This window comes from Nuphar pumila, chromosome 2 (genome assembly GCF_984573655.1).
Source record: "Nuphar pumila chromosome 2, dmNupPumi1.hap1.1, whole genome shotgun sequence".
Taxonomy (NCBI): domain Eukaryota; kingdom Viridiplantae; phylum Streptophyta; class Magnoliopsida; order Nymphaeales; family Nymphaeaceae; genus Nuphar; species Nuphar pumila.
The window spans coordinates 109,984,199-110,056,287 of NC_143250.1; the positions used below are offsets into that span (position 1 = coordinate 109,984,199).

The 72,089-nt window shown below is 40.8% G+C and overlaps 4 protein-coding genes across 4 annotated transcripts; all 4 read left to right on the top strand.

Moving 5' to 3' along the window:
* Positions 1-19,735: 19,735 nt before the first annotated feature.
* On the top strand, positions 19,736-20,913 carry LOC149846702 (protein PHOSPHATE-INDUCED 1-like). Its single transcript, XM_089996508.1, has one exon. It carries the CDS (start codon positions 19,825-19,827, stop codon positions 20,749-20,751), a length of 927 nt encoding a protein of 308 aa, XP_089852634.1. The 5' UTR covers positions 19,736-19,824; the 3' UTR covers positions 20,752-20,913.
* A 2,111-nt stretch (positions 20,914-23,024) lies between these two features.
* Positions 23,025-24,195, top strand: LOC149846703 (protein PHOSPHATE-INDUCED 1-like). The gene has a single exon (XM_089996509.1). The coding sequence runs from the start codon at positions 23,120-23,122 to the stop codon at positions 24,038-24,040; it is 921 nt and encodes a 306-aa protein (XP_089852635.1). The 5' UTR covers positions 23,025-23,119; the 3' UTR covers positions 24,041-24,195.
* Positions 24,196-28,385: 4,190 nt separating this feature from the next.
* On the top strand, positions 28,386-29,622 carry LOC149846704 (protein PHOSPHATE-INDUCED 1-like). The gene has a single exon (XM_089996510.1). It carries the CDS (start codon positions 28,497-28,499, stop codon positions 29,418-29,420), a length of 924 nt encoding a protein of 307 aa, XP_089852636.1. The 5' UTR covers positions 28,386-28,496; the 3' UTR covers positions 29,421-29,622.
* A 7,074-nt stretch (positions 29,623-36,696) lies between these two features.
* On the top strand, positions 36,697-37,872 carry LOC149846705 (protein PHOSPHATE-INDUCED 1-like). The gene has a single exon (XM_089998121.1). The coding sequence runs from the start codon at positions 36,815-36,817 to the stop codon at positions 37,733-37,735; it is 921 nt and encodes a 306-aa protein (XP_089854247.1). The 5' UTR covers positions 36,697-36,814; the 3' UTR covers positions 37,736-37,872.
* The last annotated feature ends 34,217 nt before the right edge of the window (positions 37,873-72,089 follow it).

Genomic DNA, 72,089 nt, shown 5'->3' on the forward strand with positions numbered 1-72,089 from the left:
TTCTTCAGAGTTCTTCCTTTGGTCCGCAGCCTCGATATCTGATGGATAATCCTCTGCAAAATACGATTCCAAGGCTTTTTCCCTGTCTTCATCGTTCTCAATCTTAAGTATATTTTGGTATCTTTCAAAAACTTTAGATAGATGGGACTGGCGGATCACTTCTCTAATAGACAACCCATAGAACGACGGGGTATCTCTAATCTGATGAGGCGCAGACATTGCTAACCTGCACAACACAATACACGATCATCATCATTAGAAATCGTCAGAATATTTGGGTTCATAATACAAATCCTTGTATAAGAACCAATCTTCAGATTGAAGAAAGAAAACTTACACGAAACTCACCGAAACGATGGGAATTTGGATATTCCAACTGTAGATTAAGCAACAGTAACAACTAATACGCAACAGAAGGTGGCAACGATGCTGCGACTGCGCGTAAGACGGAAACAGATGCTCTGGTAAAAAGGAAAGGATGCTCCGACAACTCGAGATGAAAGCAAAGAATCTTTGGTAGAGTGCTTAGAGCGGAAAAGGATTTTTTTGAACTATTTGTATCATACAACATAACGCTTGCTACATACGCAAACTCTGCGGAACGTTTTCCCGCGATATCGATGGAGGGCAGTTTTGTCATTTTCACGAACCGACGATTCAGTTTTCTAGAAGGAGGGCATTTATGTCCGTCCGAGGAAGAGGAACCGACGATTCAGTTTTCTAGGAGGGCATTTATTTCTGTAAATTTTCAGTGATATCTATTGTCATTTCATTCCCCATTTTAACTTCAACGATACATTACAACCACCTGCGGAACGTTTTCCCGCGATATCGATGGAGGGCAGTTTTGTCATTTTCACGAACCGACGATTCAGTTTTCTAGAAGGAGGGTATTTATGTCCGTCCAAGGAAGAGGAAGCGAATGGCGGTAAAGGTTACTTGAGTCTTTGTTGCGGCACCAAATTACGATGCAATATGATGGCGACCCACATGGGGATACATGCCGGTCTGCATCTTATACGTGGCGCGGTTTGGAACCCCCGAACATGAGATCTCAGTACCGGCTCTGTAAATAATTCCGCAAATCGCTATAGCGATTTGTAGTGTTATTCAGTAAACAAATCGCTGTAAATCCCGACCCGAATTAGGACCAACTTGTCAGGGCCATATCTCCCTAACCGGAGGTCATATTCCAAATCCGTAAAAAGTGGTGTCTTTGTTATTGAGTCTATTTTATTTCTGTAAATTTTCAGCGATTTCTATTGTCAGTTCATTCCCCATTTTAACTTCAACGATACATTACAACCACAATCATCAAAAGAAAGATTGCCCAAGCCTTGTCGGATTCTGCACTGTTGCTTTAGAAATTGTTGGGGTCCTCTCGAGCGAGCTCTCCAAGCAATGGGAGTCCCATCATCGCCAAATCTTCCAAGGTGATCGTCATCTCTCCCCACGGAAACACAAAGGTGTTGGTCTCCCAGCACCATGCTTCAAACAGAGCCCTTATCACGTTGGCCTGGCACTTTATGTTCCCTAAGGATGCCTTCAAAGCCCCGTAGATCCCAACCTTGTTCCAACCTCCTCCGAACTTGGGTTCCAGTCGCCGGAACCAGTCGGACAGCCCGGGCAGCGGCCTCATTGAACCTTCTAACCTGCAATTTCCGGACCAATCTGCCCTGCCGGACTTGATTTCGGCTTCGAGGGGTGGCATTTCCATCGACGTCTCAAACGCCGCAACCTCCTCTTCTTCTTCCACCTCTCCAACGATTGGCTGCAACAGTTGGGCTTCACCCTTCCAAACAGCTATGCTCAGAGCAACATGTCAACGTCCCACTGATAGGCAAAACAACATTTCAAAGGTTATTTATCATAATGCCAGCTTTAGTTGAATCTGTTTTGATTGCAATGTTTGAAGCATCTCTTTCTTGCTTTGATTGTTTGTGTTTGTTGCTTGCTGCTTAAGTGCTTCTCAGTAAGCAGAATCTGGCCCTCATGCTCATCTCGATTGGATTACTGAGATTCCACCAGTAAGATCCGTAGTCCTTCTTGTTGCTAACTCTTTACATTTGCAGGTTGTTTCTTCAAATGATTATAATAATGACAAATATGCGAAGGAGTTCAGTATCAGTGTTTCTAATGCGCTTGCTACTTGTCCTGCTCGGGTTTTGCCAACTCCTCGTGTGAGTTGATCATATGTAATTTATTGTTTTGTTCATTACATATGATCAACTCACACGAGGAGTTGGCAAAACCCGAGCAGGACAAGTAGCAAGCACATTAGAAACACTGATACTGAACTCCTTCGCATATTTGTCATTATTATAATCATTTGAAGAAACAACCTGCAAATATAAAGAGTTAGCAGCAAGAAGGACTACGGATCTTACTGGTGGAATCTCAACCCTCTAACTCTCCCTCTCTCCCATCTATTTCTGCTTCTGTGCACATCCATCAGAAGATCCTACATTGCTCCATCAAGCATCGACTGACCTGCACATTGACTGTTGTGGGTCCTTACTGATGAGCTGCCTCTAAATTTATTCGACTCTGGGTCCTTACTGCACTTGAAGTTGAGTCGTTGTATTTTTTATTATTCGGTGGGTGGTGAGGCCCTCCTCTACTCTCTCAAGACTCTTAGCCTGGGCAATCTTTCTTTTGATGATTACAACCACAATCATCAAAAGAAAGATTGCCCAGGCTAAGAGTCTTGAGAGAGTAGAGGAGGGCCTCACCACCCACCGAATAATAAAAAATATAACGACTCAACTTCAAGTGCAGTAAGGACCCAGAGTCGAATAAATTTAGAGGCAGCTCATCAGTAAGGACCCACAACAGTCAATGTGCAGGTCAGTCGGTGCTTGATAGAGCAATGTAGGATCTTCTGATGGATGTGCACAGAAGCAGAAATAGAAGGGAGAGAGAGAGAGTTAGAGGGTTGATGAGCCCCCGGACCCCCCTCCTGTAAAAGCAAAAGGCCATGAACACGCTGGGAGGAGCCCTCAGACCCCCTTCTGTAAGGGTAAACGCTCTGAATCAGACTCCATAACTTTTCAAGTTGAATGATGCTACCCACACTGGGAGGAGCTCTCAGACCCCCCTTATGTAAGGGTAAAAAATCTAAATCAGACTCCACAACTCTTCAAGTTGAATGATGCTACCCACGCTGGGATGAGCCCCCAAACCCTCCTCTTGTAAGGGTAAAAACTTTGAATCAGGCTCCACAACAGTCATTGTGCAGGTAAGTCGGTGCTTGATGGAGCAATGTATGATCTTCTAATGGATGTGCATAGAAGCAGAAATAGAAGGGAGAGAGAGAGTAAGAGGGTTGATGTTCATGGCCTCCTCCAGGGGAGATTTCTTTCTCGGATAATCCTACAGTGCAGAGACTGGGTCTTAAATAATCATCTTCGGGGCACTTAAGTCTTTACAACCACTCCTTTTCAAGAACCGTCATTTTTTTTTTGCACCAATGGAGGAGAGGGTACTTAAGTCTTTTCAATCGCATCAAACTCCAACGCTAATTAATGGTGACAAACATGGGGATACGAGACGCACATGCTTACATACGTGGTGCTCTTTGGGACCCCCGATCATGAGATGTAGCTAACTGCCCTGTTCGGGGGGGGGAACATATAACCTGCTTTGGAGATTAACTTAGCTAAAGGGTTAAGGAAATGGGAAGAGGGACTGGGTACATATAGACCCAAGCCCAACCACCAGCCATGAATGCTAACATGCCTTGCAAAGAAGTGCCACTTTGTGAGGACAAATACAAAGATGGTGGGCAATGGGTCCAACATGACCCATTAATTACCAACCAATAATTAGGTCATTGGCCAAAACCGACATGTGTTCCCAGTTGGGATCAAAAGACTAGGCAGCTAAAACATTTGGATCATTTGACCTTTGAGCTAGTCAAAGGTGGTGTAATCGGATCCTAATAGGTCTGGTCAAAGGCATGGGATAAAATCATGCTCAATAGTAAAAAGGTTGGCTCAAACCAATGCCGACCTGACTAAGTTCAAGCCAAACCGAGCTCCAGTTAAGCTGGCCCGAAACCAAAGCCAAAAGCCTATGAATAGAAGATGCGTGATTCCAAACACACTAAATGAATGTTGAAAGGCGGTGTAGGTTTAAATCCCATGGAGTCGCCCCTTGCACAAGCCTAATCATGGTAACTCCCATGGGGTAAGGGTAAGGGTAAGTTAAGTTGCCAGGACAACAACTGTAAGTACGTCATAACAAAAATTAAAATGTTGAAAGATGCCATACACGTTGCGTTTGGTAAGAACTATAGTAAATCCAGGTATTTGACTTTCTTGGGGGCGAGCCAGCTTCACTTAAGGTTCTATTTGGGAGCTGGTGAAGGTATTTAATAAGGGTGTAATTAATACCACTTACCTCATATTAGGGATGGCAGTCAACGAGCCTGCCTTACCTCGGCGCGTTTGGATTGGGGATGGAGGACGTGAAAGGGAGTTCGGGATGGAGGTTAAAATCAAAACCCATATGGGATGGAGGCTGGGGATGAATTTACTCTTGTCCCTATGTCGTCCATGATACTCATCAAGTAAATTACTATTATACTTTTATACATATTATAAAATCATATATATATATATATATATATATATATATATATATATATATATATATATATATATTTCTAACCTTACCATAAAATTCTTTAGCTAATCTCTTATTCCTCTCATTTTTCTAACAAGTTGAGCAAACTCTTATTTCTCTCCTCTCCTTCCTCTTCTTTTAATGGTGGAAGGCGACAATGGCATAAGACAGCAGTGGCGAAAGGATCAGAAAAACAGGAGCCCACCTTGCCTCACCTCGTTTGGACCGGGGATGGACATGAAACAGAAAATAAACCGGGGATGGAGGTTAAAATCAAAATCTGTGAAGGAATGGAGGGCAAAATTTTGAGACTGAGTGGGGGTGGAGACCTTGCCCCCTGCCCCCACCCTATCCACTGCCATCCCTACCCAAGGGCGTAGCTAGGGGGGGCAGGACTGGGGCCTCCTGAAACAGTTAATTTTTTTTGTTTTTTTTTTTTTAAAGCCCAGTCCTAGCCCAGCCCTGATTCCATATGAAATAGATTTTTATCCATTTTTGTAGCCCAGTCCAGTCCTAGCCCAGCCCTGACTGCAGCAAATTGTTTGATTTGTCCATATGAAATAAATTTTTATTAATAATTGTAGCCATTTTTTATTTTATCTCAAAAAAAATTTTTTCGGGGGCGCTGCCCCCGAACCCCCGACTATCACACAAATAAAATTTTTTTTCCTACACCCCTGTTTGCCCCCCCCCTCACATGAATCCTAGCTGCGCCCCTGTCCCTACCTCACAGGTGTTTGGTAATTGGAAACACTGTTTTGGGAGATGAAAATGGTGTTGGGTTGGAGACTTACCATTTTCAACCACACCCTTTAAAAGGATGGCAAACTTGGGTAAGGAGCAGGTGTGAGTTTAGAATTCGGAGCCTCTACTGAGGCAGTACGAACTGACCAAGAATCATGCCCTTCCACTATTTTGCATAGATAATTGAACATAGGATTAAGTACCCTCACCAACGGGGGCTGCCCTTGTCCAGTAGGAGTAGCTAGTGCACGTCACCTTGCATTAGGACATTGCAAGATAAAATCCCAATGGTATCATTGTATAACTGGTAGGGGTCTCCTCATAGTGACAAAAGTTAAAAACGGAAAATATCATTTTTTAAAAACTCATGAGAAATTGAAATTTTTTCATAAATCTCGCATTTTTTGGCAAAATCTCAGCAATAAAAAAATAAATATAAAATATAATTTTATAAAATATAATTTTATAAAAAATATTAATACAAATTATTTAAAAATAAAAACACATGGTTTTTTCATGATAAATAGTCGTTTAAAACTTAAATATCATGTTTAAATCATGGTATTTATGTTTTTTCATAAATCTCACGATATTTTTTCACGATAGCGTTGGGTGCTCTTCTTCTTGCATTACCTTGATTTTGGGTGAAGCAATCCAGAGAAAAATGATTTCCGCTACAATACCAACACTGGAGGTTTGGAGGTACTAGTCTATTTCCCAGAAGTCCACCAGTCTGTGCTTGGTTTTGATTTCTCCGGTTATGCAACGGTGGTCGATACTGGTTTCCTCCTTGACCACCTGCAGTATTACTCCGATCATCCTTGCGGAACAGCCTTGCTTTAGGTCCCCCACTGTTAGGATATTCTACTATTTATTCAACTATCATCATCACACTGACGAGGTACATCGGTTTCATTGAGTCAATTCTTGTTGAGTCCAAAACCTTAGTCATCTTTTGAAAAAGTAGATATGATACATCTTCGACATATCCTCTATATCGAGCATTACTGATTAAAACACTACATATTCTTGAATGCTCTGTGTGTGCCGTAGGGCCATCAACTAAGGTCCTTGGCATTGTGTAGAAGAAAATACCTTCTCATTTTCTTCTTGAAGTAGTCTCACGACTCGATCATTATTTTCCCATGTTCTACGCTTCGATATTGCGTTCTCCACCATACAACGATACCCTTGATCAGGTACCTAGTCACAGTATGGATTCGATTAGCATCGTCATCGATTTCATCCTGATTGAAGAATTATTCTACATTCCACAACCAGTTTTTCACAATCCTGACGTCTCTTTCACCTTTGAACTTTGTCGGCTCGACCAGCTTCAGCTTTATCTTGTGCCCTTCAATAACATTGGCACATGCATGGACGTCCCCTAACAATTTCGTCATTATTTTCTCAACCTTGGTCACCCATTTCTCTATAGGGCCGACCATTTCTTTCAAGTGGGACACCTCTATCATTGTTCCCGCCCGCCATTTTGTCATCTTGTTTCCCTTGATGTAAATACCTCTTTGATTCTTTGTAGTGTACATAAATGGTCTTAGTCCTAAGATCCCCAATGTACTAAGATAGTAGTGAGTCCCTCTCTTCTCTCTATCTCTCTGTAAAGCTCTTTGTGTGATTGTGCGCACTCTATGTGATTGTGTATCCTGGTGTGGGGTGTTTGCATTGCTTCCTTATCTTGGAAGGTTGACCTGGTTGAGAATTACCAGGTGATACACGACACTTTCAAGTATGCCCGTGACAACTGGTACCAGAGCCTACTCGAGAATTGGAGGAAGGAAAGAGGGGTAGTTGCTTAAACGCTCATCGATTGAGTTGATCATGGATTCAGAGTTGGGATAATTCCTCAAAAAAGGCCATAAAGAAAAAAGAGCAGAGAACGAGAAATCTGACAGGTGTCTCGCTTAGAAGAAATGGTCAGTCCTATAGAAAAACAGGTGACCAAGGTTGAGAAAAGAATAACGAAATTGTCAGGGGATGTTTGTGCATATGCCAATGTTGTTGAAAGGGCACAAGATGATTTTGGAAAATTAGATGGTGATGTAAGAGCTTAGGGCCGCAGTTCAAGAATTAACAGATCAATTGAGCACTCAAGACATTGAAATGCAGGAACTCCGAGAAAGATACGAAGTTTTAGAAAGGTTATTGGGAAATAGAATTGACGGTATGGCCAATATGGAGAATGCGAGAAACAATACACATAAGAGAAACGCGATGATGATTCATCATGAACAACCAAAGCTAAAGTTGGTCGAGCCGATAAAGTTCAAAAGTGAAAGAGATGCCAAGATTGTGAAAAAATGGTTGTGGAACATGAAACAAATATTCAATCAGGCTAAAATCGATAACAATGTTGATTGAATCCGTACTGCGACAAGGTACCTGATCGAGGGTGTCACTGTATGGTGGAGAACGCAGTATCAAAGCATGAAACATGGGGGAAATAATGATCGAGTCGTGGGATGACTTTAAGAAGAAAATGAGAGGGCATTTTCTTCTACACAATATCGAGGACCTTGCCCGCGATAAGCTGATGGCCCTAAGGCATATAGGGAGCATTCAAGAATATGGAGTTGCATTTTCATCAGTAATGCTTGATATAGAAAATATGTCAAAGATGGATCGTATCTACTTTTTCAAAAGAGGACTAAGGTTTTGGGCTCAACAAGAATTGACTCGAATGAAACTGATGCACCTCGTCAGTGCGATGGCGTTAGCTGAACAAATAGTGAATATCCTAACTGTGGGGGACATCAAGCAAGGTCGTTTTGCAGGGACGATTGGGGTAATGATGCTGGTGGTCAAGGAGGAAACCAGTATCGACCACCTCCACGTGACCAAAGAAATCAAAACCAAGCACGGTTTGATGGACTTCTGGGAAATAGACCAGTACCTCTGAACCTTTGGTATTCGTACTGTAACGGAAATCATTTTGTGCGGAATTGCCCTACCCAAAATCAAGGTAATGCAGGAAGAAGAGCAGCCAATGCTATCGAGTTAGAAGAAAGACCTGTGAAAGAGGAAATCAAAATGGGGTCCTTGTAGAGGGTGAACACACTAGAGGGGTCCACTTCTGCAACACTCCCGATTAAAAAGGAATTAATGTACTTGGTGGTGATAATCAATGGAAGAGCTACCAATGCGATGGTCGATACAGGGGTCACGCATAATTTCATTGCCCAAGAGAAAGTTAGAAGGTTGGGCTTGCAATGAGATCAAAAAGTCAGTAGCATGAAAGTGGTGAACTCAGTTACGCAACCGATCTTGGGGGTATCTAGGAATGTGCAAGTTGGGGTTGGGCAGTGGATATGAAGAACAAATTTCTCAATTGCTTCATTGGGTGACTTTAAAGTAATTTTGGGTATGGAGTTCCTTCAAGCAAGTAAGGTCGTGCCTATGCCCCACTTAGACGTTGTCAGCTTCGTGAGTGAAGAGTCTCTCTACATGATTCTCGCTGCGACGCCACCATCGTCGAACATTTACAAGGTTTTGGCCTTGCAAATTAAGAGGAGCCTCCAACGAGACGATCAAGCCTATCTTGTAGTTGTGCGAGAAGAAGAGGGAAAGTCTTTTGAAGATGCACCACCATCTATTGTTGCCACATTGGAAGAGTTTCGAGAAAAAATGCCCCAGGAGTTGCCCAAAAACTTACCGCCACGGAGAGAAGTTGACCATCAGATCGATTTGGTACCAGGTGCAAGACCTCGTGCCATAATGTCGTACAAAATGGTCTCGCCCAAACCGGCAAAACTTAGAAAAAGCTGGATGAAATGTTAGCCGTTGGAATCATCCGACCATCGAAGACGCCTTTCGGAGCTCCAGTGTTATTTCAGACTAAGCATGATGGGTCCAAGAGGTTGTGTGTGGACTATAGGGCGCTCAATAAACTGACTGTCAAGAACAAATATCATTTACCCCTAATTGTCGATTTGTTTGACTAGTTAAGGGAGGCCCGAGTCTCCTCAAAATTGGATTTGCAGTCGGGATATTGGCAAGTCAGGATTGCGGAAGAAGACGAGGCCAAGACTACCTGTGTTACGCGATATGGTGCTTTTGAGTTTTTGGTGATACCCTTTGATTTAACGAATGCACCTGCAACTTTCTCTACGCTGATGAACTAGATATTTTATCCTTATCTTGATCATTTTGTGGTTGTATATCTGGATGATATCGTTGTTTATAGCCAAAACATGGAGAAACATGTGCACCATCTGCGCATGGTTTTTCAGATTCTAAAGAACAACAATTTGTATGTTAAAAGAGAAAGTTGTATGTTCGGTAAGGAGGAGATCAACTTTTTAGGCCATGTGGTTGAAAATGGTTGTTTAAGGATGGATAGTTAAAAAGTAAAAGCTATTCAGGATTGAGGAATTCCAACCATGGTTCTCGAGCTTCGATCCTTTTTTGGTATGGTGAACTATTATCATTGTTTTATCGCAGGATATTCAGCTATTCGGTACCGCTAACAGAATTGTTGAAGAAAGACAAAAAGTGGGATTGGCAAGAAGAATATCAGAGAGCATTCGAGACTCTTAAAGATGCCATGACAAAATAATCGGTATTGCAGTTGCTTAACCAAGAAAACCATTTGAGTTATACACAAATGTGTTTGATTTTGCCATTAGAGAAATATTGATGCAAGATGGTCACCCTATCACTTTCGAGAGTCAAAAGCTAAACAGTGTTTAACGACAATATACTATACATGAAAGAGAGATAACTGCCATCGTACGTGCCTGGAATCACCGTCAATCAACATGCACTCATTAAGCTCTCACAAGGGTACGAGGTTGGACGACAAGGCGGACGATAAGAGCAGGCCCCACTTATGCCTACTGATGATGTTATCATGCAAAATTTTACTTTCGCAAGTCAATTGACCTTTTGAAAAAGATTTTGAAAACTCGCCTCCATTTTGAGAAATATGAGAAAATTTGAGAGAAGGGATTCGCTTGTCGGTACGAGGTTCAATTGTTTCTAACGCCCTAACCAGGGGTAATCAAACCAAGGATTGAACAATATGCCTTGTTTTGTTCAAATATTTAAGAAATTATTCTAAGTCTTAGAATGCAAAAAGAATCAAACATACATGACATGATTTGGAAAAGAAGTTCATGGAAAACATGATGCATGCCTGGAATTGTTGAAAATCACTTTGAAAAGAGAGATATTTTGAAATTGATTTTCTGAAATTGAATTGCTAAAAGATCAAATGGTTGGGCATGTAGCCTGGTGAGCTTAGGGGTGGCAATTTCTGACACGACCCGCCAACCCGACCCGCCAACCCGCCTCTTAGGCGGGTTCGGGTTGGGCTTAAGCCAACCCGTTTAATAAACGGGTCGACCCGTGTAACCCATTTATTAAACAGGTTGGGTTCGGGTTGGGGGTATGCCAACCCGCCAACCCGGCTGACCCGTTTAATAAACGGGTTAGGCGGGTGGGTCAACCCGCCAACCCGTCTGCCCGACCCGTCAACCCGCCAACCCGACCCTCCAACCCGCCAACCCGTCTGCCCGACCCGCCAACCCGCCAACCTGCCTACCTGCCAACCCGATCCGTCAACCCGCCAACCTGACCCGCCAACCTGAAAACCCGTTTACCCGACCCAACCCATTTATTAAATGGGTTGGCGGGTCGCGTCGGGTTACCCATTTATTAAACGGGTCGGGTTCGTGTTTGCCACAGCTGACCCGTTTAATAAACGGGTCGGGTTCGGGTTGAGGTATGCTGACACGCCAACCCGACCCGCCAACCCGACCCGATTGCCACCCCTAGGTGAGCTCATGCCTGATGCAACCTAATCTAAATGATGCATGGATGTAGTTTATAAAAATGTCTTTCCGAGAAGATTTGAGAAAATTCATTGATAAATCTCATTGTTTTATAAAATTCTTTTGATATAAAGGGGTTTTTGTGCCTTATAGAATTTAGATGAAATAAATTTGTCATATATCCATGACTATGACCACAAATATATTTTGAATGTATCTCATTTGATTCCTAAAATAAAGGTTTTGGAAAAATACTTGAAAATATTTAGAAATATAATATGATTTCGGAAAATAGCCTAAGAGTGTAGGCTCTTTGACTTAAAACAAATTAATAAATTTGAATTTCATTCGTATTCTGATTATGACCACAAATATGAATTACACTAAGTTTATTAACTTCTTAGAAGAAGGTGCATGTATCATTCGTGTTTCACCATTGTGGAATTGGAAAACGTGCATATGCATAATAAACCATAGCAATTAATATTATGAAAAATAAACTATATACTTATGCAATCTATCTATATAGAAAAAGAATTTTTTACTATTTTTTGTCTCTGATTATAATTAATATTGAATAATTAAATAATAAAATAAAGGAAGAAAATAAAGAAAATCAAATATGGGGCTTTTCTGCAAAATCAACAAACATGTCAGTAGAAAAATGTAGGCTTTTCAAGATTTATCTAATAATATCTAGAATTTAAGGGATATTTATTCTTAAATAAGTCTTTTTGCATCCATTCATAAAATAAAAATTCTAAATAAAATAAAGGATGATGCATGATTTAATAGAATATAAAAATAAATTGATTATAAAGTTTAAAATTCAGAATTAAAGGAAAAAAACTAAAATACCCCTAAAAATTGATATTAATTGCAAAATAGTGTTAAAAATTAGGGCTTTTCAAAAAAAGGTTTTGAAATATGCTTAATCCGAAGACCAAATGAGTCAAATCGGGTGAAGAGTGCCCTAACATGATTAAGAAAATAATTAGATGTTAAAAATATTGTTACGCAAAACGTGTAATCTGTTTTACAGTTTGGTTTCATTTTTTGTGCTCTGTTGTATGATTTAATTGGGGAAGTTTTTCAATAAGAGTGACTAAAGACTAGTTGAAGGGGAAACAAGTAGACTGTGGTACAAGCTAAGGGGACAATGCCTCCGGTACCTATTAGGCAACTTGATGTGTTTATGGTCGCAGCATGATGATGAGCTTTAAATTTGTTTCGAGCGCAGTGAGAAATCGTATATGTACAAAGACACAGCATGGCCTAATGAGTGGTCGCCTTCCTTCTCACTCTCACTCTGTAGGTCTCCACGTTGGAGATAGGTTCAAGAACTTGTCCATGAACAATTAGATGACTTGGGCCATGGTTTGACGTGTCCTTGAAAATATCACTCGTTTTTATGTTAAAAAATGTGACCCCCAAATATCAAGAACCCGAGGACGGTGCCTCCTATTTTTTTCAGCCTCATGGTTTAGATTGTTGAGTGTCGAGTCTCTTTTCTACCGGAATATAAAATCCTTGTTTTTTGCGGAGAGTTGGTGGGGGTTAAGGGGGGTGGCCTCCTTGCTCGTAAGGTGGAGTTCGGGGTGTTAGCCCCTGAAACTATTTTTGGAGGCTAGTTCTATAATTTTACCCTATACACTTTGTTATATTTAACTACACTAGTAGATTTTTTGTAAAATTTCTAGACTTCTATTTAAGGAGGCATCCTCGTTGAATATTATGCAGTGCGATCTTGAACGTAGGCACCACGTAAAATCCTTGTTTTGTGTGGTGTTGTTTAGCCTTTTGCTTTTTTTGTGCTTGTTTCTTCAATGCATGGGTAGTCAAAGGGTCGTTTTCTAACATAAATATCATGTTATAGGCCATGAAATGTTTCCATGACCATGGCCCATGTTTCCTTGTCTACAATGTAAAACTCTCCATGTACTCCCCTGCTCCACAGGGATAGTTTTCCATTAGCTTCAACCTTGGGACAATGAAAGAACACCTCAAGTATCAAACTCACAAATTCCTTCAAGTTAAACTCCTTAAGCTGACCCACCTAGCCAGGCATACGGAACCCTTGTAGGCAGGACCAAGGAAAAACACTGCACACATGACCCTTATCCTTTCTCCATGTTTGCTTTTGCAGTTCAAATTCACATGGTCCTGCAAATTTGAAGCAAGCTCATTTACATCCTCATAACAAAGTATGCTCTTGGAAACAGATTATGGTAATTTTCCATCTTGGGCATTTCTCCATGGTCTTGGGCTTGCAAATTTTTAGGTGTATAAATTTGTGAGCTTTGAAACATCAGCAGAAATTTAGGGGCCACTCAATCTGGATAATGCATCTGATTGCTAGATTCATAGCCTTTTCGAACAATTTCAGTGGTATTCATTTGTTTTCTAACTTTGGTCATGAAGGTATAGGTCTAAATTTTGTGTTCTTAACTAGCTGTTAATTTTATGTCAAAACATTTCAAGTTCTGTAGCTTGTGATTGCCTTAAGTTCACCTTTTTTGTTCTCTTTTTAATTACTTGTATCTAGTTGCTTAATGACTGAGTTTTAACTAAACAGAAATTAACATAAATAAACTGGAGATAAAACAAATCTGAATTCCAAGTCAAGTGTCTCTCTAATCCTACTTCTCCCTGTTATAGGTGAAGGATCCTAATTCAAGTAGACCTAAACTACCATTTTTGATAAATATCAATTAAGAAACTTGCTAATCTTAATGAACTGTTAAGTTGAGATATGGATCAATTATTTAGATCCAATATCCATTACAAAAGATCTAAATAAAAGAAAAAAATCCAAAAATATAAAATGGATCCAAATGGAGCCTATTGACCCAGATAAGTTTTGCCCTTGCTCCTGCATCACTAACCAAAGCTACACATTCTTACTACTCGACCCCACTCTAAGCAATGTCAATTTGCTACATATTCTCACTGTAAACATCATCAGCATTAATCTGATCACTCTCTTTTATGATTACTTTGACCCAAAAAGGAAATGGTAAAATCCCAATAAAACTCAAACTTGCTCGCCAAGATGTCTTTTAAATATAAGTTTTGCATTCTGTTTCAAATAACTTTTTTTATACCGAATTACACAAAATTTGAACATAATCTTGTATTAATTGCTACCAATTATACCTGAACAGTTATAAACCTAACTCATTTGGTACATAAACCCATAAAGGCCCAAACCCATTCATACCCAAAATCAAACCTGAACACATTTTTTATCAATTTGGATCTAGATCTAAGTTGTATACCAGATTAAAGAAGGGATCTGATTAAAAGCCAGCCCCTATCTACCCCGCCCTACTTATACCCAAACCTGATGACCCATGGTTTACAATTTTTGTCAAACCCAAAACTGAATAATATTGAGTCTGGTTCGGGTTTATTTATCAGAACCGTTTAAAAAACAGGTCTGATGAAACCTGACCCAAAAGCTGAGTTGTGCCCCTAATTTTCAAGGCCAAAACTGTAATGGTATTGCAATTTGCAGGAGGCAACCCTTCAATATTCATTATAGAATAGTAACATATTGGTTCGGAATCACTGGTTCTAGTTGTCTCATCAACGTTCATAATTTATGAAAGATGGGCTGGGCTGGTACAAAAGGGTTAAAAGAAAAACGTGACCATTTCTTCCAGGCGGGACACCCGGCAGATTTTTCCTTGTCTGCTCTTTTTTTCTGAGTTGTTCCTTCAACTATGAATCCATTATAACTCAATTGATGAGGTTCCTTCTCCCTGTTCTCGAGTAGGCTATGGTATCAGTTGTCACAGGCTTACTTGAAAGCGCCTTGCACTACCCGATGATTCCCTGCCAAGTCAACCTTTCGAGACAAGGAAACAACACAACACAATCACACAGAGTGTGCACAATCACAAAGAGAGATTGAGAGAGAAAACAACACTTCTTTATAAGCTTCAAAGTTTTAGAGAGATAGAGAGGGGAGAGGGGCCCATTACTATCTTAGTACATTGGAGATCTTAGGCCAAAGGCCATTTATATACACTACAAAGAATCAAAGAAGTATTTATATCAAAAAAATAAAGATGACAATATGACGGGTGGGAACAACCACAGAGGTGTCCTGCCTGAAAGAAATGGTTAGCCCAATAAAGACACAGGTGACCAAGGTTGAGATAATAATAATGAAATTATCAAGGGACATCTGTGTATGTGGCAATGCTGTTGAAAGGGCATAAGATAAATTTGAAAAATTAGACGGTGATGTAAGAGTTGAGACCGAAGTGTTGAAAACCCAATCCAAGAATTAACAGATCGGTTGAGCAATCAAGAGACCAAAATATAAGAACTCCAGAAAAGACACAGAGTTTTAGAAAGGCTATTGGGAAACGAAATTGGCGGTGTGGCCAATGTCAAAAATGTGGAAAACAATATACATGGTGGAAACGCGATGATAATTCATCGTGAACAGCCAAAGTTAAAGCTGGTCGAGACAACAAAGTTCAAAGGTGAAAGCGACGCTATGATTGTGGAAAACTGGTTATGGAATATGAAACAATTATTCAATCAGGTTGAAATCGATGTCGATGCTAATCGAATCCGTATTGCGACTGGGTACCTGATCAAGGGTGTCGATGTATGGTGGAGAACACAGTATCGAAGCGTAGAACACAGAAGAATAATGATCAAGTCATGGGATGACTTCAAGAAGGAAATGAGAGGGTATCTTCTTTTGCACAATGCCGAGGACCTTGCTCACGACAAGCTTATGGCCCTAAGGCACATAGGGAGCATTCAAGAATATGTAGTTGCATTTTTATCAGAAATGCTCGAAATAGAGGATATGTCAGAGATGGATCGTATCTACTTTTTCAAAAGATGACTAAGGTTTTAGGCTTAACAAGAATTGACTCGGATGAAACTGATGCACGTCGTTAGGGCGATAGCTGAATAAATAGTAGAATATTCTAATAGTGGGGGGAACTCAAGCAAGGCTGTTCCGCACGGACGATTGTGGTAATGTTGCAGGTGATCAAGGAGGAAACCAATATCGACCACCTCCGCGTGACTAGAGAAATCAAAACCAAGCACAAACTGATGAACTTATGAGAAATAGACCAGTACCTCCGAACCTTCGGTGTTGGTGTTGTTGCGGAAATCATTTTTCTCGAGATTGCTCCACTCAAAATCAGGGTAATGCAAGAAAAAGAGCAATCAACGCTATCGAGTTAGAAGAAATATCCACAGAAAAGAAAATCAAAATGGGAGCCTTGTAGAGGGTGAACGCGCTAAGGGAGTCCACCTCTGCACCACTCGTAGTTAAAAAAGAATTAATGTACTTGGCGGTGACGATAAATGGGAGAGCTACCAATGTGATGCTCGATACAGGGGCCATGCATAACTTCGTTGCTCAAGAGCAAGCTAAAAGACTAGGCTTGCAATAGGATCAAAAAGTCAATCACATGAAAGTAGTGAACTCAGTTGTGCAACCCATCTTGGGATTATCTAGAAATGTGCAAGTTGTGGTTGGGCAGTGGATATGAAGAACTTATTTCTCGATTGCTCCATTGGATGATTTTAAAGTAATTTTGGGTATGGAGTTTCATCGGGCAAGTAAGGTTGTGCCTATGCCCCACATAGAATATATTTTTTAATAGGATTATAAAAAAATGCATGTAAAATGTATATAAAATATATATTTTATTACTTAACGAGCTTATATGAATCGAGCCAAGCCAAGTAACTATTGTTCATATTCAGCTTGCTGAGCCTATTTTACGAGTTCGAACCAGCTCTTTACGAGTTGCTCAACTCGGCTTGTTTCTCAGCCCTAGTTGGAATCAAGAAGACCGTGGAGATAAAAGTCTAATGGTCGCGGCAAGAATTTATAACCAGTGTTGTGAGAGGCGTACGCCTCAGTACCTGAAGCGTACTCCTCAGAAGCGAAGCGCACGCTCAAGGTACTGAGGCGTTGTACCGAGGCGTTTGAGTCTTGAAGCGTACGCTTCACATGGGTGAAGCGCACGCCTCTCATCGAGGCGCGCTTTGCCTCTAAGGTTTACGCATCATGTAAAGCAAAAAAAACCCGATTCGCGCCCAGCCCGCCGATCCCGGCTACTTTCAGCACGCCGGTTAGCGCCCCCCCCCCCCCCCCCCCCCCCCCCCCCCCTCGATGATCGCCTTCCTCTTCCTCGCCTGGCGACACCTTCCTCTCGATTTTCTCTGGCAGCATTTCTTCAAGGTATCCCATTGTTCTCCCCTTATGGATGGTTCTTTTGTTCGGGCCTCTGGTATGAAGGGTCTAGGGCACAGAGTGCAGGTGAGGAGAGGTTCTCCATTTACGTGCACTTGAGGCCCGGATTCGTCATCGACCACATGACGACCATGTGCTCCTATTGCTACGGGCGCCATTTGAGTCATAACATTAAGGTTTGAGCTTCTTCTTTTTTCTCCCTTCCTTGATTGATCGGCGGTAGATGAATTGGTTCTATTGTTGCTTTCGATGGTTTGAGTTTGTGATTATTTGGGTGGGGATGTAGGTAGCTTGGGGAGAGGCGAGCATGATCGATGCAGAGCGTATGTTGCTCGCTGAAGCTCTTTAGGATCAAACGAATCAACGATTTGTTCTTGTTTCTGACAGGTTCTGTCATGTCTTCCATGAGTTTCTTACCAATTGCATCCGTAATTTTATCATCTTAGCCAAAATTTCTCATGTTTTCCTTATTTATGTTGAATTATTGTATACAATATTTGGGCTTGTTGTCATTCGTTGTTTTTTGTTGATTGGTTTAATAGTTGAAATTGTTCTATTGCGACGATTCAGGAAATGAGTGTTCATTTTCTTTGATAGCAGAAAAAAATCATGGAGTTTTTCTATTTGCATGATCGTATAAATTGCCTTTTCTTGTTGGTGTCATTGCAGTTGTGTCTTTCTAGCTTCTGCATTGCAAATTTCGTACTAAACTTTCTAGGATCGACTGATTCTGTGTTGTGTGGTGATATCAATTATCGGGTTCAGAACTAATGATGGCAATCTTTAGTGCAATTGTGTTCCTTTGTACAACTTGTTGATGTACTAATAAGATGAAATAGCATAACATGGAAGAAATTCATGAGCTAGCTGATTTATGTATTACACCTGTTCTTATAGCCAACAATCATGTGAGTTCAATTTAATTTTCCAGCTATTTTCTTTACACTTTGTAATGGTACTGTGATCGTGAAATTGGTGTGACCTTTTTTATTGACAGCAAACCATATTTTAAGAATTTTGCCATAACCTTTGTTGTTTGAATGGTTTTAACTGTATTTTGAAATTATACACCTTGTTGCATTGACAATTTGCTTCAGAACCATGCAGTATCATCATGGATCTGTTGTAGTATTGGATGGGTGTCTGCAAGTATCACTTATTGTGAATGCCATCTTTCTGTTATAGAACGCTTTTTTCCTTGTATATCGTTTTTCTTTTCTCCTCACATGCTCTGCTTGTGCTTATAATCATCTTTCTTGAGGTTTGGATGAGTTATCTAGATACAGCCTTAACAGTTCATGTCCTATAATAGAAGGCCACCCTGCATGTTGGCGTAATGTTTCTTATCATCTCAATGTTTTCATTGAACCATCAGACAGAAAATAGATAATTCAAACTGATTCTATGTTGGGATTCTGATCAGGGCACTCCATCAGAGCCATAAGTAATCTGGATGATGAGAAACCCCAGAAAGGACAACCAATTACTCATGAATAGAGTGGTGCGTAGAAATGAGAGTCTGATTAATATGTTAGTGTTGAAAGTCGATAAGATTGAAAAAACTGGACTTAACAAAAAAATATTGCCAACTTAATCTTCTTGCCAAATGACCCTATAGATCGTCAATCGAGTTCACAGAGCTATTAACGCCACGCACACCAAGTGTTTGATGGTATGTGTGAGAGGACAGTGGTCTTGAAGCTTATTTTATTATTTTGATCATGAAGCTTACGCTCCAACGCCTCGAGGCTTACGCCTCGCTTCATAACATGCTTAATGCCTCGCTTCCCCTCATTGCATTTAACAACCTTGTTTATAAATCAAAAACTCATGAGTCATAACCCTGTCAACTCTTTGTCTTTCCACTCTCATGCTTAATCCGATCTGGTATTGAACTTTGCTGCGGCATATTTACAGATTTACATGCACAGTACGAAAACAACTTGATGCAGGTCAAAACACGACCCTACTTTGGCGCAAAGCTAACCCACTAGATCTGGTCCAAATTGAGAAGGCCCTTAACCTCTCTAGGAAGGTGCCTGGAAAGATGGTGATACAATAGAAAGGCAGGCCGGGCGCTATCTAGCCGGGCGCTATCTACGCGCCTCGTTAGTTGCTCCCAACCATTGCCCATGGGACACGCGCGCTAGCCAGCAATAAAACTAATGATGGCAGCTGCCAAGGAATACAGAATAGACAGAAAAAGGAACAGTTGGTGCCAAGTGGCCTCTGATCCGTCTTTCGTTGCAGGCAGGAAGGTGACGCGAAGAAGCGACCCCACTGACTCTCACTTCTCCCCTTTCTCTATATAAGTCCCTCCCCTGATCTTCACAACCAACAAAGCAAACCAAAGCAAATATCAATCTTCTCTCAATTTCTGCCCTGTTCTTCATAAGATTCTTGCAAAGGTTTAAAGAGGAGGGGATGAGAATGGGTTCTTTTATAAAGCTTGCTCTCTTTCTCAGTTTAGTTGATGTGTGTCTCGGAGGGAGGAGACTCACTGCTCTTGTGCAGCAACCCCCTCTTGTGCTCACCTACCACAAGGGTGCTCTGCTCCAAGGCAACCTCCCCATCAACATTGTTTGGTATGGCCAATTCACAGCCGTTCAGAGGTCTGTTGTGGGTGATTTCATTACCTCTCTCAACCAACAGGGTCAAGAGAAAAGCCCATCTGTGTCATCATGGTGGAAGCTCACAGAGCGGTACTTGGCCAAGGTAGGCAGGCCTGGTACAACCAAAGTGGTGCTCGGGAAGCAGGTGTTGGATGAGAAGTGCTCGTTGGGGAAGTCACTCAAGAGGACCCAAATCAGGGACCTGGCTGCCAAGGCTGCCACCCCCAATGGCATCACTCTTGTCCTCACATCCAAGGATGTTACAGTGGAAGGATTTTGCATGAGCAGCTGCGGCCTCCATGACTCTGCTGCACTGGCTAAAAGTCTGAAGGAGAAATTTGCCTACATTTGGGTAGGCAACTCTGAGACCCAATGCCCAGGGCAGTGTGCCTGGCCATTCCACCAGCCTCTTTATGGGCCTCAGACCCCACCACTGGTGGCACCAAATGGTGATGTGGGTGTGGATGGAATGGTCATAAACATTGCAAGCCTGTTGGCTGGCACAGTGACCAACCCCTTTGGGAAAGGCTACTTTCAGGGACCAGCCACTGCTCCTATGGAGGCAGCATCAGCCTGTCCAGGGATATATGGTAAGAATGCATACCCAGGATATGCAGGGGAGTTGCTGGTGGATTCAAGCAGTGGTGCGAGCTACAACGCAAATGGGATCAATGGGCGTCGGTTTCTGTTGCCAGCGTTGTGGGATCCTAAGACCTCCACTTGTTCGACGATTGTGTAGAGAGGCCAAAGAGTTCAGGGAGACGATGATGCGAAGCAAGCGATAGTTTTGTACACAGCCTATAGACCTATATTCATTTGTTCATTCTTTTATCCTTTGTATACCCAGCTGCATTATATGAATTGATACTATAAATGGAGATAGACTATGCATTACCTAAACATTATGTGAACCTCTCATGGTTCTGTTTTTTAAATCTTTCTAAGCTAATCAAAAGCTTTTTCACAAATATAATCCGAATTATAAAGACTAAAAGAACCAACTTGACTGTAATCAGTTCGATAATGGTTCAATTTTGGCCTTTTAATCAGCACTGAGAACAACCGAGAGAAAGAACGTGATACCATTGCTCTCCAAGCATAGCTTACTCAGGGTCGTGACCAAGTAAATTTCATCGTGTGAGAATAATGTCTTTAGCCATGTTGCAGTAAGGGAAAATCATCAGCCAGGGATTTCAATCTGGGAGGAGGATCAAAGTTTGGTCTTGATACCTCTAGGCGTTTCAATATATATATATATATATATATATATATATATATATATATATATATATATATATATATTGTTTCAGTCTTCGTCCCCAGTTTGTTTATGAGATAATAATGAAATAAACTGTTTTGTTTGCTGGAATATGTCTTTAGTCTTTTTTGAGCCGACACCTCCACTATAAAAAGAGGCTATGCGCACCCAACACTTATTTTGAATTTAAAATATCGAGTCATCATGGTCATCTCTGGATAATACTTTTTTTATTTTGAAACTGTCGATAAACAAGGCCCTTGAAATTCAGGAAATTACAGTAACATGATCAAACGCTACTGTATTTAAAGTGCAGAGGTGAAGAAGAGGTTGGATTTCATTGGGTCTTGATACTCATATTAAACATGGTGGGATGCATTTGATATTTTTTCTTTGCTTTTAGTATATAGGTCCATTTGATTGAATGAAAAAAGTTGTAAGTATATAATTGTATCAAGTGAAGTTGTCTTTCTATTTCATACTCAACAAACCACATAAGCATGTCACGAAAAAAAGTGCAATTTTAGATTACTTTTCCCAATAAAACATCAAAAGAGTGGTTTGAAAAATTGACTCGAGACAAAACTCTGATAAGAATTTCTCCTAAGAAAAACTTCGGAGGCGTAGCCTTTACGACTTGCAGCTTGCCTCCAAAATTTAGAAAAATAAGGTGCTGAACTGAAACAATCTATGTACCCATTCCAATGGTGCAATTAATCTAATTAATTTAAGCTTTTCCCCACACCCAAATCGTTTATACCACCACTAAATGCATTCAACTTTTATATAATTTACAGAACCAATCTGCCCAAATGGAGTACCAGTTCACCGTTTCATTTTCATTTTCATTTTCCTTTCTTTTCTGCTATTTCTCCTTGTCAGTGAATCTGTAAAGGGGACAACCCTGCAACAAACTATGTGTAAGAACAGAAGCTACAAACAGTGGACATTCGCACAATTAATACAAGGATTATGCCATGCCTCTTCATGATTTACTGAAACAAAAGCCGGATATCCATAAGACTACCTATTCTCAGCCCAAAGCTTCCTTCCTCTGTGGCTGAGATGGTTTATTATGATGTTTCCCCTCTGAATTTTGAGAAATTAAAAAACCCCACTTTGTTAATACATTAAAAACCACGGAATCTAGCCAAGAATAGTAAAACCAACCAAACCAATCATATAGAAATCATTGATTACGGTACTATGTAACACGTCCATAAAAATGTATAACTAGCCTGGCCAGTCTAGTCCCACTTGATCTTTAGATACAGGAAGATCAATCAATTTCTATTTTTCATTCAACACAAGACCATGTAGTTCAAGCTAAATCACAATTAACGAATATTAGTGAAGGATATGCTTAGGTGGCGCGTTGGTAATAGGTATACCACAAAGTTATGCAAAGTTGTAGAGGTGGGTCCCATCTACGCGGATCTATTGTTGAGCTTGGGTAACAAGGGTTGGTCCCATCTACGCGGATTTCTTGTTGAGCTTTAATTCCTATGGTACGTGGGACCACGCGTTGACAGCAACAGAATAAACGCGGCAGCCTCTGACCTGCAACCTCACTTGGGATGAAGGCAACCCCGTGCGGTGGGGGTATGCAAATCTCAGCGCCAGACTGCCATGTTGTGTTCTTTACTGTAACGCGTCTACTACCAAGTGAATCATGTGAAGCACGTCATCAATGAGAGGCTGAATCAATCACTCCCCCGATCACACCCTTCTATTTAAGGGTCTTTTGGCACAGAATCCCTTCTCATCTCCACTCTCAAGTTTCACAGGTCTGTCAACAACTAACCTCTCCCTCTCTCTCTCTCTCTCTCTCTCTGAAGAAAGAGAATAAATGACTTTGTTTGTCAAGATTGCTCTTTTGCTTTGTTTAGTTGATGTGTGTCTCGGAGGGAGGAGGCTCACTGCTCTTGTGCAGCAACCCCTTCTTGTGCTCACCTACCACAAGGGTGCTCTGCTCCAAGGCAACCTCCCCATCAACATTGTTTGGTATGGCCAATTCACAGCCGTTCAGAGGTCCGTTGTGGGTGATTTCATTACCTCTCTCAACCAACAGGGTCAAGAGAAAAGCCCATCTGTGTCATCATGGTGGAAGCTCACAGAGCGGTACTTGGCCAAGGTAGGCAGGCCTGGTACAACCAAAGTGGTGCTCGGGAAGCAGGTGTTGGATGAGAAGTGCTCGTTGGGGAAGTCACTCAAGAGGACCCAAATCAGGGACCTGGCTGCCAAGGCTGCCACCCCCAATGGCATCACTCTTGTCCTCACATCCAAGGATGTTACAGTGGAAGGATTTTGCATGAGCAGCTGCGGCCTCCATGACTCTGCTGCACTGGCTAAAGGTCTGAAGGAGAAATTTGCCTACATTTGGGTAGGCAACTCTGAGACCCAATGCCCAGGGCAGTGTGCCTGGCCATTCCACCAGCCTCTTTATGGGCCTCAGATCCCACCACTGGTGGCACCAAATGGTGATGTGGGTGTTGATGGAATGGTCATAAACATTGCTAGCCTGTTGGCTGGTACAGTGACCAACCCCTTTGGGAATGGCTATTTTCTGGGACCATCTGCTGCTCCTTTGGAGGCTGCATCAGCCTGCCCAGGAATATTTGGAAAGAATGCATACCCTGGGTATGCAGGGGAGTTGCTGGTTGATACAAGCAGTGGTGCAAGCTACAATGCAAACGGCATCAATGGGCGCCAGTATCTACTGCCTGCTATGTGGGATCCTAAGACTTCTAGTTGTGCAGCTCTTGTTTAGAGATTTAGAGAAGGCAGCCCTTAATTATGATAAGCACTGTATATAAGTTATGCAACCTATACTTTTTTGGCATTGTTTCAGATTCTGTAATCTGCAGTTGCAGATATTCTTAAATAATACTGATCACTAATAATAGATCATGAGATTCTTTCCATGCATTTGGCTATTCTAATGAAAACAGATATTCAGAGATCTTCATAATCGTGTGAAATTGATCCAAATCAAAGAGGGGATCATGAATCTGCCGTCTATAGTACGCTAAATGAAAATTAACTAAAATTCCGTGAAATATCCCGAAACAAAATAACTAAACTCTTCAAAAGTTCTCTCTATTCTTCTCTATTCACAGATGAATATTTCCGATAAATTTTAATTTTAAATGTAGAATATATTGATCCAATATTTAAATACAATCCAAAAGATCCAAATGATTATTCAAATACTAAAAATAGATAGTAAGGTTAAACGGATATTTTGACCTCGAGTGGCTTGTCGCCCCTGATCCGCATCCAAAATCTTTCCCGCTTTTTTTTTATTAAATTAGTTATATATATATATATATATATATATATATATATATATATATATATATATATATATATATATATGATGAATTGGATTCAATGCATGCGCGTGCACGCACATGTGTGAAGCAGTTGATTATTTCTTTGTTTCCAGAAATTTTACTACCTCACGGTAAGACAAATTATATTATTACCATGAAAACGTGTTTGAAATGAGCATCTATCATCCTATTCAAAGGCTAGAAAAATTCTAGTTCTGCATTCAAAAGACTGGGGACTCTGCATTGAATTAAGCACTATAATCATTAAGTAAAACAAGATGGGTTTTCATTCTGTTTCCTATTTGTGGGTGTCTTGAATTCTAGACCCGTTTTGATCAATGACCCAATCCGAAAATATTTTGGTGGCTGTATACTAGGAATTTTCAATGAGTGATTGTGGTGGTATTGGGCCATTAGGCCCGAGACTAAAGCCCACCACAAACCCCTTTGAGGTGCTGGTGTGAAAACCCTCGGCCTTGGTATGGACTTATCTAGTTTTGTAATCTTTGTTTATTTTTGTAACAGCTAGTGATTTATGCCCTCTTTTGATAGTAAGACATGAGTGTTTCAAGTATATTGCGGATTAGGGTTTTGAGAGCTCTCTATCTTGTCTTGTCTGTATTTCCTCAGATATTGTTAATAGATTTTTGCTTCTTCTTCGCTCGTGGACATAGGCTCGAGTGTTGAATCAAATAAATTGTGTCTTATCTTGCTCTTTTCTTATCTTTATGTTGTTGTGGACATAGGTTAGATGTCAGACTTGACCAAGTCTGTTTGTTAGTTTAGGTGACCCCTTTCCTAGGTCACTGGTTGAGTCCATATAGGTGAATTTCTTAGCCATTTATGATATAGTGACAAATCCAGTGTTGTGATTTTTGCAGCAGTGAAAAATCTAGCCATAAATTTAAAAAGAAAAAAATCAGTAAATTCTTAAATCACCAATTTCATTTGATATTGTTTTCTCCACAAAAAAGAAAAATTGTGAATGAAATTCAGAATTAACATCCTTATCCACTAGGGCAAGCTATTCCATTGCACTGATAATTATGAATCTTGCATTGCAATTATGTCAATGGTTTTTAGAGTTTTAACTATCCGCCTATTCATTACAAAACAAGCAGTTAGAGCTTGTCACGTGTAGGTAATGCAGATAGTCTATCTATGAAGGAGTCAAACTAATTTAATTCATTAAGTATGTAAAACGTGCAAGGCTCCCACTCTTCATCTAATCTATGTTAGAAAAAACTATGGATGGCAGTCGACCAGGGGAAAAAACGGGCCCCGCCCCTCCTTGCCCGGTATGAACGGGAGATGGAGGACATGAAACGGGGATGGAGGTTAAAATCAAAACCAGTGCGAAAATGGAAGCAGGAATGAACTTACGCTTTGCCCCCACCCCCATTCTCAATCCCGTTAGTAAAATGCTCTCTAGAGAAAACTCATGTTGAAAAATATCTTTCCCTTTGTGACGAGAGGAAAAAAATTCAAAGAATTCTTATATTTCAACAAAAAAGTTCAATAAATATGATACCCGTATGAGTGCACATGCAGAGAGAGAGAGAGAGAGAGATTAACTTGGCTAAAGGGCTAAGGAAACGGGAAGAGGGCCTGGGTACATATAGACCAAAGCCCAACCACCAGCCATGAATGCTAACATGCCTTGCAAAGAAGTGCCACGTTGTGAGGACAAATACAAAGATGGTGGGCAATGGGTCCAACATGACCCATTACCAACCAATATTAGGTCATTGGTCAAAACCGACATGTGTTCCCATGGTAGGACTTAAATACGCAGTTGGGATCAAAAGACTAGGCAGCTAAAACATTTGGATCATTTTGACCTTTGAGCTAGTCAAAGGTGGTAACTCCCTTGGGTCAAGGGTAACTGTAGTTGCCAGGACAACAACTTTAATTACGTCATAAAAAAAAACTAAATGTCGAAAGACGTCATACAAAAAAAATTAAATGTTGAAAATTACTATTGTATCTTTATACATATTATAAAATCATATATATATATATATATATATATATATATTTCTAACCCTAACTTAAAATTCTGTCTAATCTCTAATCTCTTATTCCCTTCTCATTTTTCTAACAAGTCGCACGAGCTCTCATTTCTCTCCTCCCCTTCCTCTTTTTTTAACTGCCAAAGGTGATAATGGCATAATTCAGCAACCGCAAAAGGATAAAAAAAATGGGAGCCCAACCCACCTCACCCCGTTTGGACCGTGGATGGAAGACATGAAACAGAAAATAAACTCGGGATGGAGGTTAAAATAAAAAACTGTGAAGGGATAGAGGGCAAAATTTTTAGATGGGGCTGAGGTGGAGACCTTGTCCCCCTGCCCCCACCCTATCCACTGCCATCCCTACCTCACATGTGTTTGGTAACTGGGAACACTGTTTTGGGAGATGAAAATGGTGTTGGGTTGGAGACTTACCATTTTCAACAGCACCTTACAAAAGGGTGTTGTTGGCAAACTTGGGTAAGGAGCAGGTATGAGTTTAGATGTGGGAGGCTCTACTGAGGCACTAGGAACTGACCAAGAATCAAGCCCTTCCTCTATTTTGCATAGATAATTGAACATAGGACTACGTACCCTCACCAACGGGGCATGCCCCTGTCTAGTAGGAGAAGCTAGTGCACCTTGTATTAGGTGAGACGCTGCAAGCTAAAGTCCCAATGGTATCATTATTTAACTGGTAGGGGCCTGCCCATAGTGACAAGTTAAAAACGGAAAATATCATCTTTTAAAAACTCATGAGAATTTGAAATTTTTTCATAAATCTCACATTTTTTTGACAAAATCTCGGCAATAAAAAAATAAATTTAAAAATCTTAATTGGAATCCACATTAAGGTTATGACCTGGCAGGCAATGTGATACACAAATCTTAATTGGAATTATTTATCAGGGTCTGCTGCCGGATCCAACCCGCCATGTATTCACAGAGTAACAATATGAACATAACCAACCTTTGACGGATCAATGACTGACTTCATTAGCAGCAATTCTTTTGCCACTTTGCGTGTTTGGATTCCTAGAATCCGATGGAATTCGAATCCGTTTTTCATCACAATGGTCCATGAGAAACAGAAAGAAAAGGTTATTTTGATTCACCTAAAATTCATTTCCACTTCACCACCGCTTGGTCAGCGGGGTGGTTGTGACGGTGTTGAGATGAATGCACCAAATCAAACCTCCATCCACTGGTGCATCTGTACCTAGGGTTTTATTCGCTTCCAAGAAGGTTCTTTGTCATAATAATAATAATTCATTTCCACTTCAACTCAACCGACCCAAAAACAGGTTCCATGAAGTGAGTCCAAATCTACCGACACAGGCCACTACACCGAACCTCAGTGGATCCTTGGCAGCACCAACCAGGCCCCGAACCCATCTTCACCTACAAAGGGTCTCATTCCCACCGATAGCTGGGACCCATTGATGCTACATGATGCTTGTGCAATTCGAAAAGGCAAAGCAAAGTCCGGCATATTTGACTAGGCACTAAGCCCACCACGAATTTGGTTGGCCCTCTGTTTTGGACCACTCAAATAGGTAAACGTCATCTCTAGAAACTTCAACAAAAGAAAAAGCCAAATAGAAAACGCCAATGACAGCTGGGCCCTAAATACTCTCATCATTGTTAGCAACCAAGTAGGAGAGAAGGTGATCAGAAATTGGGTTGTGAAACTCCTCTAGTCAAACCTCTCATACTCTTTTCACTCCCTATTTAAGCACCTGATCTCCACACCCTGCAAAGCAAAGCTAACAAGCTTCCCTTTGGTTTCTCTCAAGCCCAATTTGTTGTTGCAGTCTTCAAAGTTAGAGAGAAGTATTCCTGATTCAAGAAAGCTAGCATAAGATCTAGCATACAAAGGATGGGAGTGACTTCTCTTGTGAAGTTTCTTCTCTTCTTGAGTTTGGTTCATGCTTGTCTTGGACGGAGGAGGCTCACTGCTTTAGTGCAGCCAACCCCTCTTGTGCTCACTTACCACAAGGGTGCCTTGCTACAAGGCAACCTCCCCCTCAGTATTGTTTGGTACGGGCAGTTCACAGCTGCTCAGAGGTCCATTGTGAGTGACTTCCTCAGCTCTCTCAACCAACAGAAGGAGATGAGCCCTTCTGTGTCATCATGGTGGAAGCTCATAGAAGGGTACATGGTCAAGGCAGGCAAACCAGGTATCGCTACAGTGGTGCTAGGAAAGCAGGTCTTGGATGACAAGTACTCGTTAGGAAAGTCACTCAAGAGGGCACAAATAGGTGAGCTAGCTGCCAAGGCTGCCACCCCTAATGGCATCACTTTTGTCCTCACATCCAAGGATGTTGCAGTGGAGGGATTCTGCATGAGCAGCTGTGGCCTCCATGACTCTGCTCCTCTACCTAATGCTTTGAAGCAGAGGTTTGCTTACGTTTGGGTAGGTAACTCTGAAACCCAATGCCCAGGACAGTGTGCTTGGCCATTCCATCAGCCCCTCTATGGGCCTCAAGCCCCACCTTTGGTGGCATCAAATGGTGATGTGGGTGTGGATGGAATGGTCATAAACATTGCTAGTATGTTGGCTGGTACTGTTACCAACCCCTACAAGAATGGTTTCTTCCAAGGCCCAGCTACTGCTCCTCTAGAAGCTGCATCTGCTTGTCCAGGAATATATGGTAAGAATGCATATCCAGGGTATGCAGGGGACTTATTGGTGGATCCAAGCAGTGGTGCGAGCTACAACGCGAACGGAATCAATGGGCGTCGGTATCTACTGCCCGCACTGTGGAACCCAGGTACCTCTGGTTGTTTTACCCTTGTGTAGAGATTAAGGGAGAAGAAGATTGGAAAGAAGATGGTGGTGTTTTCTACAAACGTTTGTTACATATAAAACGTGTAATCTGTTTTACAGTTTGGTTTCATTTTTTGTGCTCTGTTGTATGATTTAATTGGTGAAGTTTTTCAATAAGAGTGACTAATGTACTCCAGATTGATTCTTAATACAATAAGCATAATAAACTGTCAAATGTTACAATGTTGCTGTGATAAACTATGTTGATGGATTGTGGCTTTGTGGGAAAGACTAGTTGAAGGGGAAACAAGTTGCTGGACTCTGACCTAAGTTGATCAAATGGTACAAGCTAAGGGGAGAATGCCTCCGGTACCTATTAGGCAACTTGATGTGTTTATGGTCACAGCATGATGATGCGCTGTAAATTTGTTTCGAGCGCAGTGAGAAATCGTATATGTACAAAGACACAGCATGGCCTAATGAGTGGTCACCTTCCTTCTCGCTCTGTAGGTCTCCACATTGGAGATAGGTTCAAGAACTTGTCCATGCACAATTAGATGACTTGGGCCATGGTTTGACGTGTCCTTGAAAATATCACTCCTTTCTATGTTAAAAAATGTGACACACAAATATCAAGAACCTGAGGACGGTGCCTCCTATTTTTTTCAGGCTTATGGAGATTGTTGAGTGTGGAGCCTGTTTTCTGTTGGAATATAAATTCTTGATTTTTGTGGATCCAACTTTACGGTAAGTTGGTGGGGGTTGAGGGGTAGGCCTTCTTACTCATAAGGTGTGGTTTGGGGCAGTGGCGGAGCCAGAAGTTTTTCGTTGGGTGGGCAGACTTCGGGTGGTGATGATCGACCTCTATCGGTGGTGCAATGACTCGAAGCCTCCGTGGTGGTGAAGATCATAGATCGAGATTCGGTAGTTGAGCCACCTCATTCTCGGTGGTGATCCAGCAGCAAGCCGAAGGTCTTCCAACTGAGGTGCCTCCTCAGCTCCCTCTCGGAGGAGACGGTCCTCGCCACAGCATGAGGCGGAGCAACTCCCTCGGCTGGCTCCATCCCATGTCCGCCGTCTCCTGCGTCTGGGTGCCATAGGGTACTCTGCATTGCAGGGAGGCTTGATCTCCACTCCTGCACCACCCTGCTCTGATCTTCTTCGACAAGCATTCGCAAGGAAAGAATGCAACCACCAAATCGTGCGGAATGAAGAAGAAGACCCGAGTCGTATCATATTTTGACTCGGTTTCTAATTCTGGGGTGGGCGACCGCCCACCCCTGGCTCCGCCACTGGTTTGGGGGCGTTAGCCCCTCAAACTATTTTTTGAGGCTAGTTTTATAATTTTACTTTATACGCTTTGTTATATTTAACTGCACTAGTAGATTTTTTTGTAAAATTCAGACTCTTATTTAAGGAGGCGTCCTCATGAATATTATGTATCTCAATTGAATAAAGAAGACTCAGTGCAATCGTGGACGTAGGCAGTTCTGGCTGAACTAAGTAAAATCCTTGTTTTGTGTATTGTTCTTTTTTGCTTTTTCTGTGCTTATTTTCTTCAATCCATCGGTAGTCAAGGATCTTTTTCTAATATAGATGTCATGTTATAGACCGTGCGATGTTTCGATGACCATGGCTCATGTTTCCTTGTCTACAATATAAAACTCCCCTGCTCCCCGGAGATAGTTTTCCATTAGCTTCAACCTTGGGACAATGAAAGCACACCTCAGGTGCACACATGACCCTTATCCTTCCTCCATGTTTGCTTTTGCAGTTCAAATTCACATGGTCCTGCAAATTTGAAGCAAGCTCATTTACATCCTCATAACAAAGTATGATCTTGGAAACAGATTATGGGAATTTTCCATCTTGGATATTTCTCCATGGTCTTGGGCTTGCAAATTTTTAGGTGTATAAATTTGTGAGCTTTGAAACATCAGCAGGAATTTAGGGGCCACTCAATCTGGATAATGCATCTGATTGCTAGATTAGTAGCCTTTTCGAACAATTTCACTGGTATTCATTTGTTTTCTAACTTTGGTCATGAAGATATAGGTCTAAATTTTGTGTGCTTAACTAGCTGTTAATTTTATGTCAAAACATTTCAAGTTCTTTAGCTTGTGCTTGTCCTAAGTTCACCTTTTTTTGTTCTCTTTTTAATTACTTGTATCTAGTTGCTTAATGACTGAGTTTTAACTAAACAGAAATTAACATAAATAAACTGGAGATAAAACAAATATGAATTCTAACTCGAGTGTCTCTCTAATCCTACTTCTCCCTGTTATAGGTGAAGGATCCTAATTCAAGTAGACCAAAACTACCATTTTTGATAAACATCAATTAAGAAACTTGCTAATCTTAATGAACTATTAAGTTGTGATATGGATCAATTATGTAGATCCAATATCCATTACAAAGGATCTAAATAAAAGAAAAAAATCCAAAAATATAAAATGGATCCAAATGGAGCCTATTGACCCAGATAAGTTTTGCCCTTGCTCCTGCATCAAGAACCAAAGCTACTCATTCTTACTACTCGACCCCACTCTAACCAATTTCAAATTGCTACATATATTCTTACTGTAAACATCATCAGCATTAATCTGATCTCTCTCTTTTATGATTACTTTGACCGAAAAAGGAAAAGGTAAAATCTCAATAAAACTCAAACTTGCTCGCCAAGATGTCTTTTAAATATAAGTTTTGCATTCTGTTTCAAATAACTTTTTTTTATACCGAATTACACAAAATTTGAACATAATCTTGTATTAATTGCTACCAATTTATACCTGAACAGTTATAGCCCTAACTCATTTCGTACATAAACCCATAAAGGCCCAAGCCGATTCATACCCAAAACCAAACCTGAACACATTTTTTTTATTAATTTGAATCTAGATCTAAGTTGTATACCAGATTAAAGAAGGGATCTGTTTAATTAAAAGCCAGCACCTATCTACCCAAACCTGATGACCCATGGTTTACAATTTTTGTCAAACCCAAAACTGAATAATATTGGGTCTGGTTCGGGTTTATTTATTAGAACCGTTTTAAAAACAGGTCGGATGAAACCTGACCCAAAAGCTGAGTTGTCCCCCTAATTTTTAAGGCCAAAACTGTAATGGTATTGCAATTTGCAGGAGGCAACCCTTCATTATAGAACAGTAACATATTGGTTTGGAATCACTGGTTCTAGTTGTCTCATCAATGTTCATGATTTATGAACGATAGGCTTGGCTGATACAAAAGGGTTAAAAGAAAAAAGGTGTCCTTTGAAGTAGGGTAGATTCACAGAGTACTTCAGGTATCCCTAGGCGCCTCAGCCCATGGTTTTATTGGATACCCTATTCACACCCTCCCTTTGCCCCTTGGTTGTCCCCAAAGTTTTGTTATTTTATTATTTTTCATGCGCCCACTTGTTAGAGCAAAGAGGCTTAGTCCCACCTAATCCTCCCTTTACTCTAATTTAATCCTCATGTTATTCCTTCAATCTCTACAAAAACTGACACTCCTACTTTGAAAAGGGACACTGAAGGAATTACATCACGTGATAAACGCCCATACACCAAGTTCAAGAAGAGGCCAGCACATCTAGAACCCATATTGGCTTTTTTGGACTAGTCTATTGGGGGATTAAATTTGGTCCTGGTGCAATGACGTCATTTGTCGCATCTAAAAAACACATGTCCAAGTTGCAGGGGTTCTAGTCTCATAGTTTTATGCTGTCGGCAAGTAGGTATGGCAGGCTGAGCCAGAACGATCAGGTCTTCATGTCGGTGCAATTTTTTCGGGTTATAAATAAAAAAATTGCATTGAGAGACTTCATAGATCAGACAACTAGAACCAGTGATTGGATCTTCAAATATATATATATATATATGTCTGTATAGTTGAATTTATCATGGAATATGATTGGATCATTGTCACAAATATCTCGCTTAAGAAAATCTCTACTAGGAAAAATCTCACAAAATTTTAAAAAACTGTTTTTTTTTAGAAAATTTTAGAAAAATGTTGACATATATAGATAGAGAGAGAGACTTAAATTTGGATCACACAAGGCCTCCCCCCCCCCACCCCCACCCCCACTTCGTTTTCAAAAGACACAAACAAACAAAATAAAAAATAAAAAACAGGGATCAAAACTCGAGTGCACTGCTGAAGAATGTTTAAATATGTTGGGGAGGTTATAACATGAACAAGAAAAAATGTTGGTGGATCCGCGTGGCATCGCACTACCAGCGAATTCAAAGCTCAGTCTTTTGTATCTTAACGTGGTCATCTGAAGAACAGTAACTTGTGTAGGGGAACACACTGAACCATAAAAAAAAATCCTACTCAAATTCACTCTCGAATCTTGTAACAGATCTTTCTCCATTTTGTGAAAGATTTGGTCCCCTTATTTCAAGTCTTATAATCTCTATTATTTTGTTCCACAACTCGGCTGTCCATAAACCCTCAGAGTATCAAGCTCCACACTTCCTTGAGTTTGATAATTTCAATCCGAGGGCCGAGAATCAAGGGGCAGCAGGGGGATATCCCCTACCCTCCCAGAAGCCAAGAGGCGGCAGGGGAGCAGGGGGATATCCCCTACCCTCCCAGAAGTCAAGAGGCGGCAGGGGGCGAGCCCCTGCCAGCCCAGCAAAACAAAGGGCCCCTGCCAGCCGAGATGGGAAGGCGGCAGGGGCATTACCCCTGCGTGCCAAAACCCTAGGGGCAGCCCCTGCCTGTCGAGAAACAGGAAACGGCAGGGGCATTGCCCCTGCCTACCGAAGATTGAGAGGCGGCAGGGGGGCTAACCTCTGCCAGAGAGTTCTTCAGATCTGCTTCCTTCTTGCGACAAACTCTGGCGAAATGCCCCATCTTTCCACAATAGAAACAACCTCCAGTGTCTCGAGGGCATGGTTGTCCAGGATGACCATAATTATACTTCGAGCATTTTCGACTAGACGATCGATGTAGCTTGATTCCTTTGCCTTGCTTTTGTTTCTTAGATGGGGAACCCTGCATTCTATCATTGGCAAGTCGGCATTTGCTAACTTCCTTACTACCAACTGAATTTTTGTTTTGAATAACTTTAACTTGTTTCTCTTGCTCCAAGCTTTGTGTGGCCAGTTGCCACCCATCGTACTTTCGCTTATGGCGGTATTCTTTCACTGAATGGTCCACCTTACCACAGAAAGAGCAAACAATAGAATTTTGGGAGTATAATAGATTTGGGGGAACTTGATGGTTATCCATCTGATTATCGCACTGACCCTGGAAGGTGTTCTCGCAAGCCACACTATAACTCAGGTTCTGGACCATAGATTGTAGATGAATAACAGCTCCGGTCAAAACATTTATTGCATCGCTCATCTCATTATACGACATCTAAATTGAAGCAAAATATTTTAATCAAATTAAGTGCAAATCAATAAGATCAGCAGTACTTATTGTGCGATGCAGATGTCGGATAGTCAAGAATCACTATTTTCCCAGTCGCTCTGATACCAGTTGTAACGCCCCAAAAATCCAAGACTTATAACTTTTAAAATAGTTTAGAAAGCTTTGAATCATACAATTATCATAGTCTAAATAGTACTTCAGCAGAAAATGATATTTTTAAAACAACAAGTCAATGGACCTTGAGCGCATTACAGCGTAAACTTTTTTTTACCGAATTCCGCACAACTATCAAAATCAAATGATTTTAAAATGCAATTTCAATGATGGAGAATTTGTTTGTTGAAACCAAGAAGAAGTTTACTAAAACAGTTTTAGTAACTCAAGGTTTAATAAAAAAAGAAATTTTGAAATACATTTTATACCAAATTTACCAACATGTCCTCAGGAGCGAAACGTCAGGAAAAGATCTCTATATTGATCTCATCGCATCATCGTGCCATCACAGAGTGTATCACCTATACATCACTTGTCCATAAAATGGGTCAGTTTCACTAAAAACTGGTAGGTGCACATATAGGACGATATAAAACATAGTTAAGCAAAATAATTTAATATGTCAAGTAGACAGACAATTATATAACAATTTAATTTCACTAGATTCACGGAGCAACTATCATGAGTACAATGCTAAAATTAGTACAAGCATTTTATTGGCACAAGTAGGCTAACTATTACAAGCAAAGAACTGCATAAGAAATTTAACTAGCAAAATATAAGGCTTCATCAACCACACACACAATTCCATAAGTATTAAACCTGTTGTACACTATAACTTCCATACGCGTATAACTCAACAAATTATGTGATCGAATTGAAATTATGTTTCGATATTAACTGAACAAGTGGGTACGCACAAGGCACGACTCTAGAAACAGCCTAGACTGATCCAAGGGTTTATTATGCTATGTATTTTAAGATAACCCGGATAGCTGACTGAGTCCACACTTAAGAGAACGGTCAGTGACCAAGAGAAAAATCCCCAAAGCAGCATAAACAATGAAAAATGATTTTTATATGGCATTTTCCATAGCTAGAAAGTGGACATCCAAATATCTGGTTGGCCAATTTGAGAACGGAAAATAAATGTGGTTGTTGGATTGAGTCTATCCAATGACATGTGACTTCTTTATATTGTAGAGAGATTAACTTGACTCAGCAGTATTTGTAATGAGATTGCCTAATACTGGCTAACAACCATTATTAAAAAGCTTGATTCATGCGGGCTTTTTCTTAATTTTATTCTGACAGATTTAAAATATAAGTTGTGTGGATTCGGAAGACACTTGTAGGCATGTAAGATAAACAACATCAAACCATTGATATTAGGGAATTTATTATGACACCAAAAATCAAAATCATTAAGCAACTAATTTAATGAGTACAACCACAATCCTGTTCTAAAATCAAGGGTAGGCTGTCCACTTGATCTTATCTTCAAGCAAGCAATAAATGTTACTAATATAGGTTAGATTTTGTGACTCCTAAGCTAGTGTGTTAGACCAACTCCAGCTGATGCTTAGAAGGTACAGAACAGATGCTGGGGAGGTTCCATCAGCACGAGTTTTTGTTATGAATTATGATCCTTTTCAATGGGACCACGCCTGCCAGCAATGAAATGAAGATGACAGCTTCTGTGTTTTATTTGGATATTAATAGAGATATTTTGGAGGAGAGAAAACTGGGTGCCAGGCTGCCAAGTGGGTTCATACCATCTGCGCCTAACAAGGAAGACCAAACCCTGTCAAGGGTCTAGTGTACCTTCAAGGAAAGAAGCTGTAGGTCCTCCATCCACCTTTTTCCACCGCAAGAACTTCTATTTAAGTGCCCTTGCACCCACACCCCTCATCACACTCAACCCATCCCATCTTTCCAGTATAGTCTCTCTCACTCTATTTCTCTCTCTCTCTCTCTCAAACTTCCATTACTATCCAGTCTCTCTCTCATCCCCCATCTCAGCAAAAGCAAAAGAAAGGCAAGAAATGACTCTTTTAGTAAAGATCGCTCTTCTTCTTTGTTTGGTTGATCTGTGTCTTGGAGGGAGGAGGCTCACTGCTTTAGTGCAGCAACCCCCTCTTGTTCTCACCTACCACAAGGGTGCTCTGCTCCAAGGTAACCTCCCCATCAACATTGTTTGGTATGGGGAGTTTACCCCAGTGCAGAGGTCCATTGTTGGTGATTTCCTGACCTCTCTCAACCAACAGAAGCAAGAGATGAATCCTTCTGTGTCATCATGGTGGAAGCTTATAAAAGGGTACATCGTCAAGGCAGGCAAAGCAGGTACTGCTACATTGGTGCTAGGAAAGCAGGCCTTTGATGACAAGTACTCATTAGGGAAGTCACTCAAGAGGACGCAAATGGGTGAGCTGGCTGCTAAGGTTGCCACCCCCAATGGCATCACTCTTGTCCTCACATCCAAGGATGTTGCAGTGGAGGGATTCTGTATGAGCAGCTGTGGCCTCCATGACTCTGCTCCACTGGCTAAAGGTTTGAAGGAGAAGTTTGCCTATATTTGGGTGGGTAATTCTGAGATCCAATGCCCAGGGCAGTGTGCCTGGCCCTTCCATCAGCCCCTCTATGGGCCTCAGACCCCACCATTGGTGGCACCAAATGGTGACGTTGGTGTGGATGGAATGATCATAAACATTGCTAGCATGTTAGCTGGTACAGTCACCAACCCCTATAAGAATGGCTACTTCCAAGGGCCAGCTGCTGCTCCTCTGGAAGCATCATCTGCCTGTCCAGGGATATATGGCAAGAATGCATACCCAGGGTATGCAGGGGAATTGCTGGTGGATTCGGTCACTGGTGCAAGCTACAATGCAAATGGGATCAATGGGCGTCGCTATCTGTTGCCAGCATTGTGGGATCCCAAGACCTCTACCTGTTCAACTCTTGTGTGACGTTTCCTGTGAATCAACATCTCTTGTACATTAACCATACATTGTCCTTTTGCAATTTTTCCCTACCTGTAATAGTCCTCAAATGCAGAAGCTGCCTTGGTGAATATTGAATAACTTTACTTTTCAAATTTCTCCTATGAACTTTGCGGTTCAGTTAGCAAAATCCTTTACTACTGCTATCATTATCTGTGTGCGATCAGCTTGGGGAAGAATTTGATGCCTTGTTAGCTCCAAATTGCAGAGTATTAGAGGATATGTTCCATCTTAAATGGAGATTGTTTTCCGTGCATATGTTTATTCACACTCTCTCAGTTTTCTTGTTAAAATTGGCTACCCAGTATTGTTAAGATTTACCATAAAAACTGATAGATGGTTGAAGCTATCCTAATGGCATGTTCCTGATCATTCACAGCCACATGCGAGAGCTTCTAATGCAATTAGAACAGATTGGGACTTGCCGTTTTGGGTTGACATGGATATAACAACGATATTGCTTAATCTCCTGTAACTATCCTGCTTCCTCAAACCATTTGCTGTAATTCTTTGTGCAGTGCCAACTTGAGCATGTGTACTGACATAGAAAAGAAGAGTGTTTATTCCCTGTATTTTAGCCACCAACTCTTGTTCTTTTGGTAACGTGCTGCTTGACCCAATCCAAAAGATCCATTCTGCACATTATTTAGATGAGCTCTCACCGACGTTGGGAGCTGATCTTGGGACTATTAATCTTCTCATTCAAGTTTCCAATCGATGCAATTTTTTAAGGAGAAGCTCTCAAGGGACTTGTTGATGGAACAGTATGCTTCACAATTTTTTATTATGTTTTCTCTTTTTGTTCAATAATTTACTGCCCACTTGGTTTTCACTTTTCTCAAGCTTCTGTAGTTATTACTTTTCCTCTTATCAAGGACAGATATTTCACACTCGTGCTTCCCACATCATATACGCTTGCAGCTTTCTTTTGCAGCTTTATTCCCTTTGATCTCTGTGTGTTCTAGCCACAAGGCTTTTTTCTGCTGTCCTGTTAGATGCAAATGGTAGAGCATGAAATTCCTGTTACATACTGGTTGATGCCTTGATGAAACATGTCAAGTCCAGTATGCATAAACAGCAGGACAAGGTGATTAAGCGAAGGCCACAGAAAGGAAAAGATCTTTGACAAGCTGATCTGCTCGGAAGACAGGAAAATATTGCTGCGTATGCCCCCAATTATATATAATATATGTATATTATATTTATACATATATTATATATTATATATTATATATTATATATATAATGCATATTATATATGTTTTGTACATGGAGTAAACATATATTTATATGTATTTTTTATATATTATCAAGCTTTACAAAACACTTGAAAATTATTTTTTTTATAAGACGGGCCAGCTCACAATTGACTAGCAAAGAGCAGGGGTGTAGCCTTAACAAGCCTAAGTTCGAACAGTCCAAGCTCGGCTTATTTACCAGCCCTAGCAAACCTCTCAATTGAGGGGCAGGTGGGTTGAGAGAGAGAGAGAGAGAGGCGGCACATAAAATATCAGGGTGGGCACTGCCACCCCACCCTGATCCTTCTTTCATTGGGTTCAGGGTGGGCACTGCCCAACCCTGATTTGAACCTCCCTATTAGGGAGTTTTTGGTCAGGGTGGGAACATGCCCAATGTGGCTCCCCACAATTCTCTCGGCCCAATGTATTAGGCAATGCAGGTGAGAATTACCTCATTGACAAGGTATACACATTTGCACACTCTCTCTCTTGGTTAATTTTGCACGATAGGATTCGGACCCACAGTAATTTAAAGAAGTGGGGCCTTCAGCTCCCGAGTTGGTGCATGCATTGTCAAGCTGCGTAAGAATCTATGTTTCACTTGTTCTGGTCTTGCCTAATATTTGTAGAACTCTTTAACATGACCTGAAGGCGTCCAAAAGTGTTTGTTAAGGAGGAGTCTTTTGCGCTCGATCTAATCTTAGGCCCAGTTTGTATTAGGCATAGCATAAGGTGGAGATTGATCTAGCGGACATGGTTGCTTACCTCTTGATGGTTTGTTTGGATGGCATGCAACTGTGCTTATTTCTGTCAAATTTCGGTTAATGGTAAATGTTTATGTGATCATGCGTATGCATCTTAGTGATCTCTCACTCCCTCCTGTTGACGCACCCCTTCCTTTGCTGCCCTCTGAGCCAGCGGCTCCTGTGCGAGCTCATTTTGTCTGTCTGATGTTCTTTTTCTTTTCTGTTTTCTTTTATTTGTTTTGGATTTTGCTCTTGTTCGGTTCATGGGTTCAACATTTTGTTGATCTTCATGAGTGGTAATGCTCTCTCTCTCTCTCTCTCTCTCTCTCTCTCTCTCTCTCTCTCTCTCTCTCTCTCTCTGCCATTCTCATATGAGCCATAGCCCATACAACGATTTGCGTCTAAAAGAAAATAATTGGTTTGGTTTCATATCAAAATCTTGTGATGTAGTTCATATAGAATGTGTGATAGTAATGAGAAACGGGACTGCACTCGAATTCCAAATGCATCCAAACCCTTATTCTGTCGTATAACATCGTCAAGATCTTTGTAGTTTGTACCTCCATGCTTTGAATTTTAAGTAACAATGTCCCTTTGAATTTTACATTGCCAATAATGCACTGTGGCCCCTAAGGGTCACTTTCTTATAACACAATAATTTAGCAGAGCCTAGGGCATGCAGATCCATTACCCTCATTGTTTTCAAACTGTGTCTTTACTAGTGAGGAAAGACCAGCAGAACCATTTTACTTTGGAGGCACAAAAGGATAAGAGTTGGCCTTACGAGTAGTTTTGAGTATTAGTATTAGCCTCCCTTAAGTGCATGTCTTTGGCTTCAAGACAAGGACTAAGTGGCATTTTCTATAAATGGATGGAGAGGAATATTGTGAATCACTTTGGACCCACCAAACCTAACCATATGACTAGAAAGAATCACAGAAAAGTTTACTGATATGATTCAAAAATTCAGTCAAGCGTTCAATTTCAAAGATAAGCAAATTCATGAACTCCAACGCTCACAGGAGAGAAAAATATCAGATCCCTGAACTTGGTTATATTTACCTCAGCCTCCAAACATGGCCTTATAAGTAGGCTGTTCAAATTTCTGAGTCCACCAGGAGCCATGGGAATGAGTATCAGTTCACTTGGTTTCCCCTCAAGAAGCAAAATGACATCGAGAAAAAACCAAGTGTAAGTTTTTGTGCTTCAAATCAAACATGAAGTTCATGATTAACTCAAATGTGTATACCAATTAGTAGGATATTTTGCTGTTCATGAGCTCCAATCTGTGTATTAAGTAGTGGGAGACCTTGTGTCACGGGTTTATCTGAAAGCATCGCGCGACACCTGGTGATTCCAATTAGGTGAGCCTTCCAAGTCAAGGAAGCAACACGAACACCCTGAACTAAGATGCACAATCACAACAGAGTGCGCACAATCTCAAAGAGATTAAGAGAGAGCAACAGAGAGAGATAGAGAAAGAAAGTAACTCTTCTTCATAAGTTTCAAGATTTACATAGAGAGAGTGAGAGGGGGGAGAGGGATATGTTACTTTAGTTCATGGAGGATCTTAGGCCACAGGCCATTTATGTATACTACAAATGATCAAGGAGGTATTTACATCAAGGAAAGAAAGTGTCAACATAGCGGGCTGGAACACGCTCTCCTACCTAAACTGGCACCATCCTCGATGTGATCTGCTGCTAGTAGTCTTCAATGGATTGCTAAAACTGGCGAATATTACGTGGAGTTTTCCAACTAGCATTACTCTCTGACAGTCCTTTCCATTTCACGAGATACTTCTTTACTTCTAGATAGTTGTTGACGTGATCCATGATGAACTCAATTTCTCTGGAGGTCGAAGCTGACGTTTATATTGTAGCTCGCTAAGGAATGGGAGCTTGTTGAAATAGATTGTGGCTGAGATCCTCTTTATCTTCATTGAAGGGCTTTACATTGCACACGTGAAAGACGTGGTGAACCTAGAAACTGACAGGAAGATCTAGCTTATATGCTAACTTGTCGATCCTCTAGATGATGAAAAAGGGTCCATCATATTTTTTAATGTCCTCGATGATGCCCCCGAAAGATAGTCGTTCTCTCGAGGTATAATTTGACTATCACTTTATCTCTGACTCAGAACTGGGAGGGTCGGCGATCTTGATTCACCAAATTTTTCATTCGCTTAGCAATTTATGTAGAAACGCCTTTGCTAATTCAGTCTGATCATGTCAGTTCTTGATAAAGTTGTAAGCAAAGGGTGCCTTTTCTTGACCTTGGGCCGCTATGGAGTGTGGCGTTTGTGGTTGTTGCACTGTCACGAACTCGAATGGACCATGCCTCGATGATTCACTCTTTTGAAGATTGTAGCAGAACTGAGCGATATCCAATAGCTCTATCCAATTTTTCTGATTTGCACTCACAAAGTGTCTCAAATATTCTTCTAGCATCTCATTAATACGTTCAGTCTGGCCAAAACTGGTAAAAAAGTGCAGCTCAAATCCTAGCAACCAAAAGACTTTTCTTCAAAACTTACTTGTAAATCGGGCAGCATGATCACTAATAATGCTCTCCGGAATGCCACAATACTTCACAATATGCTTCACGAAAGGTCAGGTACAAAGGCTGCGTATTTTGAGAATCTATCAACCACAACGAAAATGATACTGCACCCCTCAGTCTTCAGCAGGCTAACAATGAAATCCATAAAAATATTCTCCCAAGGCTGACTTGGAATGGGGAGAGGTTCTAATAGTCATGCAATCTTCTGATTCATGGCCTTATCCTGTTGACAGATCAAACATATGCGTATGTAGTTGTCTACATCATCGCACATTTAATGCCAATAATAAACTTGTTCCATCAACGCAAAGGTTATTTCTTGCCCTGGATGTCCTGCCCAGGGAGAATCATAGCACTCCTTCAATATCTCACAGTGCAGGGATCCCCATCGAGGCATATATACTTGATTCCTAGTTGTCATTAGCAGTTCTTCTTGTTGCCAGAATTGTCTCGTCTTTCCCTCTTTCACCAGAGATAGGAGGTGTTGCACCATAGGGTCTTCTCGTAAGCCCTCCCAGATTATGTCGAGGAGGTCGCTTTGAGGTCCAGTACCCCCACTCTTATCTTCAATCAAAGTCGTCAACCTGTCCTTCCTGCTTAATGTGTCTGCCACTATGTTGGTTCTTTCGGGTTTGTACTCCAGAATCATGTCAAACTTAGATAAGAATTCCTACCCCTGAGCTTGTTTAGGACTGAGCTTCTTCTGTGTCTGAAAATAGCTTGTGGCAATGTTGTCTGTGTAGACAATGAACGTTGAACCCAATAGGTAATGCCTTCAGGCGTGTATGCAATGTACGATGGCAGTCATCTCCCTTTCGTGTACCGTATATCACTGTTAAGCACTATTCAACTTTCGACTCTCGAAAGCGATAGGGCGACCATCTTGCATCAATACGCCTCCAATGGCAAAATCAAACACATCTGTGTATACTTCAAATGTTTTTTCCTAGTCTGATTGTTACAATACAGTTTTTTTTTGCCATTGCATTCTTAAGAGTCTTAAATGCTCTTTGACATTCTTTTTGCCAATCCCACTTTTTGGCCTTCTTCAACAATTTTATTAGAGGTGCTGCAATAGTTGAATATCCTTCGATGAAACAACGATAATAGTTCTCTAGACCAAAAAAGGATCAGAGCTCGAGGACCTTGGTTGGAATTCCTCAATCCTGAATAACTCTTATTTTCTGACTATCCATCTTTAGACAGCCCTTTCCAACCACATGGCCCAAAAAATTGATTTCGGCCTGGCCGAACATATACTTTTTTCTTTTGACATACAAATCATTGTTCTTTAGAATCTAAAACACCATGCGCAGATGTTGCATGTGTTCTTCCATGTTTTGGCTATAAACAACGATATTGCCTAGATATACCACTACAAAATGATCAAGATAAGGATAAAATATTTGGTTCATCAGCATAGAGAAAGTTGCAAGTGCGTTCGTTAAACTAAAGGGCATCACTAAAAACTCAAAAGCCTCATATCACGTAACACATATAGTCTTGACCTCATCTCCCTCCTCAATCTTGACTTGCCAATATCCCAATCGCAAATCCAATTTTAAGAAAACTCGAGCTTCCCCTAACTCGTTGAACTGATCGGCAATTAGGGGCAAGGGGTATTTGTTCTTGACAATTAGTTTGTTGAGTGCCCTATAGTCCATGCATAGCCACTTGGACCCATCATGTTTGGTCTTAAACAACACAAGAGCTTAAAGGCTGCCTTTGATGGTCGGATGATTCCAATAGCCAACATTTTGTCCAACCACCTTCTAAGTTCTGCGAGTTCCAGCAGGGTCATTTTGTATGGCATTATTGCAGGAGGTTTTGCACTTGGCACCAACTTTATCTGATAGTCCACTTATCTTCACGATGATAAGTTTCTTGGTAACTCTTGGGGCATTGTCTCTTGAAACTCTTCCAATATCGTAGCAATCAGTGAAGGTACGTCTTGGGGAGACTTCTTCTCTTCTCCTTCTCACACAACAACTAGAAATGTTTGATCGCCTCGTTAGAGGCTCCTCTTAATCTGTAAAGCAGAAACCATATGAACGTTCTACGTTTTCAGTGTCGAAGCACAGATCATGCAAGGAGACTCCTTACTCATGAAGTTGATGATATCTAGATGGGGCATAGGCATGACCTTACTCGCCCGTAGGAACTCCATCTCTAATATTACTTTTAAATCGTCCAACTGGGCAATCGAGAAGTCGGTTCTGCCTATCCACTATCTAGCCCAACTTGTACATTCTTGGATACTCCCAAGATGGGTTGTGTAGCTGAGTTCACCGTCTTCATGTGACTAGCTTTCTGATCTCATTGCAAGCCCATTCTTCTTGCTTCCTCTTGGCCAATGAAGTTATGCATGACTTCCGTATCAACCATCGCATTGGTAGTTATTCTATTGATAAACACTGCCAAGTACATTAACTATTTCTTAACTGTGGGCAATACAGAGGTGGACCCTTCTAGCGTGTTCACCCTCTGCAAGGCCACCATTTTGATGTCCTCTTCCACGAGTGCTTCTTCCATCTCGATAGCGTTGGCCGCCCTACTCCCCGTATTTCCTTGATTTTAGTTAGAGCAATCCCACGTGAAATGATTTCTGCAGAAGTATCAACGCCGGAGGTTTGGAGGTACCAGTCTAATTCCCAAAAGTCCATCATGTTGTGCTTGGGGCTGATTTATCTGGTCTCGAGGAGGTGGTCGGTATTGGTTCCCTCCTTGACCACCCGCGGCATTACCCTGATCATCTTTGCGGAATGGCCTTGCTTGAGGTCCCACACGATTATGGTTTTGAAAAAGTAGATATGATTCATCTACGACATATCCTCGATATCGAGCATTACTGATGAAAATACAACTACATATTTTTGAATGCTCCCTGAGTGCCTCAAGGCCATCAGCTTGTCACAGGCAAGCTCCTCGGCATTATGTGAAAGAAAATACCCGCTCATTTCCTTTTTAAAGTCGTCCTATGATTCAATTATAATTCCTTCGTGTTCCATGCTTCGATACTACGTCCTCCATCATACAACGACACCCTCAATCAAGTACCTAGTTATAATACAAATTCAATCAGCATCAATATCAATCTCAGCTTGATCAAAGATTTTTTCAACATCCTACAACCAATTTTCCATGATCTTGGCATCTCTTTCACCTTTAAACTTTGTCGACTCGACTCGCTTCAGTTTGGGTCATTCACAACAGATTACCATCGTGTTTCCCCTTGTGTGTTATTTTCAGGATTTTTGGCATTGGCCACACCACCAATCCCATTTTCCAACAGCCTTTCTAAGATTCCATATCTTTCCTGGAGTTCCCACATTTCAGCCTTTTGTGTACAAAACTGATCTGTTAATTCTTGGACTACAGTCCTTAGCTCTTTGGTCTCAGCCCTCACATCACCATCTAACTTTTCAAAATCATCTTGTGCCATTTTAACTACATTGGTACAAACACGAACGTCCACTGACAATTCCATCATTATTTTCTCAAATTTGGTTGCCCGTTTTTCTATAAGGCTGATTATTTCCTTCAGGCAATACACCTCTAGCGCCTTTATGGCAGATTTCTCCTTCTCCTCCCTTTTTTCTTTATGAACTTTTCTGAGGATTTCTCTTAACTCTGAATCCATGATCGAACTCAACTGACGAGGGTTTCAACAAATACCCCTCTTTCTTTTGTCTCAATTCTCATGTAGGCTCTGGTACTAGTTGTCACAGGCTTATCTAGAAGCATCGCACATCATCTGGTGATTCCAACCAGGCCAGCCTTTCGAGTCAAGGAAGCAACGCGAACACCTCACACCAAGGTACACAATTACAAGAGAGCGCACACAATCTCAAAGAGGCCAATAGAGAACAACAAAGAAAGATTGAAAAAGAAAGTAACTCTTCTTCATAAGTTTCAAGATTTACATAGAGAGGGTGAGGGGGGTGGGAGCCAAAGGCCATTTATGTGCACTACAAAAGACCAACTGTTTTTTTGGTGTTTCCCTTTCCATGCTTTTGCTGTGACATCTTACAATCTACACATGGCCCTACAAATAAACAGCATGCTTGTCCTTGTACCAATCGACCTGCTTTTAACATTGTCTTTGGTTACAACAATACTCGAACCCAACTTTTAACATTATGTTTAGTCAATATTATTCAAATCCAACCCCAAATATGGTCTCAACTTTTTGTTTCTTTCTTCCTCTTTTTACATCAAATAATAGGGTGACAGCAATAGCATGAACATTTGAGCTCACGTTTAGCTTAAGGCAAGATTAGGTATGTCAGAGTATTTAATTTTTTCAACTCTGGAATTTTTTGAATTCAACTTCACCAACGCATTCTCCATAGTCCATTTACACGGTGTATTTTCAATCTTAACCCCAAACAACTCTAAATACACACTGAAATTTCACCTTCAAGATTCGTTTATGCAGTACTGCACACGCTGCATGTGCGACATCCGTGATGCTCACCGCAGCACCACTGGCTGTTAAATTCATTCAATTCTAGGCCAAACCAGTCCCACGTCAGTCCTTATCTTCAAACTCCATTAGAACTGAACAGTTTTGCAATAAAATTTACTAAAAAAGCAATGCTCTGCCAAAATCTTGCAATTTATGAGCTTGGCTGTGTTTCACGTGACGCCTAGCCCACCCTAATTAGCAGACAAGAAATTTGACATAATCCCTCCCTACCGAACAAAAACTAGAAGACTCCAACAATCTCATTCACAATAATTGAAACTTCAAGACCCTTGTTTTGTCTTGAATGGTGATCTATGTAGAACACATTTTCCATGCAGCTTTGTGATCCATCCATAACTTATTTTGTGGGCTATTTGGTAGGTGTAGGGTGTTCTTGACTAGTGCAAAGCATCGACTCTTTTTTTTTTTTCATTAAACAAATTTTAAAGAACCCCCAGTATTTCCAAAATGGGTTTCTTCCCAACCTCCTGAACATCAATTCCCTAGCTGTTGAGCTCGTATCCCTACCGACATTCGCCGGAGCGATCCCACCGATTGCCCTTGTAACCTTCTCTCTCTCTTTTTCTGTGTGTGTGGCCGTGTGATTTTGGTTATATGGATAAGTTAGGTACTTGTGCAGTTATGCTTTTGATATTTTTTTGTTCGTTTTCCAGTTTCTACTTGGTTAGTAAGTGATTCGAGTGCTTTGGTTGAATTCAGGCTTTTGTTCTGCTTGATGCATTCTTTGTTTTCTTAAAATGCTGCAAGGGACAATAAGAAGAGCCAGAATCATCCCAAGGCATGTGCTTTTGGTGGTAAGTAATGAGAAGAGTTGAGAAACTCATTTAAGGCATCATGGTTGCCGTGGCCGAGCCCTCTCTAACATCAATCACAAGAAGATGAAGAAGGTAACTAAGTGCCCAAGGCCTAATATTTAAAGGATTAAAAAAGCAAAAAATGGCAAATTCTTTTACTATTTAGAAATGAAATTATATTTTATTATTCACCAACAATTCAATAGATCGTTTAAAGAAATTCTCAAATTTCTCTACTTGAAAAATCGACTTAAAGGGTTCATATTAAAATTGAAATTTTGAGTACAATGTTGGGCCATTATGAGCACAGACCTTAAAAGCAAGCAAACCTATCATGAAAATCTTTACCATGAAAGCAAAACCCATGGAAGGAGGATCAGGTACAATGTGATTGCACACACTTTTAGTGTGCACTGTTTGTGAATTATTTTCTTAACTCGAGGGGGTATTTGTAAAATTTTATAAGTTAAGCTGTGTTTGTAAATAGATCAAAAGATAGGCAGATAATTGTAAGTTTTAGTAATAACAAGAATGAAAACACCCACTAAAAAACATACCAAACTTACCCAATGAAAAAATTACCGTGTTTTTTTTTTAAATTCTGACAAATGTGTTCATCATGATTGATTTTAAAGAAGTCCACACTTGGATCATGCATTTTGGATAGAAAAATGGTATTTTGAGCCTAGAAAACTTATGAAAATTGTAAGGCGTTGATTTTTTAAATTTATAAAAACATATTGGTGCATCAGAATCAAATGCACCAAGAACTGATTCCTATAAAAATAAAAATGTCAAAAATTAAATAAAATGTGTGGCTGGTAGGTTTGGCATGGTTTTTAGTGAATAGGTTTTCATTCCTCATAATAATAATAATAATAATAATAATAATAACAATAATAATAATAATAATAATAATAATAATAATAATAATTTAAATAGAAACCACATTACCCGTGTTTTGACTTTTATGATTTGTGTCCGGATCTACGAACTCCCGATTACGGATGCAAACTGATGGGATCCGGGACAGCTAAATACATAAAGGAGTCAGATTCCTATGGGACTAGAACAACTAAAAATTACAAAACCTCCATTTTGGAGCTGACCCATTTGCATCCCTACCCTTGATAGGTTGACTTGTGGGGGGTTTAGGAGTAAAAAGAGTCTGATTGAGAACTGAGATATTGTAATAAAAATGTAAAAAAAAATTATATTATAATAAAAATATAAGAAAAGGTAAGAAGTTGCCAGTGGGTGCTAAGAGCGATGCGTAGAGTGTGAAGCAAGAAGAAATTGTCAAAGAAATGCTTTATGCCAGAAGCTTGAGGGGTTCAAAGAAGCACAAGAGAAAAGGAGTGAGAAGCAACAATTTTAGCTAGTAGGGAGTACAAAATAAATAAAAAAATTGTTTCCACTTAAATGCATTTTTTAAGTAATTGTAATAGAATGCCCTCATTATATATAGGTATAATAATAGAGACAACAATCATAAGTACGGCAAGCAAATTAAGCCATCACGGCTAGGTCTATGATCCTTGGGTGGTTTCTCACTGTAAATATCAAAAAAAAGAAATAGGATTCATCTAACATGAATGATGCATTTTCAACCTTAAGGTCTTTCAGATCTACTTTGACAAAGCAAGATTTCTATTTTTTTTTTTTGAAAGGCAAGTTGGGGTTAGGTAGACCCCAATACCATTGGGATATGAACTTGTGATGTCCCAACACAAGGTGGCATGCTGTCATGGTCTTTTTTTTTTTTTTGCACTTCCTGTCTCGCATAGAGAGAAAGCTTGGTGGGTTGTTTGGGTCGTGCGGCACACAGCATGCTTTAGAGGCGAGGAGCTACTTAAGCCTGGTGGAAGCAGATTCGAGAGAGTACATATCTCATACATGCTTAGCACAACAGAATTGTATGGAGAAATAGAGTTGAATGGGTCACTAGTGCAGCGATGCCAAAGCCTTTGACATATAAATGTGCAAGCCAATGAGGGATGGGTGCATTCCCTTCCTGTGATGAGTGCATGAGCAATCAAGAGTCGTAAAGCCTACACGTCTGAATAAGCATCATGGATATTAGAGTGAGCAACGAGTCCCTGAGACACACCGAACGAGGGGCATATTGTATTTTGTGACCTACAGGTACGCCCTATAAGAATCTCCTCGCTATAATGTTGAAGACCTTTCGACCCCCAACCTAAGCCAGTTGCTAGTATGACATAGTGAAACTCCTTAGCAAAGAGGAATCATTGTCATTCGACATGCACTTGTCAAGCCCCTCGCAAGGGTATGACATAGTGAAACTCCTTAGCCAAGAGGAATCATTGTCGTTCGACATGCACTCGTCGAGCCCCTCGCAAGGGTATGATACACACCTACATACCACCACGCATCGCATGCGTGCAGACTAAATTCCATCACGGCATGGCAGGAGGCCATGCCCCGTCGATTGCAGTTTAGAAGCTTCTAGGCATGGCAGGAAGCCACGCCCGTCCTGTGGTACGACCACTACCCTGCGGCAGACACACTGCAAAGGTTTTTTCTTTTGGGATCTGTCCAACATACCCCTGCAGCACAGCCAGCTGCAGGGGCGGTATAGGAAACTAGCGCACTATAGGGCGCCAGTGTACGACCCTGTCAAACCGACAGTGATCCTTTTGTTAGAAAGTTGTTAAGGTTATGCTTGCGTTTTTGTTTTGTGCCCTGCTAAGGCCCACCAATGCAAAGTCTGTTATATAAGCCTCATTTGTAATGGTTGAAGGTATGAAAGAAATATATGTTTGCTTCCCCCCTTTGCTCTCTCTCTCTCCTCTTTGCTTCCTCCTGTCGGACCTACCGGTCTTGTCACTTTCTTCGGCCTCCTCTCTTGGGTCGGCACCCTCTTCACAACAAACTTTTTGTAAGAGCCTTGGGCTTGGGCTTGGGCTTGAGCGTGGTTCTCCCAGCCTCCCATGGACTCAAGCTGCTTTGCGTACCTCCACCCTGTTGTCGTGCATCTCACGAGCGAGCCGCTCCCCCACAGGCCTCCCCGCATCACACATAACACCTTGCAACTCATCTCTGCCTCACGTAGGCCTTCCTGCATCTCGCACAACACCATGTGCCCCCTGTTCGTCGTCTCACGACGTACCCCTTCGAGCGTCTCATTATGCGCCTTAGCGGCCTAGCAGGTAACCTCTGTGTGCCCAATCACGCCGACCCTTTCCGCTCCCACGCAGACTCCCTGTTGCGCCCCGTGCAGCTGCTTGCGCTCCACCGCGAGCTCCCACAACGCATGCCTTAATGAGCAGGCTCCTCTCTGTTCTTACACAGTTGTCGCGTGCCTCACATGCAAAACTGTTATGCTGCGCACCCTAGTGCGTCGCAAGCCTCCCTTGTTGTGTCAGCCATCTCGTGCGCCCTCGTGCATCGCACGCTTCAGCGCACGCGTCTTCCATGCTTCAGACTCACCTGCACTGGGCCATCAACCAGCGAGGCATTGTCCTTGTGAATTCCACTTGTTGCAACCATTGCTCGGAAGGGAGGTTTTCCCCAACACGACAGGAGATTTCCCTTTATTCCAAGGGGATGTCGTTCAGAAGCGCACCCCATTCAATAATTGCAGCAGTGTGGCCTCGAACTAGTGTATCCCAGTGTTGAGCCTGAACTAGTTGTTGATTAAGGTTCAGACGAAAGTTTTGAACACTCAAAATTTTTGGTTTTATCAACATGGTATCAGAGTGAACCACCGCTCATGGACATTTCAGAGTCCTCATGGGAACGCGAGCGAGCTGGTGATTCACTGCGCCACAGCAAACAGGCTCGGGCCTTGGCCAAGCAAACCCAATTGGAAATGGCAAAGGATCGGTAGGCGAATGCCAAGAACTTCCAACGTATATAGCATACGCTGGTGTTGCTAACAGAGCGCCTTGAGGCGTTGAGTACCTCCGTGCGGACCGGACAAGGCACGAGAGATGGTTGCACCCATCTGTTGTATAACCAAGGTGTAGTAGGACCCATCATGGCCGACCCAACTAGCATGTTTGACAGAACGGACGATGCAGTAGAATCCCTCCTTGGTGAACTACTGAGGCATGCATACGGCAGACCCCACTAAGGCTATGAGATCAGGCATAGCTGCAAGGTGAGATTTGAAATTCCTACATTTTTTGGCGAAAATGTCTGTGAATGGCTATATAAGGTGGCCCATTTCTTTATTTGTCATGGCACCCCCCATGACATCAAGGTCAACAAAGCCATCGCCCACCTCAAGGGCAGCACCCTTAGGTGGTACCAGTGGATGGTCACTATTTGGGGAAAGCCCGCATGGGAACAATTCATGACTGGGATCATGGAGCGCTTTGGCCCTACGACCCTGGTCAATTACCATGTGGACTTAAACAATTTAAGGCAAAGGGGCAGCCTAGAGGACTATCAAAATGAATTTGATGAGCTTTACACATTGCTCCCACACGTGGACAGAGAGACCTTATTGGGCTCCTAGACGAGTGGGCTGCGCGAAGTGCTTCAAATTGAGGTATCGGCCGCCAATGTCAAGACCCCCAAAGAGGCTTACAAGGTAGCCCGTTTGCATGATGAGAAGCAAAAATGATTGTGGGCTTTGAAGAAACCCCACTGCTCATTCAAGTCACATGCAAAAGGAAAACTGAGCAAACCGACCCCACGATTTGCCAAAGGTGCCTCGCCAACCACCCCAAAGGTGGAATTCATCTCACGAGCTCATAGAGAAGAAAAAATCAAGAAGGGACTTTGCTTCAACTGTAACGAGAAATGGTCAAGAGACCATCAGTGCAAGAAGTTTCATGTTTACCAAGTAAGAGATGAAAGTGAAGAAGAACTAAGCTCCATCAAGTTAGACGGAGGAGAAGAGGAGCAAGATGATGGAGACCCCACGCATGGGATCTCCTATCATGCCCTCTCTGGCGCACTTAGCCCCCAGTCCATGAGAATTTATGGAAAGGCGTGCTCCCATGAAATGGATGTCTTGATCAACACCAAGAGTATGTACAATTTCATCTGTGAGAGCCTGGTGTTATCTTTAAGGTGCAAGTTCAAGGAACACCCGGCGTTCGATGTAATGGTGGGAGACGGATCCCACCTAAAATGCAAAGAGTTTTGTGCCAACATGCCACTGAGGCTACAAGGCAGTGGGTTTATAATGGACTTTTATGTGATCCCTATGAAAGGGGCATACGCAGTTTTGGGAATGCAGTGGCTAAAGGGTCTCGGGCAAGTCACTTAGGACGTTTCTTCCATAGAGATGAAGTTCATAAATGAAGGGAAGGAAGTCAAATGATCAGGTGTCAAGGCCCTCACGGCCACATCAATTGAGTCAACAGCGACTCTTAAGCGATTATGAGGCAGTCACACTGCCTACCTCCTCACTGCCCAGGCCATGAGCTCGACCAAATTGAAGAATCCTTCCCCAACAGTCTTGCCAGAGTTAGCGAAGGTGTTAAAATACTTTGCAGATGTGTTTGAAGAACCTCAGGGATTACCCCCACTAGGTCCCAAGACCATCATATTCCCCTAAGACCGGAAGATGGGCCCATATCGATGAGACCTTACTGGTATGCTCATTCTCAGAAGGGGGAAATAGAGAGGCTTGTGCAAGAAATGGTTGATCGAAAGATCATTCAATCAAGCACAAGCCCCTACTCATCATCGGTGCTCTTAGTGAAGAAGAAGGATAGTGGATGGTGGTTTTACGTAGACTACCGCGCCTTGAATGATATTACTGTAATGGATAAGTTTCTCATTCCCATCATAGAGGAGTTGCTGGATGAACTCCATAGCACTATGTTCTTCACGAAATTGGGCCTAAGGTTCGGCTATCATCAGGTGCGCATGAACGAAGAAGATGTTCCCAAGACGGCATTCTGAACGCACGAAAGGAACTATGAATTTTTGGTCATGCTGTTTGGGCTCACCAACACCCCAGCTACATTCCAAGGCATAATGAACGACATATTCTGGGGAGCGTTGAGGAAGTTTGTGCTAGTATTCTTCGATGACATACTGATCTATAGTAAGTCATGGGAAGGACACTTGGAGCACGTGAAAGAAGTGTTGGGCATACTAAGGAGCAATTGCTTGCATGCAAAGATGTCCAAATGTTTGTTCGACCAACAAGAGTTTAGTTACTTAGGGCATATTGTGAGCGGCCACAGAATTCGAGTTGATCCAAAGAAGATTCAAGCCATGGTGGATTGGCCCCTCCCACACACCATTCGTGGGCTCCGTGGCTTCCTCAGTTTAATAGGCTACTATAGATGGTTCGTAAGATGCTATGGTCAACTTGCACAACCACTTACCAGCCTCTTCAAGAAAGATAGCTTCAGATGGGTGGATAAAAGCATGGAGGCATTCGAACAATTGAAGGTGGCGATGACACGCGCACCAGTCCTCGTGGTACCAGATTTCTTCAAGCCATTTATGGTGGAAATAGACGCATGTGACACCGAGGTAGGGGAAATTCTATCTCAAGAAGGCCAACCTATAGCATTTTTTAGCAAATCCATGTCAAACCGAAGCAAGGACCTATCTATGTACAATAAGGAGATGTTGACCATTGTGTTAGCTATTGATAAGTGGAGGCCCTACTTCCTTGAAAAGAGGTTCCTGGTGCGAACAGACCACTGAAGCCTGAAGTTTCTGTTGGGACCAAGAATCACCACCCCAAATCAGCAAAAGTGAATAGCAAAAATCTTGGGGTATGATTTCAACATAGAATACAAGAAGGGGCTGGAGAATAAAAGGTAGATGCGCTTTCCCGAAAGTTTGAAGACTCACTAAAATTGCACACACTCACCACTTTTACTTGTGATGTAAAGAGAAAATTTTGTAAGTCCCAAGAGGAAGATAGTGAAACGTAAGCAAAAATCAAAGTGGTCTAGGATGACCCCCAAGCTCACCCCGACTACCAAGTAAAAGGGAGCATTCTTTACTATAAAAGAAGGATCCACCTCTCGAGTGGTAATGAACTTACCAAAGAGCTCACCAAGGAGTGTCACGACACTCTCCAAGCAGGACACAAGGGGGGGGGGGTCTCAAAAACTCAAAAAATTGTTTTCCTGGAAAGGAATGAAAAAGAAAATCCAAGCCTATGTAAGAGAATGTCTTGTTTGCCAAGCCAACAAATATGAGCGGATCAGACAGCCCGGGTTGATGCAACCCTTGCCCATTCTGGAAGGGGCCTGGCAAGATATCTCAATGGATTTTATTGAAGCTCTACCGCCATCTGAAAGGAAGGAGTCCATTTTCGTCATAGTGGATCGCTTCACTAAATATGTGTACTTTGTGGCTCTTCCAAAAGGTTACACCACTCACATGGTGTTGGATGCCTTTTTGGAGAACGTGGTAAAACTACATGGGCTACCCAAGAGCATAGTGAGTAATCGTGATCCGCTCTTTCTGAATCAATTGTGGGAAGAATACTTTCAAAGGAATGAGACTCAGCTCAGATTCAGCACTGCCAATCACCCTCAAATAGATGGACAAACAGAGGTGGTAAATCGTATCCTTGCCACTTATCTGTGGTGTTTTACTAGCGATCGGCCCTCACAGTGGTTGCCTATCTCATTTGAGCCGAATATGCATACAACACCAGCTTCCCGTTCTCCATCAACATCACACCATTTGAAGCCTTGTATGGGTACCTCCCGCCCTCCATCATCTCATACGAGCATAGAAGTTCCCACTCATTGGAAGTAGACCGAGAGCTCTGGACTCGTGACGAAGTCTGAGCCCTCCTCAAAGCCAACATTGCCCAAGCGCAGCAGTGGATCTACAACAAGGGGCGACTCAGTCAAAATTTTGAGGAAGGTGACTGGGTATGGCTAAAGCGTGTTCAAAGAGGGCAGAAAATACTCTTCAGGCAGCCATACACAAAATTGCTTCCAAGGTATTACGACCTGTTTCATATTGGGAAAAAAATTGGCAAGGTGGTCTACCGTCTTGAGTTACCTCAAGAGGTTAAGATCCACCCAGTTTTCCATGTCTCAAGGTTGAAGCCTTTTTTCGGAACACCACCAACCACCATTGAAGTTCCCCCAGAAGAAGATGTACCCTTACCAACAAAGATCCTAAAAACTAAAAGGATACGACGCGAAGAAGGGCGATTGCACTACAAGAATTCTACGGATTAGCGACAGATGTTATCTGATGCTAATCTATCACAAATCTGTCGCTGAACTATTTAGTGACATATTGGTGATGGATTAGCGATGGATAGCGTCCATCGCAATTCCTTGGTCGCTAATTAGCAACAGAACTGATCTGTCACTAATTTGTGATGAATTAGTGAATGTCATGATCCATCGCGAGTCTATCGCTAAATAAGCATTGATTTGGTTTTGTGACATATACATATCCATCGCTAATTCATCGTGAAAATTTAATGATGAATACATATCCATCTCTAAATTTCGTCACAAATTTAGCGATGGATTACATTCCATCGCAAAACATTGGTTGATTCAGTTTTTGAAACAAATAAATATTTGTCGCTAAATTGGTGACAGATATTATTCATCGCTAAATACCATCGCCATTTTATAAGTGAATTTCTTTGGAAAATCCATCGCTAAATATTAGCGACGAATAATATCCGTCACTAATCCATCACAAAAATTTTAAAAAAAAATTAAAACAATTTTGTTTGAAATATAAATATCGAGAAAAAATTTCTCGTTATTTAATTTATATAAGTTGTATATAAAAGACAAAGTACACATAAAAAATACATATACAAAGTAGGTGAAACAAATTTAACACAAGTTATAAGTGAAACAAATTTAACAACCCAGTATAATCCTCGCCAAGTTCTAATTAGTTATAAGTGAACATATACAAAGAGTTTTGTTTGAAACAATAAGTATGTGAAACAAATTCAACACATGAAGCTACTCCTCTACGCTGATCATCTCCAGCATCCTATAAGAGAACTGAAATGTTAATATTGATAAACAAAATATAATGAAATTAATTATATGCAATGCACCTAATCTAAGGCAATCAAAGTAACATGATTGAATGACATATAGACTAGCAATAACAGAATTCAGAGGCCAACAAACAATATATGCTGAGTCTCTAAAAATATTAGTTGAGGTTCTGAGTTTATAACCATTGCCAATTGGTCATGAGATTCTGAGTTGAGGTTGTGTCAATGTCCTGCTCAGTACTCATGGCAACACAGCAGATGTTAACAGTGCATGTGTTAATGGCCATACTTTTGCTTTTTTCTTTTTTTCTCCCCCATTTTAGGGATGATTAGTCAAGGGCTTCATGATGTGGGCATTTGATAAACTCATTCTGAACAAAGAATTGATTATTTAAGCATATATCATAATAGAATGTTTCAGTCAGAATGAAACTATTACCAAAAGGCCAACCCAATATTATTTCAACATATAAAACTCCATATAAACAATTAAATAAATGATTCAAAAAAAAGAAATCAACACAAAATAGAACAAAAACATAAGTGAACTTGACATAAGAATGACTCAAGGAAAGAATAGCATATAAGCAAAGTTATTAAAATTAAAGAGAAGAAACAAAAATCCTTTTGTATCTTCCAATTCCATCAATAATCAAGCAGAATGCCAATGAAAAAACTAGTATAAAACCAGATAGAATCTCTGACCTCAAATTACATGTCAAAAGCAAAGCATATTATTGTGTGAAGACTAATGGGTAATGATAAGAATGAATCTTGTAACTTGATTTTTTTTTTAACTACTGGAAAAGGTTTTGGGAACTTAAAAGCACAACAAAAAAGTTTGAATATAAAAGAGAATAATAACAAGTCATAGAATGCCCAAGTCACTATACCAACTTAATAAAACAAGCTCACAGATATGAAACACCAATCACCATGAAACACAAGCCAAGAAAATGAAAATATGTTAGAGACAGAGAGATGTTAAAACATAAAAAAACTCTCATCGAAAGTGAGTACAAGGTCTTGGATAGTGTGACCACCCAAATATACTCCACTTGACAGTTGCACACCAGCTCTGTCAGTTCTCACTACTCCTGAACGTGTGTGTCATATCTATCTATCTATCTATCTATCTGTCTATCTATCTATATATATATATATATATATATAGAGAGAGAGAGAGAGAGAGAGGTGAACAATTTCATTACTTCAAATTTCCAATATAACATGTTCATTATAATGAAATGACCAAAGCGTCAGCAGGAGAGCCTTTACAGAGAGGACTTATGTCTTAACATTGAGCCCTTGTGGATTAAACAAATGGGGCTGCCAAAGACAGGAAAAGTGTTTGTTCCATAGTATTTCATATAAAAGGACCCTGATCATAGTATATGTCTGCAAAATATGTTGAATAAACACCTTAGTCTTTTGTAGCCTTCTAGTATTAAAAACATATGGCATTTCATATAGTGTGTGGTTGTGACATCCTAATCATAGTATCAGATTTAAGCTAATTGGATTAACACTAAGAATATGCTCTCGACCTAAATGAGGAGCAGATAAGAGATAAGTGTGTGATGTAAGACTTGATGAATGCCACTGACCGCACTTGGTAACTCTATCATTGGTACAATCAGGATAGTGCCTTTGTTGGTAGAATCTCTATCATTGGTAATCCTACGTTAGTGGCAGAAGCTCTTCCATCATGGAAAATACTTGCATTGAACATCTGAAAGCAAATATATGCAGAATATTCCTAAACATTTTAAAGTTTTAATATGCAAATAAACTCTTTTTCAGGTGCTAGACAATGTTTATTAAGCATCAAATATTGTTGGGTGGTAATGCATAGCTTATGGTCGCAAAACCTGATTCTTAAATCCATTGTGGATCATGCTTATATGAGCACACTTGTTTTTCTACAAATTGAACTTACACATCCTAAAAGTCTTATAGTTTAAAGTCATTATGCGTTCATCTTCAGTTATTCAAATTCATGCCCGTAGAAGTTATTCTTTCTTGGACTCTGTCTAATAGTTAATGACTGCAAAACTATTATAAATTTTACCCTCATTAGATATGATTTTCGTTGCCATTTTATTCTATGGGAGAAAGGGGAAGCCACATGAGAACAAAATTGATTTTTTTCTTTTTTCTTGTATAAATGGAAAGGCAACTTAACAAGCATTCTCACAACAAAATCAAAGTGGTATTTATTTGAATTCCATTTTTTCAAGTACAAATCTAGATTATGAAAAAATCTAGTTTACCCTTGCAGAGATTTTAATTGAGCTGCATCTCCATGATGGATTGAGAGCCTCTGCCACTACCTAGGATTTCCATGATGGGACTGCATATATTTGATTTAGGAAATGATCGCCTCAATCAGGATAGTGCCTTTGCTGGTAGGCTTGTGTATATGTTTAGATCATCCTTCATTATTACCAACCGATGCTTGTGGTGTTCAACTAAGAGTTTGGAAGGTATTAAACTCCACATCGTAATTCGATGCAGATCTTTTTGGATCCATATGTATATGTCATATGATCGAAAAACTTTCCCTTAAGAGTTTGGCCATAATCTCAAAACCTCATATTTTCTACATTGTCTGGTGTAGGTTGTACTTTTGTTAACTGCCAATAGGGGCCTAGATTTATCATTGCCTTTTAAACTCATCTTAAAAACCCAATCAGATTGAATGAAATTGGACTTGTTGATAATTTTTTTCTACATAAGAATGAAAAAACACTTTTTAACCTGATCAAGGATTAATATGAGAAAAAACAAACTTTCTTATTTTCTAAACTAACATCTGAACTAAGGAGACAAGCAAAACATAGGCAACATAGCACTATTTCCAAAACACAAGGCTTGTACCGCCCTTCTCTCTCTCGAGAGGACACGAGATCAGAACGGATCCAGTCATCTCAGAGAGCCCAGCCTTTCCAGCGCCTCAAAATGGACCCATGGTCCGGGGTCATCTTTATTATAAAGTCATAGGTCAGAGTCAAGCATTATATACTCACTAGATAACCCTATCATGCCCTCATGCATGAATTCAAATGTCTATGCACTTGCATAACTTAAACTTACATGATCTCATGCATGATATCAAAGTTTGTGCCACTTGCATAATTCAAATTTACATACTCATGCATGATATAAAAAATTTATGATACTTGCATAATTCAAATTCACATGCTCTCATGCATGATATCAAAATTTATGTCACTTGCATAATTCAAATTTACATGCTCTTGTGAATGTTCATAACAAATTTGTATTCATTTTCATGCATGACCCTATCATGTCATGATTTACTATACATACTCGCATGCATGATTCAATTTTTAATGTGATTGCATGCATGGTTTAATCTCAATCATGTTTAATATAAAATGCAATCACATGAACTATTATGCATGCATTGATAACTCAATATTTTTATGTGTAAAACCATTACATCATATTTATACCCATTACAAGGATATTTACAAAGATAAACTCATAAACACGATACATTCATTTTAAGCATATTTTCATTATACAATTTCACATGGAAGGCATAATCAAATCGAAAATAACTTCATGCAAGCATGAATACAGGGACATCAAACATGGCAATACAAATAATCATTCATACCACAACAATGTCAAACATGTACCTACAACAAATACACTCCAATATCTCGCTAACTACACCCATGACTAGCATGGTCTTCGAACTACAAAAATAAGAGCACTTCTATTCTCATACATTCAAATCATGCTCAGTATGATCTCCAAACTCCAACAGAATAGTCCTAGATATCCACAACTAAGTAAGTGTGTGAGCAGGAAAGTGTTGCATCCAAGAAAGCAAATAACATGTGAGGTGCTTGCATCGCTTACTCACCACGGGTATTTATCTAATTTGCATTCTTTTGCTTTTGCATTTGCATTTTTTATTTTCTTATTGCATTCTTTTTGCTTAGCATTTTTAGCCGCATGTGATGCTTAGCATTAAGCATCGCGTATATGCTCAGGTATGCACATGTAATGCACGAATATATAGTCAATATAATATAATTTTAACATTTCTACAATGTGCCTGCGCTATAAACTAAGTGTATATGCAACTAACTTTTACATTTCTATCATACAACATGAATTACATTTTAAAAATTTAGTTTAGGAATCCTACCTTTTCGACACAATGAAAAGTAAAGCAAAACTCAAAATCTGAAAAGTTTAGTGCAACCACCACACACGACGACCTACACGACCCTCTCACCAGGGGAGAGTGTTGCAGCTACACACACACAAATGATAAATTCTAAATACGTCAACAAGTCCAAACAAAATTGGACAGCCAAGTGGTGCAACTCCATGGGCTGCACGCTGCCCTGTGCATCCTCCAATGATGACACAACCATCGAGGTACCCAATTCCAATAAAATATTTATATATACAACTATTAGAAATAATTCCAAAACACTAAAACCATATAAAAAAGAATCAACAATGCAAAGATACCTCTATTGTTACACACAGCAGCCCTGCATGATTCCCAATGCTGGGAATCGGGTGTGCAGGCTACACAGTGAAGCATGAAGGAAGTCGGCTAATCGCAAAAAAGAAAACTCAACAAAAGAATCATGCATTCACGAATTTAGGCTTAAAGCAATGAAAAGGGTGACAAGAAAGCTAATCTCGATCGATTAGGGTTTTGGTTTCCAAGCGGGGAAACATATGGAAATCTAAGAAAACCTTGATTAGGGTCATGCGACTAAGAAGTAGAAGGATAATCCAAATGAATCTTTACAAAGCAATGAAACCCATGGCTGGGGCCATTCTTTCAGCAAAAACAAAGGTCTAGCCACCTACGGTGGCTCGAGTTCTACTCAGATCAGTGAAATCAAACCCCAAAAAAACAGGACGAAAATTATGATTCACCGGTATGCTTTGCTGAACAGAGAAGAGAAAAAGAATATGGACATTTGGATAAGGGTAGCGGCTTACCCAAAATCTCAGTGTCGGTGGTGGATACACAAGGAAACACAGCGGTAGGGGGTGGCCAACACAGTGACCAGCAGCAATGAGTGGTGGATGCCTTAGATTGATACTCAAACAGAGGGGAATGCGGCGACAGACCAAAGAGGGGAGAAGAAGAAAGAAGGGGAAGAAGAAAAAGAAGGTAAGGAAGAGGGTGTGGGTTGGGGAGAGCACCACTCTGATGGTTTGCAGACGTGTGAGGCTCTCTCATCCACAAGGTTGATCAAGTGGATGAGATGGGGTTTCACGGCGATGGCATGAATGGTGGTGCCGACACTCGAGCGGGAGACACCGAAAAAAAAGAAAATGGAGAAGAGGAAGATGGAAAGAGGAGGGGCATCAGTGATGGCCGGCGTTCGAACGAAAGGAGAAACACAGAAGAAAGAAAGGAAGGGGTAAAAAAAGAAGGGAAGGAAAGGGAAGAGAAAGGGGAACAAAGGGGAGAAGGTGGCTGATCCCCGGCATATCTGAGGAGGACGATGACCTTGCTGGGTCTCCGGCAACGGTGCGAGTCAACGACAGAGGTGGAGTGAGGGAAGATGGAGGAGGAGAAGGTGGTGCAGCAGATGGGGCTCGCAGGAGCAGCACAAGGTCGATCAGCGGGTGTCGGCGATGGCGCTGCTCCTCATCTTGCTCCAGTGACTGAATCGACAAAGAATTCCGCAGCGGAAATCCTCACTGCATGTCCAACACCCCTCCTCATCTTGCTCTTCGTTCATGCCGCGAAAGATGATCTTCCATGGATGATGATCGACGACGACGATGCAGGCCGCCCTCTTCCCCGTTGGGAAGTCGGTTTGGGGATAATTAGAGAGAGAGAGAGGGAGGGAGGAAGAATTTTGTGCCCTAGATAGGCCATTTTATATCGAAAAGTAGCGACAAAAATATTCTATCTCAAATGCCACCATAAATTAACGATGGAGTATCGATGGAAAAAGTCCGTCGCTCATCTGTCACAAAGTTGCGACAAAATATTTTCGGCGCTAATCCATTGCTAATTAGCGACAAATTTTGAGACAGAATTTTTTTGTTGCTAATTTTGCAACTAATTCCAATTTTAGGAACGACTAGTTTTCTGTAGCTAATCCATCACAAATTTGCGATGGATTATTTCCGTTGTAAATTTTTGTCACTAATTAACATTTTTCTTATAGTGTTGGTAAAGAAGCATTTGATTGAATGGGACAGTGGAGGCACCAAGACTGTGAGTTGGATCTGGGAGAATGAGCGTCAGAGCGACTATCCAGGATTTCTGTCTTGAGGGCAAGGATATGGTGAAAGCATGGTAGAGTTGATACACACCTATGTACCATCGTGCATTGCATGCGCACAGACTAAATTTCATCACGGTGTGGCAGGAGGCCATGCCCCATCAATTGCAGTTTAGAAGCTTCTAGGCGTAGCAAGAAGCCACGCTCATCCTATGGTATGACCACTACCCTGCGACAGGCATGCCTAGGGTTTTTTTCTTTTGGGATTTTTCCAACATACCCTTGCAACACAACTAGCTGCAGAGGCGGTATAGAAAACTGGCGCACTATAGGGCGCCAGTGTATGACCCTACCAGATTGGCAGTGGTTTTTTGTCAGTAAACTGTTAGGGTTGTGCTGGCATTTCTATTTTGTGCCCTACTAAGGCCCACCAATGTAAAGGCTGCTATATAAGCCTCCTTTGTAATGGTTGAAGGTACAAAAGAAATATATGTTTGCTTCCCCCCTTTGCTCTCTCTCTCTCTCTCTCTCTCTCTCTCTCTCTCTCTCTCTCTCTCTCTCTTTCTCTCTCAATGCTCTGCTTCCTCCTACCGGACTTACCAGTCTCGTCACCTTCTTTGGCCTCATCTCTTGGGTTGGCACCCCCTTCACAACAAACTTGTTGTAAGGGCCTTGGGCTTGGGCGTGGTTCTCCTAGCCTCCCATGGACTCAAGCTGTTTTGCGTACCTCCACCCTGTCATCGTGCATCTCATGAGTGAGATGCTCCCCCGTAGGCCTCCTCGCATCACACACAACACCCTGCCTCACGCAGGCCTTACCGCATCCTATATAACACCACACACATCCGCACGCCCCCCTGTTTGCCATCTCACGATGTACCCCTTCAAGCGTCTCACCGCGTACCTCAGTGGCCCGGCGGGTAACCTCTGCACACCCAATTGCACCGACCCTTTTTGCTCCCATGCAGACTCCCGTCTGCGCCTTGTGCAACTGCTCATGCTCCACCGCTAATAAGGCCAAAAATTTTGAGTGTTCAAAACTTTTGTTTGAACCTTGATCAACAACTAGTTCGGGCTCAACACTTGGATATACAAGTTCAAGGCCACACTGCTGCAGTTGCTAAATGAAGCGTGCTTCTGAATGGCATCCCCTTGGAACAAAGGGAAAGCCTCCGCCTCACTGGGGAAAACCTCCCTTTCGGGCAATGGTTGCAAAAAGGAAAATTCACAGGGATAACACACCCGCGCGTTGATGCACCCAGCATAGGTGAGACCATAGCATGGAAGATGTGCACGCTGAAGTGTGCAGTGCATGGGGGATGGCCGACGCAACAAAGGAGGTTGTGGTGCACTAGGATGCGCGGCATGGTAGTCCGCTGCATGAGGCACACGACAACTATGAGAGGCTAGGGAGGAGCCCGCATGTTAAGGCAAGCAGTGTAGGAGCTCGTAGTGGAGCGCAAGCGGTTGTGCGGGATGCAGAGGGGAGTCTACGTGGGAGCGGAAAGGGTCAGAGCTATAGGGCCCACAGAGGTTACCTGTCGGGCCACTAAGCCTAGCAGAAAGGCGGCGAACAGGGGGGTGCACGGGAGAGTGGTGGAGTGACTTGTGTGTGCGGCACAAGGCGACAATGTGTGAGGAACGCAAGGGAGGCAATGAGGTGCGTGGTGTTGTGCGGGATGTGGGAAGGCCTGCGGGGGAGTGGCTCGTTCGTGGGATGCACAGTGACATGGTGGAGGTGTGTGGAGTAGCCTGCGTCCATGGGAGGCTGAGAGAACCACCCCCAAGGCCCTTACAACAAGTGTGCTGTGAAGGGAGTGCCGACCCAAGAGAGGAGGTCACAGAAGGTGAGGAGACCGGTGGGTCCGACAGGAGGAAGCGAAGCAAAGAGAGATTGAGAGAGAGAGAGAGAGAACAAAGGAAGGAAAGCAAAACCAATTTCATTCATAATCCCGAACCCATTACAAGTGAGGGGTCGTACACTGGCGCACAGATTGTGCGCCAGTTGGTTGCAACTAACCCTGTGGCGTGCCTGCTACAGGAGTCTCCTTGGAAATAAGAAAAAGCAGATCCCTACGATGCGCTTGTCGTAGGGAAGTGGGGCGTACGGGCATGACCTCCTGCCATCTCTAGAAGGTTCCTTCGAGCTGGTCGCACGCTGAGGTTCATGGCTTGATGGTCTGTATCAAATCCACCATGCTTTCGCTATGGCTTGCCCCCAAGACAAGAATTTTGGATAGTTCATTCGAAGCTCATTCTCTCAAATCTAACTTGTCGTCTTGGTGCCTCCGCTGTCCCATTCGATCAAATATTTTTTTACCAATCGCCCACCTTTGCGTCGGATCCTTTTGGTTTTGAGGTTCTTTGTTGGTAAGGGTGCATCTTTTTCTGGGGGAACCTCAATGGTGGTTGGTGGTGTTTTGAAAAAGGGCTTCAACTTGGAGACATGAAAAATTGGGTGGATCTTAACCTCTTGAGGTAACTTAAGATGGTAGGCCACTTTTCCAATTCTCTTTACAATACAAAATGACCCATAATACCTAGAAAGTAACTTAGTGTAGGGTTGACCAAAGAGTGTTTTCTGATTCCTCTGGGCTCATTTTAGCCATACCCACTCTCCTTCATCGAAGTTTCGATCTAGCCATCCCTTGTCATAGATGTGCTTCATATGCTGTTGTGCTTGGGCAATGTTCCTCTTTAGGATTGCTCTTACTTCATCGTGACTCCAGAGTTTGTGATCCACGTCTAATGAATGGGCACTCCCATGCTCATATGAGATGATGAAGGGCGGGGGTACCCATACAATGCTTTAAAAGGAGTGATGCCGATGGAGGATTGAAAACTTGTATTGTATGTGTATTCCACCCAGATGAGAATGGTGGCTCACTGCGAGGGTCGATCACTTTTGAAACACCGCAGATAAGAGGCAAGGATCCGATTTACTACTTTTGTTTGTACGTCCGTCTGAGAGTGGTTGGAAGTGCTAAACCGGAGTCGAGTCCCACTCCTCTGAAAGTACTCTTCCCATAATTGATTTAGGAAAAGCGGGTCTCGATCACTCACGATTCTTGTGGTTAACCCGTGTAGCTTTACTACATTCTTCAAAAATGCATCCAACACTTTGTGTGCAGTGTAACTCCTTGGAAGGGTTGTGAAGTGTGCATATTTAGTGAAACAATCAACGACAATGAAGATGGACTCCTTCTTTTTGGATGGGGGTAGAGCTTTATTAAAATCCATGAAGATGTCTTGCCACGCTCCCTCTAGAATAGGCAAGGGTTGAAGCAACTCTGGGGGCCTGATCTGCTCGTATTTGTTTGCTTGACAAACTGGGCACTCTTTTACATAGGTCTGGATTTCTTTCTTCATCTCTTTCCAAAAAAATAATTTCTTGAGTCTTTGAAAGGTTTTCAAAACTCCGCCATGACCCGCTTGGAGAGTGTCGTGACACTCCTTGACGAGTTCTTTGGTAAGTTCATTACCACTCGGGAGGTAGACCCTCCCCTTATAATAGAGAACGCCCCCTTTGACTTGGAAGTGGGGGTAGACTTGGGGGTCCTCTTAGGCTTGTTTGATCTTTTCCTGCGTTTTACTATCTTCCTCTTAAGATTTACAGATTTTGCTTTTTACATTTGAAGTAAAGGTGGTGAGTGTGTGCAGGCTATGTGAATCTTCGTACCTTCGAGAAAGAGCATCTACCACCTTGTTCTCTAGTCATTTCTTATATTCAATGTCGAAATCATACCCCAAGATCTTAGCTATCCATTTCTGCTTATTTGGGATGGTGATTCTCTATCCCAGTAAAAACTTCAGGTTCTTGTGGTCCATTCGCATTAGAAATCTTCTCCCAAGGAGATATGGCCTCCACTTGTCGATAGCCAACACAATGGCCAACATCTTCTTATCATATATAGATAGGATATTGCTTCGGTTTGGCATCGCCTTGCTCAGGAATTCTAGGGGATGACCCTCTTGAGTTAGAACTGCTCCTACCCCAGAATCGCACGCATCTGTCACCACCACAAATAGTTTAGAAAAATCAGGAATCGCTAGGACTGGTGCTCGCATCATAGCTATCTTCAACTTCTCAAAGGCTTCTATGCTTTTGGCTACCCACTAAAAGTTGTCCTTCTTGAGGAGACTTATAAGGGGCTGGTCAAGATGCCTATAGCCTCTCTGTGAACACCTTAAATTTTTCAAAATTTCAAAAATTCCCTTTTTGCCCACTGCCCCCCATCTTCTAAATAATTGGGTCAACTTCTGATCAACTTCTAATCATTTCTCGAATTCATTTGGAGATCCAAAATCCAATTTCATCTTTTGTGCTTGATCCAACTTCAGATCCAGATCGAATATCCAAATCCAATTCTGAGCTAGATCCTCCTGTTTTCAAAATTTTAAAAATACAAAATCATTTTTCTGAATAGCTCAGATATTTTATCCAGATCCGATATCCATTTGGATCAACTTCTCTCTTTTTCTCAATTCGAGATCCAAACTCAAATATTTATTCAAAATCTCAGATCTAGATCCATTTTTGAAACTCAATTTCTAAAATTAATTTTGTTATTTCAGAAAACTCTTTTTCAAAAAATCCTTGAATTTTAAAGCAAAAATATTTTATAATTTTTTTTAAAAACCTCATTTGGATCCTCTCTCTCGAATTTTTAAGGTTTTCTTTCAAAAACTTAAAGGAAATTGTTTTTTTAGTCGCTCTGCCCTCTTTTTGAAGAGTCCTTGTAAATTACAACCACTTTTTCAAAAATTTTCAAAACCATGGAGGGCCCGTTTTGAAAAACTTCTAACGGCCACTTCCTATATAACAAAGTGTAGGGGAGGTCGATCGATCATCCGTTTTTCACCCCAGCATCCCTCTCGATCCCTCTTCTATTTTTTTTCTCTTCTTCTCCTCCCCTTCTTCTTCCCTTTTTCTCTTCTTACTCCTAGTTTTCTTCCTGATCGGCTGAAGAAGGATCAGCCCTGCAGCAGAGAGCCAAGGTAAGAACCCCTTTCTTCTTCTCTCTTTTAAATTTCATTTTCTTGGTTTCTCCCTGTTTTTACTCCATTTAAGCATCCGTTGTAATGTTAATCTACATATAGCCACATCGACTTACATGTTGCAATATTATTGGAATACTTATATTCCAACATCTTTTTAGTTTTTGCAATCTATCTCTGAATTTCCTTGATTTTCATATGTTTTGAATACCTGTTTTATGCTTCAGCATCATCTGTATGCATCTCTTGCTCCTCTTTCATAGTCTCTTTTGGTTTTGATGTCTTGTTTGCATTTTGATTCCTTGTTTTCATTCTGGTTTTCAAATTGCATTGGGTTTCCAATTTGCATTCAATTCCATGTTTTAATTGCATTTGATTGTCCTTCTGATTGCATTTTGTTCATATTATTCATTGCATTTTCTTCATTTTAACTATATTTTGCTCCATTGCATTTTTTTGTTTTGACTGTTTCCTTTATTTCTCTCATTTATTTTACATCTCATCACATTCCTGCATTTCAGCATTACAGGTTCATTTCATCACATCATCGTTTTGGTAGTCATTTTGGCTTCAACATTTGTTCCCTGCATCGTCCTCATCTCATTTCGGGTTCACATTCTGCAGTGTGTGTAGATCCCTGGATCGGATTTTGATCTTCAGTAGATTTTGCTTATGTTTCGTTTTATGGTATTTTAAAGTTTCATTTCAGCAAAATTCTAACTTGTCATCTTTGTTCATCTGATTCGTTTGTGTCTCTCTAATCCGGTCTTAATATCTATGTATTTGCATTCGTGTGTTTTCTCTAACTTAGTATAGTACTATTCATTATCATCCATGCATTTGCATTCATCTTTGCAACATTTATGTGTTTTGATTTGCTTCATAGCATCGCCCAACATATGTAGTTTCCTCTCTTATGATCTTTGTACATATTTATGTTTGTTTGTTTCCCCTTTCGTCATTTCTGTACATAGGCATTTAGAACATATGTCTCTGCATCATTTTGCATCATATCCTCACTCCCCGTATGTCACCCTTCACCCTTCTTCTACTGGTTATGTTCATTCGGCATCATTTGCAAGGTTTCTGTGTCACATTTTGGATTGTTGACGTTATGATAAAATCAAATGATATTTTACGGAAGCAAACAACACTTAAAGATAAGAGGAAAGTTTATGTTCTTATAGGTATTATATTGGTATTTATGTTTCATGTGATTGGGGTTTATTGGTGGTATAGAAAAGATGACCTTCTATACCCACCTGTTATGCTTCCTCCAAAATCAATATCACCATTTTGGCATGCTATATTTATCATTGTGATGAATGATATCATGGTTCGCCAGGCAGCAATGGTTTTCAAGTGCGTATTACTAACAGTAGAGGGCATAATTATCGGAAGTAGGGTCAAATGCTCACCTTAGTTGAGTATGTTCTGCTTTTGTATCGTGCATCGCTGCCTACTCCTGTTTGGTATAGGTTTTTCCTAAGCAAAGATTGCGGGAGTCTCATCTCATCCCTTACAACTGGGCTACACCTGCACCTCACCATGAACAACATTATGACTTCTTAATATAGGTGACTCCTCATCATTGCCCAGCATCTGTCCTACCTTTGTTTTCTGCATTTCCTGTACATATATGCACCAGGTTTATATCAGAACCGATTGGATATTTCTATAATTTCTGGACTTGGTTAGCACGGATTGCTGCTAGCAAGGAAAAAGGTTATGTGTGCTATCCAAGTCATAAATAATAAAGGAACACTCCCTGCACCTATATTTCCACTTTCTTGTGCTCATTGTACATTCATTTTCTATCACATCTCTCACCGCAGTTTATTAACTCTTCATTGTGTTGTACATCTCATGGCAGCTAATTTCTCACACATCAACTCATTCATTCATAACATAGTGTCTATACATTTCTTTGTTTTAGAGTTTGCATCGATAGGCAATAAGCATCTGAGCATCCATATATTTATTTTCAGCAGTGTTTGCATTCCTGCTTTTCATATCCTTGTTTTAAATTCATATATTTGCTCTGGGTTCATATTTTAGGATCTGTACATAACATGTATATAAATTAAATGCATTGGCGTATTACTCTGCATACATCACAACACTTCCCTACACCTGTATGCTCACCTACACTCTTGCCCCTTTGCATTCCACAACAGCCAGCACCTTCTTATCTATATGTGTACAGCGCCCCACTCAACACAGCACTGCACTTCTGTACTTCACTGTACACACCTTATCTACACCCGGTTTTCTGTGAGCACCTTGTCACACAACACCTGCTACACCTTCATCTCCTGCACACTGCTACACTTTCACACACAACACTTGTGCCCTTTGCAACTCACATTCAGCATCTTCACTTACTCACTTCATTGCAAATCAACACAACACCTATGCACTTACTGGAGTCATTCCACTGCATCCCTGCACAACACTTTCACTTCCTTACTTCTCTGCACATCAATACAATACCTTCACCTTCATTCCCTGCACATTACACTCACTATCACCTGTGCATTTGCATTCAGCATATCACCTTCACTTTGCTTCCTGTGTTGCATTTGACCAGCAGTCAGCACCATTTCCTGTATATATATCTCCTGCAAATACCCGCACAACACTTTCAACTTCAGCACTTGCATACCGCACCTACATGCTGCATTTTCACTCACTATCACACCTATATATTGTCACCCTCAACACTTGCAGCATCCCTTGCATACCATGGTAGGTTAGCATTTGCATTTGGTTTAATCACCAACATATCAAGTAGCACCTTTGCATTTACATACCATCTACTATACCACCTATACAACACCTTTGCACTTGCACACTGCCCTCTATTAAGCTTCTGCACTATTCATTGTCATCTATGCATTTTGCAGTACCGATGCATTTGTATATCATTCAATACATTTCATTGCCTTAGTAGCATATGCATTTAGTTTTCTCATTGAGTTTCCACAGTAACTCTAGTTTGTATACATTCAAATCCAGTCCAGCACTTCATGTCCACTCATAGTAGACCCATGTTTTTCTATATCTCCATCTCACATGCATTCTCATATATATATATCTTCAATAGCATAGGCATGACACTCATGCATTACATAGGCATTCTCATATATATATTTTCATTAGCATTTGCATTGCACTTAGGCATTACATATGCATTTTCCTCATTAGCATTTGCATTGCACTTAGGCATTGCATATGTATTTTCTTCATTAGCATTTGCATTGCATTTAGGCATTGCATATGCATTTTCTCATAATGCATTGCATTTAGGCATTGCATCTTCATTAACATATGCATTTCCACTATAGCTTAGGCATAATTATTTGCATATTAGTTTTAATATGGTATTTTGTATTTCTTCTCCTTGTGTTGATTTCCTTTCCTAGATTAGGTATTTTGATATTTCAATTTCAATTTAAGACTGTAATAATTTGATATTAATGAGAGTTTCTACTTTTCAGTTTAGAATAGAATGTATGAGCATATAGTTCTCATAATTGCTTGTGACATCTCATTTTATTTTTATTTTTATTTCAAAAATTCACAATGGTGAAACACGAATGACACATACACCTTTCTAATAAGAAATAAATAACCCTAAGTAAATAATTCACATTTATGGTCATAGTCAAAATATTAACAATACTTAGGATTTTTATCTTTTATGGAATAACTCCTGATCTTCATCATATTTTTCTAAATATTTCTTTCTTCCTCTATCAGAATTTAAGATGTAAATTAACTTAAGATATATTTGTGGCCATAGTCATGGATATATTAAAATTTAATTTTATTTTAAATCCTATAAAGGCAAAAAAAATTATTTTATTCTTTATTAGAATTTAAATAAAGATTATATTATAATATATTTGTTACCATAGTCATGAATGCATTATTATTTAATTTTATTTCAATTCTATTAAAGAATGAAATTTGCTTTTAAATTCCAATCTTTAAATTCTTTTAAAGCATTCATCATTTAGGATAGAATTGCATTGTTTCTCAAATTATTTCAAATTATCTTCAAAATTCCAAGTAATTTTTGAAATAAACTTTCAAGAATATAATTTTCATTTCTAAATTCAAAATCATTTTTCAACTTTTATTTACAAATTCAAACTCATCTTTTATTCTCAATTCCACTCAATTTTGAATCTTATTCCAAATTCCAAATTTACAATTTTCAATTCTCATTCCTGAACTTCATATTTTAATTTCAAATTTCATTTTCAAGTACAAATGTTAAAATTCAAATTCTTT

Excerpts from the sequence above, each read along its gene's own strand:
- LOC149846702 (XM_089996508.1), top strand. The coding sequence starts at position 19,825 with ATGAGAATGGGTTCTTTTATAAAGCTTGCTCTCTTTCTCAGTTTAGTT.
- LOC149846703 (XM_089996509.1), top strand. The coding sequence starts at position 23,120 with ATGACTTTGTTTGTCAAGATTGCTCTTTTGCTTTGTTTAGTTGATGTG.
- LOC149846704 (XM_089996510.1), top strand. The coding sequence starts at position 28,497 with ATGGGAGTGACTTCTCTTGTGAAGTTTCTTCTCTTCTTGAGTTTGGTT.
- LOC149846705 (XM_089998121.1), top strand. The coding sequence starts at position 36,815 with ATGACTCTTTTAGTAAAGATCGCTCTTCTTCTTTGTTTGGTTGATCTG.